The sequence below is a fragment of the Schistocerca nitens genome, chromosome 1 (genome assembly GCF_023898315.1).
Source record: "Schistocerca nitens isolate TAMUIC-IGC-003100 chromosome 1, iqSchNite1.1, whole genome shotgun sequence".
NCBI classification, from domain to species: domain Eukaryota; kingdom Metazoa; phylum Arthropoda; class Insecta; order Orthoptera; family Acrididae; genus Schistocerca; species Schistocerca nitens.
Genome location: NC_064614.1, coordinates 1,035,562,451 through 1,035,634,539, shown reverse-complemented (window position 1 = coordinate 1,035,634,539; position 72,089 = coordinate 1,035,562,451).

Here is a 72,089-nt window from a genome sequence, read left to right as displayed (position 1 = left end):
ACTTTTCTCTGGTGACGTCGCCCTGAGATGCAATGTCAGCTTCCATTTCAAATCATTTCTTCACCAGCAGATAGTAATCTGCCTGTTACCCCAGATAAGGACCTACAGATGCCATTCAGTTCAGCTACATTCCTACAACCACGTGCGATGAAGGAAGAGGACAGTAGTCGCCTTGTCTTCGACCACTTGCTGTCTGCCTTTAATTGCAGTCCTTAATTGAAAAAAAACCATTTGGTTGCAGCTTAATTCTCCCATGTTGTGGAGGCACAATTAAACTGGCAGCGCAATGCAATTACAGTAACAGATTTCAGCGATTTATTAATTACTGAGAAATATATTTTGGCTGAATATCTCTAGTGACTTTTGTATCTCGGTGTTAATTCGCAACACGAGTAGCAATAAAGTCTTTGTTCTCAGGGTTATTCGTAAACAGATTTCAAACTTAAGGAAATACCTGTTGTTAGTTCCCATCCAATGTTGACATTAGGAACTGTTATGACAACAACATACATAATATATGTGGATAACTTGTATTAATATTTTATCACAAATCGTAACTTATTAATATATAAACGTTATTGGTTGGGTCTCTAGATCTCATTTTTTACCTAAAAAGTGGAATTAAATTTAAATACAATTAAAAAAGAGAAAATACACACAGATCGTTAGATAACTGACGATATAAGCTGGGTTCGACTTCCAGTGAGGCAACCAGTCTAATTTCACTACGTATCACTACAGTGAGGTCTCCTCTAGAAACTGAAACGTGAATTCTAGTTTCCTGATGAAAAGTAACATTAAAGGACAACAAACAATATCAACTGCAATTGCAAATGGTTCAAATGGCTCTGAGCACTATGGGACTTAACTGCTGTGGTCATCAGTCCCCTAGAACTTAGAACTACTTAAACCATTCCTGAGGCAGGATTCGAAACTGCAGTTGCAGTTAACACATATTCCCCCTAGGATTTTTAAACTCGTTCTATGTAATCTGATGCTATGATGGAAGACAAACTCCCCAGACAGTTTCGCCTATGAAATAAACGTTTTTGCCGCTCGCTAAAAGAGCCTGGCGATTTCGTGGCATCATGGGTGTTACAGTCTTGCCTCCACTAAACACGTGGACCAGCCGCTCTGTCCGCATCATCCCAGCTTCTATCATGAGGATGCACAGAGTTTTATGATCTTTCCACCATTTGCACAAAGGCTCAGTTTACAGCAGTCTCCCTCTAATTTCTTCCTGCACCCACCTTACACCAACTGGCCACTTTCCTGATGGACTGCCGTCTGGCCCAGGTAAAATGTTTCATAAACTGGCGCCCTCCTGTCCAAATTGAGGTGAAAAGAGGAGAATTCTATTTTCAGAAGTCCCTTTGCAGGTACGATCCTTTGTGTGCTGCTTTCCAGAATCACACATCCTGGTCGCGGCACTCAGAATTTATGGCCGCTAATCCACCTCTCTCCCTGTTCTCCATCGATTTCACTGTGGCCACACAGGTTATTTTATTTATTTAATCCTATGGCTAGCGTCCCCCCCTCCCCCCCCCCCCACCTGGAGAGGCCGTTGGCCGGGTGCCGGTCTTTCAATGTGACGCGACATCGGCGACCTGCAGTCGATGAGGATTATAGGATGATGATGAGGACAGTGCGACACTCAGTCCCTGGGCGGCGAAAATTCCCCGACCCAACCGGGAATCGATCCCGGGCCCAGAGGATTGACATCCCTCACGCTGACCATTCAGCTACCGGTGGCGGACGCCACTCAGTTAAAAGTTTTCTACACGCTACACATGTAGTTATAACAACATTCTGCCCGAAATTCCGTCATGTAAACCAGGCATGATAAATGTGGTACTGGGGGAACACCGAGATCATGACCTAGAAGATGAATATTAATCTGGCTGACAATGTTGTTAAAGTAAGAGAGTGGCGTGCCACCTCTCAGATCGTCTGAAGAAATGTAGATTTTGGTTTTCACATGATCGGTAGTGCAGAAACCATGTTTGTTCCTAGAAATGAAATACTCGGTCTCCAGAAAAGTTGCATATTTTTGTAAGAATTCGACCCGAATTGGGACTAAATGTCTCCACGTCAGTTTCCGAGAAGTTGGAGGTGGGAAACTATGCTGTTTCGTTGACTTACGGTGAATTGATATCTGAAGAGGGACCAGTTCCACCACACAATAGATATTGAACGTAATGAGCACTGCATCAGATTGAAAGTGAGTTACTGTTACATGCAATAATTTGTGAGATGTCGCAATAAAATTAGCTTCTTGGTTATTACTTGAAGATAAATGCAAACATGACCTCATAGAGCACTGATCTAAAAATCCAACGTAAATTACTACCCGGATCTGAATGAAACATAGCTTTTCCTTATAGCTTTTCTTTCTGTAGCCTTTCTTTAAAAGTCTGTACTCGCAAAAAAAAATTTGTAATGATATTCCCCTGTGTAACAATTGCACTATAAGTCATGAAAGCGAGCTGTTACTTACCTATCACCTGGGATACCCGCCTACAAAATGAAAAGAAAGTTTGTGGATAACAAGATAACAATCGATGGTACTGGTGCAGAGGCAATGAATTGTATTGTGACCTTTCTATTTGTACAGTCAGTTCCACGAGAAAGTGTGTGAAATAAAAGACACTATTATAAATGTATGTTTACATAAAAATGTCACGTTATTGCTAATTTCACAATTAATTAATACTTAACCATTATCGGTTATAGATTGGCATCTTTTTGGCACGCTTTTCACGAGATTTTCTGCATATTCCCTCGGTTACGCTGTCCGTATCGTCCTGATTTTATAGAAAAGCTGCTTCAAAGTCTGTAATGACTTTCCTTTAAGATTCATCTTGGTATACAACTAAACATTTCGCGTCGGATTTTGCACCCAGAGACATTCTAGTCCAATCCATCATGGACACCCCACTGCCTTGTTTCCACCCTGTACAGATACGGCTATGATGTTTCGCATCATTATACTCTTGAAGCACCCGGTTTGGTTCGTTCAGACCAAATAGCGTCTTAACAAACCTCAGAACGCATTAGTGAATATATCTGATTGTCCTGAGTTTTTGTTGTCGCTCACGTTGGCACTCCGCCCAGTAAATCATCCACGTTTACAACCTCTAAATATCGTTTGACCTGTTTCGCAACGAATGTCTTTCACTTCCTTAGAATTTTAGCAGCAGCTCCAAATGAAACCTTTAGTCGCTTTTGATGATTTACAAGGAACAGTGGCTCGTAACGCTTCAGATATTTTTCACTCATTTTAACGTGCAACCGACTAAACAGAACATTCAAATTTCAACCCTGTTTACCTATACACTGAGCAAAAGGGCAATGAGTACAGATTCGAGACCACTACTGGAGATGTCGCTGCAGTTGTTACGTGGCGTACACTTTCTTGTGGAACTGTCTGTATCTACAAGGGACAGTCAATGTAAACGAAACACATGGAACAACGTAAGTAAATTATATATTATTTCAAGAGTAATCGGCATAAGTGTTGACATATTTACGCTTACTTTTTTCAGAATTTCGGTTATGTTGCTCCATTTTACATTGTCGAACGCTTTTTTCAGGCTGACAAATCCTATGAACGTGTCTTGATTTTTCTTTAGTCTTCTGTCCATCAGCTATGTCAGAGCTGTCTCTCTGGTGCCTTTACCTCCCCTGAAGGCAAAATTATCATCACAAAATGATCATCATCTAACAGATTTTCAGTTTTATTTTCCAATCTTTTGTATAATATGCATGTCAGCAACGTGGATTCATGTGCTGTTCGTAGTAGGGCAAGGACAGTGCTGATGCAGTTTTGACATCAAGTTGAAATGCAAATTAATTAAATTGACCAATTAATTACCTCTCAAGCACGATCACACCCACCCACTCCCAGATGACGTCGTGTGTTTCCCTCAGTTTGCACATGCGCTCCCACAACCCCAGCTCTCCCACTGCACCTACCCAATAGGCGGGAATTTCGAAACATAGCGGGAATTTCAAATTTTGGTCGGAATTCTTTGCCCCAGTGCTGAGCTGATGTTCCATGTCACCCCCCCCCCCCCCCCCCATCGCATTCTGCAATTGGCTGGAAGTAAAAATTGCCAGTGTCCTCCAAGAAACTCAAACCATTGTCCTTCCTGACAGAAAGCGCAAGTGCATCCCCCAACACATGGAAATAGCTCAGATGCAGGAGAGGAAGGTTAGGTTAGTGTACTTTATTTATTTTGGTTGGGAAACTGAAGTAAAGATCGGTAATAATTACATAATTAATTGCACAGTTCAGTGCTAATTACAGAACTGTATGCATAGTGCTACACAAGGACTGCCTAAAATCACAATAAAGCTGAAATATTGACGATGCCATATGGGGAAAAATTTCACAACACCACTCAAAACTACTGGCATATTCACTCGAACTCTACCCTTCAGTTACTAGCTGACGAGAAAAGGACTGGGATATAAGGCACTATCTTCATTTATTTATTTGGTGGAAAATGTATGCAACTGAAGAGATGCTGGTGATAGAAAGAGATGAGTTTAATGTGTGTACGAGGTGCGGCTAGAAAAAAACCGGACTGATGCTGGAAAAAACATTTATTTACAATTATTTACAATTTCATGTTATCTCCTTCAATGTACTCTCCTCCTCGGTCTCTACACCGCTCCATACGAATTTTCCACTGTTCATAGCAATGCTGAGGATCATTTTCGGTAAGTCCATACATTACTTCCGTCGCTTTTTCTTTTACTGCTTCAACAGTCTCAAATCTAGTTCCTTTCAAAGCTGACTTGACTTTAGGGAAAAGAAAAAAGTCACAGGGGGCCAAATCAGGTGAGTAGGGTGGATGATCTAAGATGGGAATGTTGTGTTTTGCCAAAAGCGTCTTCACTGACAACGCACTGTGAGCTGGGGCATTGTCTTGGTGAAGGATCCATGACTTTTTTCTCCACAAATCGTTCCGTTTTCTCCGTACTCGCTCACGTAGGGTAGCCAGGACGCTAATGTAGTAATGCTGATTCACTGTTTGTCCCTCTGGTACCCAATCAATGTGCACAATCCCTTTGATGTCAGTTTTTGCTGACAATGGTCTGCCAGTGCGAGTGTCATCACTGGTGTCTTCGCGGCCATCTTTAAATCGTTTAAACCACTCAAACACTTGTGTTCGCGATAAACAATCATCGCCGTACACTTGTTGTAACATTACAAACGTTTCACTTGCAGATTTTCCTAGTTTGAAACAAAATTTGATGTTAACACGCTGTTCTTTCTGTACACTCAACATTTTCCGACGCACAGACAAAACGTCAACTACTTAAAACAGACGCCACGGGCAGACTGAGTGCAGGAGGCAGATGAAACTCGAGCAGTAGGCGGAGCGAGAGTCACGTGACAGGCCACGCGACTTTCAGCCTTATTGCATTCGTTTTATTGTTTCACCAGTACTAGTCCGGTTTTTTTCTAGCCACACCTCGTATATCTGTAAGCACATGACTGAGGGCTGCATCTATCACTGTTTGACGCCAGAATTCACTACAGAAGCCTGTTCAAAACTCACATTGCAGCTCAGGTAATCAAAGCCAATACAAGCTACCACAACTAAAGGAAAATGCATCACTGTTGTAATTATACATCAGTTGTCATGAAAAAGCAGCATGCATAATGAACAGGTCATAAGGGAACACACATACTGGGGAAAATCATTGTCCAAAATTAATGAGTAGGGGACGGTATTTGATTGTGCATTCTCCTCAGTGGATGCTCATGATCTAACCAACTCAGAGGCAGTCTTACTCTCTCCCCTGCCCTCCCCCCATCCCTCCCTCCCTCCACCTACAGGGGTATACAGGCTTTTTCAAACATCTGCTGCTGGGAAAACAGGAGTCCCTCCACCTAAAGCGAGTGTAGACATTGGAGCAGCCTCCCACCCATCTAACTGCAGAGTCTTCAGTACAATGCGTCCCCTATGAACTCTTAGCTGAGCAACCAGCGTTATCAATGCCGACAAGAGCTACACATACAACAGAGCCTGACCCCATCATCCCTCAGGACAGAACCAAGATAAATGAATGCTATCCTGACCATGGGTTGTTTCCCTTAAAGGACAGCTGCGACCTCCTACTGAGCTCGCCTAGCATGTATCTAATATCCCCACCAGCAAGCGTCCGCTGTTGTGCAATGGAGAACATTTGTATCTAACGTCAACATCCCTCTCATAATCAAGCATCTTTTAAAAAGGAAAACACAATCGCGACGATAAGACATGTTCTCCTTCCACGAAAATAGGTACAGTCAATTTGTTTTACTTTATGAGCAAAATCAGTATCGTTTTTACATTCTACTGGAATCATGTCTCAGTAATTTGTGACATCAAATAAAGTGCACAACTGTCGATTACAAATGACTGAACCGCAGACACCTATACATCTCCACCCTGTGTAAAAAAAAAAAAAAAAAAAAAAAAAAAAAAAAAAAACAAACCATTCCAAAATTTTGCTGTGAAAACTGCTAATCACCACAGAATGTCCTCGTTATTTCCAAGTCGTCATGGGGTAAAGAAAAAACGAGATTTTAAGCTCTGAACAACATCTATGTTAAGAAATTTCTTACTGCTTGATGGAAAATTTACATGACCTGAGAGCATCTCTCACATTCAGATCAGCGTCTATAAATAAACTCTCACGCTTGCGTTTCTTACAGACATTTCAGACATATGAGATAACATTAGAAAATAGGATCTTTCATGGCATTAGCTCACACGTCAGAAAAAAACTATCATTTTACATTTGAAAACAACATAATTCAAGAGGATGTTGCTGTTTTGTACACTATGGTTTACTCCCATTTTACCAATGTGGTGGTCTATCACCCTGGCTTTAATGACACAAATCATGAGATCCTGTCTTGTAATAGAATCTACTATAAGATTTTGTCACGTATATCTTTCTTCCATTACATTAAAACCGATTACTGTCCGTGTGCTTAGATTTGAAATTTTTGATGCATAACTCACCTCTACCAACATGTCTGCAAAATTTCTATCATACAGAAGATTCTTGCAATTTAGAATAGTAAGCAACTTGTTTCACACAATCAATTATTACGCCGGGAAAGCCTTCGTAGTCACAATCTACTCACATGTTGGGAAAAAGTACTATCATTTCTGGGTTCCACAATGAGCTATAATTCAAGTGGTGACTACTTTGTGATTAGAGGTTATGAAGAATGAAAGAACACTGGACTTGGGGTAACACCTGGTTTTTAAACAAGCAGTCGTGACAATAAAAATAGAAACAGTCATGAGTCCAGGTTAAAGATACAGCCGATATCAATTTAGTGTTTTGAGCAAAATCACAGCCGATATCCATTAGTGTTTTGAGCAAAATCAGTGTACTTTTGAGCAAATTATCTACATCCATACTTCAACCAGTTATATCACTCCTTGTAATAGAACTTCCAATAAAATTTTGCTATGTCTCCGTCCTCTGATATGTCAAAAAAACAAATTCCATCTGTGTGTTGACATTGAGAGTATTACTTATACACATATCACTCCATTGCAGCATGTGGCCAGTGCTCGAAGTTGCTTGCACAGGTCTCTGTAAAGTGTTGTCAGCTGTATTGGAGGAAGACCATGTACAACACACTACCAATCACGAAGAGAAGGTGCTTACATTGGTCCTTCATATTAAGTTTAACATTTTTTTTTCAGCTGTAACACATCCAAGGAGTGTATGACTACAGCTTGGTACTCCACCATACACTTTCCACCATACACTTTCTTTTTCTACCATAGCTTCGTGGTCTGTGTCAGCTGCTAAACTGACATTAACACGTTCTGATGCTTTGGGGCTCACAGAAAGCTGAATATCGCATGGTGTAAACTATGCAGTTCCCACAATGCACAGGTTGGTAGAAATAAAGCACAGTGGTGATGTTTCTCACTAACAAAAATGTGGAAGACATCGCATCATATGGAAACTGGAAGAGTTGGCTGCATTATAGAGCATTTTCAACAGCCAACTTTAAAGTTAATCTCATCTTCTACAGTGATGGGGTAGCAGATGTCTCAGTGTTCTGTCTTGAAGAGCATTGTTTCCCTTTTATTGCAGTCATGTACATGATTACCGTTCTGGTGCTGCCATCACCAGAAGGTGCAGCTCACAAGTGTGTGAGATAGTAGAAATAAAAAGAGATACTGTAATCTTATTTGTGAAAAAAAAGCAAATAAAAACATATGGAGGGCATCACAGTATATGGAAACAGGACATGTCTACAGCATTGAAGAACGCTTCTAAATTACTGTCCGAAGGTGATAACCTCTACATTTAATCCCATGCTCCACAGTGAAAAGTAGTAGATATCCAGTGTTCCGCCAAAGCTCCCTTTTCCTCAACCAAGTGGTGTCAGTCAATCATTATGCGGTAATAAACAGCATACCAGTGGACGGACAGGATGGGAAAGACACTGTTGAGATGGGTGATGAACAGTAATACACACCACAGTTGATAGTGCGATCAGTTTTAGCAATTTTGCCAGTTGTTCCGTAATTTCAACACCAGCCAATGACAAAGGGGATTGCTTCCCAATTTGTGTATCATCAATAAATCACTACTCCACTACCTTGAAGATACCATATACCACAATGCAAATGAACACAAATGGCTGTGCAGTATGTCTATTCTGTCATATACATCAAAGCCAGCCATTGACATGGCAGAATGCTTCCCACATCATTGCTACATAACACCACCACTACTCTACAAGTACCATATACTAGACTGCGAATGTGGATAAGTGACTGTATCCATTAGGCCATATACATCAAATTATTCAGTTGTTCTGTAATTTCTACGCCAGCCAATGACATGGCAGAATGCTTCCCAATTACTGTATCGTTGCTAAATCAACGCTCCACTTCTACCTTGCAAATATCATATAGCTGAATGTGCAGTATGTCAATTTGGCCATATACATCAAAGTATGCCAGACGGCGTCCTACACCGACGTAATTAGGTTACCTGTACATTTCCAGTGCATTAATCATAGTGCAGAATTAACGATGACATGCCATCTTTCCCTGTGTGGGTGGGCGTTACAAAGTACAGTCGGAGACTAACAGATCGGAGATAAAGTCGGAGACTAACAGATCCCTACCACATTGTCCTTGACCAATCCTCCGTGCAGCGCCAATCTTATCCACAGTACCCAACCAAAAGCACAAGATCTTTCCATATGTGAGAGTGTTGAATAGGGTAGCGCCTCTTATCGGTGTTTAGTAGACTTGGGAATGTTGCAGAGATATAACATATGGTTAGGAAGAAACTTGTGGTTTATACATGATGGGTCTCCCGACAGATGGAGTTTGAAATCTTTCACGTAAATCAACCATGCTACCAATTATGAAACATCGTTCCACTGTCTGAAGTCAGTACCTGGAAGGTACCGGCATGAGTGAACCATTGTAGAGCATAAAGACACACTCTGATTACACTGTTCTGCACCAAAAAATGCTATTTTGTTAAAGCCATATGGTTTCTGAAATATGTCACGTGGAATTATAAGGGCAACCACCTCTTACATATTGAGAACAATATATCTTTGGCTCACGCAGGTCGCAGTAGGTATTATCGATAGTCGAGCGATGGGGGCGCCAGAGGGTTGGTAGTCAGTGTTGAGCCTGTGGGCAGTAAGTTGTTAGCTGCTAAGCGAGCAGGGAGGATTTGTGCAGGACGGACGGCAGCGTTTACGAATGTTTAGCGGCTGTGTGTGGCACCCAACGCCGTAGGGCTGACCTCCAGAAATACGTAAATGGCATTAATTGAGTGATTTGCTGATGTTTTTAAGTGTTCATTTGTGCACCGTGATTACGCGAAAAACCGCGCCAGACACCCACGATGAGGGTTGTAGTGAGGATTGTGCATTCAGTGCCACATGAAGAATTTTGGCGTGTGTCGACATTAATAGGCAACCTGTGATGAGTTAACTGTTACTACTTTGTCAGAAAAAGGGAGTAACTGCCTCATTCGTGCTGTTTAGACAACAGATATAGAACATTAACAACAAAGTATGTACCAATTATTGCTACCTGACGTCCTAATTAGCTTTGTTGGATTTGATACGAAACAGCTGGCCTGCAAGTATTAACCGCTCAGCCTTTTATCAGTTGCACACGGTCAAACTATTCTAAACTGTTAGGCTATAATTCACTAGTCAATAACGGTGGGTTAAATAGAGAGAGTTTCGGAATGCAACGCTTTTAATACTCAAATGCAGGATACGTTCGTCCAACCTAAGACATACGACCACTCCGCAAGTTTCCTACCCCAATCACTACGGTGACAAACCTTGAAATGATAAAACTACTTCCTTCTTCACGATTCTGGTGTCCTAGGAAGGCATCGTTAGTGTATATGCGCCTCTTGCGTTGCTTAAAAATCAACTAGAAGGAAGTCCGGAGACTGCTGTTCTGTGTCTTAGGAAATTAATGGATTTTACACATCTTTTTAAGTTGGAAACGAACATACCCTCAATCACACTTATCGCGTCAACTGTGCTTATCACTAGTAGTAGTTGCATAGATTTTGATGGATGCGGCTATGTCTCACTAGGAAATAGAGTGAAGGAAAACTGACATGAATATTTTCGGTAGCTGATACACTGAGGTACCACCCACTCCCTGCTGCATGAAAATACACACGAATATTCAGCAACTTCTTATGAAGGATTAATGAGCGCCACAAGGAGTAACCAAAGGAGATGTAATAGTAGTTTGCTGTTTACAGTAGCATCGCCACAGCTTTGGTAGCATTCCTCTTGCACAAAGAGGTCCTGGTCAGTTGTTAGTAAGTTTTGCTCATTTGCAAGGTAACACAGCAATTCCTTCCTAACACCACATCTCTCGAGTACACCTCCCTCAGAATGCTCAAAGTAATATATGTAACGTTAGTCCACTCTCCTACAAAACTCTCTAGGCAATGACTTAAGTCTGATAAACGCATTGATTCTTCTCCTGAATATTTAAGGACTAATATTGTTTGTGAGAACCAGCTGTAATTTGGTAATATCTATATTTGACTGCAAGTGTAAGAACACAGTTATGGATTGGGATACAAATGTTTTGCCTGCTTTAATATTTAATACTGTAATACTTATGTCGCCTTTGCTGGAGTACGTGTTACGAAAATCCACGTAGTTCATGGGGGATGGGGGAGGGTTGAAATTGAATGCAGCCGAAGCATAATTTTTAAGCTTTCCTTGGTCTTGAGCGTCTGGGTACCCCCAGCCCATCTCCCGCATTTCGTGGTACTTTTTTCTCTAATTTTATTTATTCTCATTCAATTTAAGTAATATTGCAAGTTTATTTCGCAATTTTACATATTCCGTCCTATTTCCCTCAATTTTACGTATTTGGCATGAATTTGTTGTAATTATACCAGTCTGGGGATAGTTAATTATCAATTTAATTAATTGGCATATCAATTTTATATCAAAATTGCACCAGCGTCCTTCCCCTGATACAGCTGTTAAGCTGATTGTTTCATAATTCTCGCTGTTGTTGGCTCTTGCTATTTTCGGAACTGTGTGGATGATGTTTATCGGAAAGTATGATGGTATATCGTCAGTCTCATACATCCTACGCTCCAACATGAATAGTTACTTAGTCGACACCTCGCCCAACGATCCTGGAAATTCAGATAAGTATGATCTTTCCCTTCTGCTTATTTGACCTGAAGCCGTCAAAAGCTCTTTTAAATCCTAATTCTAATACTGGATCCCCTATCTCTTCTAAATGGACTCCTGTTTCTTCTTCTATCATAGCAGACAAATCTTCCCCCTCATAGACGCCTTCAGTATACTCTTTCCACCTAACCGCTCTCTCCTCTGCATTTAGCAGTAGAAATCACATGGCAATCTCAATGTAATCGCCCTTACTTTTCGTTTTTCTGTATGGTGATTCAGTCCTTCCGGCAATCATTCTTTTCCGATGTCTTCACAGTTTTCTTGTAGCCATTTCGCGTCTGGTTTTTTTTTTTTTTTTTTTGCATTTCCTATTTATTTCATTCCTGAGCGACTTGTACTACTGTATTCCTGAATTCCCCTGAACTATTTTGTATTTCCTTCTTTCATAGAGAGACTGAAGTATTTCTCATTCAACCATGGTTTGCTTGTACCTTCTATTACCCATGTATCCATGTTTTCCTTTACAACTTTTGCAATTGCCCTTTTTAGACATGTCGATTCCTCTTCAACTGAACAGCCTACTGAGATACTCACTACTGCAGTATTTATAACGCCAAAGAATTGCAAGCGTATCATTTCCTTCCTTAGTCCTTCCAGGTCCTACTTCTTTGAATACTGATACTTTCTGACCAATCTATTAAAATTCAGCCCACTCTCCATCATTACTGACTTGTGATCTGAGTCTACGTCTGCTCATGAGTACGCCTTACAATCAAGAATCTGATTTTGGAATCTCTGCCTTATCATGATGTAATCTAACTGGCAGCTTTGCTCATCTTTCGGCCTTTTTCCAAGAATACTTCCTCCTCTTGTGAGTCTTGAACATAATATTCGGTATAACTAGCCGAAATTTGTTAAATAACACAATTAGTCTTTCTCCTCCCTCATTTCTACTACCAAGTCCATAATCTCCGTTTATTCTGCTTTCCCCCTACAACTGCATTCCATTTTCCCTTTACTATTTGATTTTCATCTCTCTTTAAGTACTGAATTATCCCTTCATTCAAGGTCTGTATATACTTTTTCTATCTCTTCATCTTCTGCTTACCACGTTGACATGTATATCTGAACTGTTACTGTCGGTATTGATTGCTGTCGTTTCTAATGAGAACAACCGTATCACTAAACCGTTCATCATAACTCACTCTCTGTGCTACCTCCTTATTCCTACGAACGCTTCTCGTGTTATACCATATTCTTCTGCTCTTGGTATTGCCCTATACTTCCCTGACCAGAAATCTTTGTCTTTTTTACATTTTACCTCACCGATACCCACTAAGCCACTGGAGTTGAGCCTTAGTATTCTCCTTTCCAAACTTTCTAGCTTCCCTACTATATTTAAATTTCTGATATTCCACTTTCCGACTCATGGAACGGTACCCTTTCATTGGTTTTTCACCTTTTTTCTCATCTTTTCCTCCCTCTTGGCAATCCCCTCCCGGAAAACTGAATTGGGCACCAGTTAAGAATCTTTTTACAGTGCAAATATCATGATAACACTTGATCAATTACAGGCCACATGTCCTGTAAATAAATCCTGTGTGTCTTTAATGCAGTGGTTCTCATTGCCTTCTGCATCCTCACGCCCTGTATCATTACTGATTCTTCCGGCTTTTATGGGAATTTTCACGTCCCAAGGGCAAATTACTGCCCTGAACCTCCTCCCGCTCCTCCGCGCTCCTCGAAGAGGCCGTTGGCAGCGCAAGGGTGACTTCTTACGCCAGATGTCTTGGGCCGCCATTGCTGACGGTGTATATTCAAAATTGAAGCAGTGGCAAGGTTCGAAACCGGAACCAAATACACCTTGATTACTAGTAATAGAAGCAACCCCAAGACCTAGTAAAAAATCGTTAGTCTTGCCTCATAGTGGTATGAATCTATTAACAGTTACGGCGACTACTTTTGAAATAATAAAGAGTATACGCACGTGTTTCCATGTGTTTCGTTTCCATTTCACTGCCCCGTCTGTCTAAGATTCAGTAGATAGGAAATACACAATTCATAGACAAAATCTACAGTCGCAGAACCGTTAATGTTAGTGGTGAACAATTAAGATCTGACAATCCAACGTGGCATTAAGCACTGACCTACTCATGTATAGCAGATCGAGCTGAAAGCTCAACGCATTATTCCATGAATGAATGAGACAGGGAACATAAAGACAAATGCAGCGTTATTGCTTCTACCAGTACGTACACTGAGAGTATAAGCTGCCCTTGGCTGGTACGTAAACACAGCGTTTAGAAATCGTTGGTAGAAAGGATTCATCACAGTGCAAGCAAACAATAACCAATAATTACCAGAGTTATCTTAACTCAGAACTTGAATACACAGTATTAATGTTCCACCATAATATTTATTTAATGATTCGTTATGAACCGGCCTTCAGCTTCTTAGGCCCTCATCAGAAAACTTAATACTAAACAGATAGCCCACACAGCTTCAGCGAGAGCTCATAGTTGTACAGGTTGTTGTACACAGGTATGTGACATTTTATGACTCTATCGATACAAAACACGAGCATAGTGTAAAACTCATAGAGACTCGGAACAAATACATAAAAAAATTGCATTGCAGTACATTGCATATTCAAAAGAGGTGACTTTCATGCCAAATACGTTATACAGGTGAACAATGGCACAGGGTACTATGTTATCCTGACACACCAGTGAATGTGGTGAACGGGCCAAAAGAAAAGAAGATGGGAGAAAGAAGACTACGTAATATGCGTGAGGAACAATTTTAACAAGCTTATAATCTAATGATGACAGAAATAATCACTGGCTGCTGATGCTCCCTCACCATCAAATAGTAAGCCCGTTATACTTGTTCCACAGCCACTTTCCACAGATTTTACCCCTCTCCCCTTATTTTTTGGCCTGTTGATCACATTCACCAGTTTCTCCATACAACATAGTAACCTGTGACATTAGTCACTTGTACAACATATTTTGCTTATACATTCGTATAGATTTAATATATGAATGTACTGGAGTTCACGATTTATTTGTTCAGAGTCTCTTTGGGTATTACATTAAGCTTGTGTTTTGTATCGATATAGTGATAAAATGTCACATGCCTTTGTACAACAATGTTTGTAGTTTTACGTTGTACGGACTCTCCCTTTTATATTATGTGACGATAGCTGAAAACCGGTTCATAACTACTTATTAAGTGGTTCAAATGGCTCTGAGCACTATGGGACTTAACTTCTGAGGTCATCAGTCCCCTAGAACTTAGAACTACTTACACCTAACTAACCTAAGGACATCACACACATCCATGCCCGAGGCAGGATTCAAACCTGCGACCGTAGCGGCCGCGCGGTTCCAAACTATAGCGCCTAGAACCGCTCGGCCACTTCGGCCGTCACCTATTAAGTAAATATTACTTTGGAACATTAATACTGTGTATTCAAGTTTTAAATCTGTCTGTGTTCCTCCAAGAACCGACGGAATATTCCACAAATATTAGCAACAGACACCCTTAAATGATTTATTATTAAATGTAACTTACAGAGCGCAAATAAGATGTGACCTTATAGTTTGCGGTATAGATAAGAGAGAGATGAAACACGACTAAGCTGTACATTAATCTTTTCTTTAAACAAGTGATTCATGTGCTTTACATAGTTGTTATTGAATGCGCTAGTGATATACTCTCAGCAGGATGATTAAGCCTTTGACTTTAAATTATATTGTGATGATGCCTCATGATATACTGACAGCCACGGTCATTGACTAAACGAAGCAGGATTTTAAGGATGCGTCAAGCCAAGCATTGTGCAATGGTAGTTTATACGATGTTTGACTTCTGATGGTAAAATAGCTAATTAAAGCTCCAGGCTGCATGCTGTTGGCCCCTTTCGATGCCTCCGATTGCGTTCATGTTGTGTAACTGTAATACGGAAAAGTTTTTTCACTAACTGAATCCGAAACTGAGTCTGTTATTTTCACTCGTAAATTGACCCCAGGTGTACTCCACATAGTGTGAGTCAGAGATGCTCCAGCTTCCGACAGACAATCGTTTCCTTTGCCAAAAATCATTTTAATAAAGCAAGATAAAGGTACAGATCGGCGGTAAAAGACATGATCAGCAGATAACATGAATCGTTGCCGCATTTCCCGTCAGCTGCAAGTCGGAAGGTGTTGATATGCTACATTACTATTATGATGAAAGTTTGGGGTTTGAAAAACCACAATCGAAAGGTGTTATATGGTTTTCATCCTCATGGCCTGTCATTTCTATGTCTTTCGCTTGTTCATCCACTGTGTCAAAAGTTGAAACTGTGTTGTATTTTTCTTCGGTGTAGTAAGTGCATCTACATCTCTCACAGTCACTTTCCCACTTTCTTGTTCCACTTCCAGATGATGCGAAAGGCCGTTGGTAAGAATCAGTGTGACTTCCAATTTTTGTGACTATACCTGCACGGTCTTTCCGCAAGATATTTGTGGGACGTAGGCAAACGCGGGCAACCTCTTCTAGGAAGTGCACTTAAAGAATTTTAATAGTAAACTACAACGTGATGCACAATAATTCTCTTGTAACTTGTGCCAGTGGAGTCACATGAGAATCTGCATCATGCTGTCGTTCTGATTAAACGAACCAGTAACGACACGCGTTCGTGTTCCTTGTAGCCTCTATTTCCTCTTTTAGTCGTTTCTGGTAATTATCCCAAACTGACGAGCAATATTCAGTAAACTGCCGAACTAGTGTTTTTAAGGTACCTCCTTCATGGGAGGACTCAACTTTCTCAGGTTTGTTTCAGTGAATTTCAGTGTGGCACATGCTTGGCCTGCAGTTAGTTTTAAGTGGTTCTTCCACATCAGATCTCTGTGTTCAGATATTTAATGCTTGTGATTGCTTCCTGTGGCTATTTGCAAATTGTGGAATCATGGAATAGCAGCTCTTTCCACTTATTTAGACGCAACTAGCTGAGTACCCGGAGTTGCCCAGGTATGTATTTATCTCAGTAGGTTAATAGTCGACTTCCTACTTCTTCTTTTCTCTGTACATTTCCTCTATCCCCAACACTTATGCATCTCCTACCCTTCTGTCTATCCATCTGCTCCTCCTTCCTCTGTCAATTTGCTCTGCCCTCTCTATCTGTCTCCTCCTTTCGCCTATGTCTTTACCTTCTCCCATTATAATTGCATCTCTTCCTCCATCTCTTGTTGTCTATATCCTCCCTCCCTTACGCAGTACATCTTTTCGTCTTCTCTTTCTCTGTCCATTTCCTCCTCTTCCCTTTCTGTGCTCATTTACTATTCTTCCCTTCTCTCTCTCTCTCCTCTTTCCTCTTTCCCCTTTCCCTGTCTATCACCTCCTCCCTCCTTTCTCTGCCCGTCTGTACATCCCCACTCTTCTTCGCTTCCTCTGTCAATCGGCTCCTCTCTGTCTGTCCATTTCCCACTTCCTTCTCTCTGTCTATCTCTTCCGCTGCCAGATTTGTAAGTCCATCTCCTCTTCCTCCTCTCTCCGTCCATCTCCTCATTCCCGCTTTCGTCGCTACGTTGTCTGCCCAACAGGAGGTTGGCTGTTCCTATTACCCGCATAATTTCTTTCTAGGTCTTAACTAATTTATGTGCCAAACTTGGTTGATATCGTTGAGAGCGTTTAGAATGAGGTTTTTACACTTGACTTTGCTCGCATATATCAAATATGTTTCACATATATTTAACACATTTCACACGTAATTCAACATATATTTCACCCATGTCTCTGGTGAATTTCGCCCTGCTGTTTCAATTTTATAGAACTTAATGTTTATGACGTCGTATCCCATAAAATATGCGCCGTATAACGAGATAATTTTGCAGGTACATCCAGTGGTATATGTGGCTACTGTCTGCGAAAAGTATTGTGGTTAGTAATAATGAAGTAATGAATTAAAACATCATCCTCGATGCCGCTGATTTTCACGCATCGCAATGTTTATGGAGTTATGTCTCCTGAACTATGTGTTGTACACCAACATAAATTTAGTTGTACATTGAGTGGTATATGAGATTACTGTCTACAAAACTTATCACGAATACAATTAGCAGTAAATAACTTATAAATTAAAACGTCATGGCAGATGCGGCAGTTTTGTTACATGAACACTGAAAATGTAGTAAGCTTTAGACTGTTTTTCCTTCATCATTATGTCGGGGTAGCCAGCGTGAAAAAGTTCTGTAAAGATTCCAAATTGTGTGAAAACCTTTTTTTTTTTTTTTTTTTTTTTTTTTTTTTGCAAGACACTGAGTGCTCTCTTTCTCCAGCGCTGGATGAATAACGTCTGGGTATTTGTGAGTTATAGTATACACTACTTTCTACATCTAGCCGCTCCGCCCCCTTCAATAGGTAGGTAGTTATCACCCGCCGCAGAAATGATTTGCAGACAGTAAGCGATATGTGCACCGAGTTGTGGTCAAATCGTTCCAGGGGTGTAGGATGAGATTTGGGAGATACATACACAGGGTGACAATTATTGAACTATATGAAATAAAGTGGTAATGACCTCTGAATTGTTTGCGTTAAGACGTTGAAACTATACGGTTGGCCGCAGCGCATGACGGGAATTAGTATGCGCATGCATGACTTGTCTTAGCGACGAAGCTCACTTTCGTTTGGGTAGGATCGTCAGTAAGCAAAATTGGCCCATTTCGGGGACTTGAGGAACCGTATTTCGCAATCGAGAAGTCTCTTCACTCTTAACGGATGACTGCGTGGTGTGTAAATGTCCAGTACGGATTAATCGGTGCGATATTCCTTGATGGCACGGTGACTACGGAACGGTACGTGAAGGTTTAGGAAGATGATTTCATCTCCATTGTCCGCAGTGATCCTGATTTCGACAATACGTTGTTCATGCAAGACAGAGCTCGACCCAATCGAAGCAGAGTGTTTGATGTGCTGAAGGAGCGCTGTGGGGACCGCATTCTGGCTCCGGGGTACTCAGAGCCACTGGCATGGACCTCGATTGGCCACATATTCTCCGGATCTGAACACGTGCGACTCCCTTTTGTGAGGATGTATTAAAGACAAGGTGTGCATCACTAACGACAAAATCATAGCTGAGCCGAAAACAGGCATTCAGCAGGCCATCGGCAGCATCGATGTTCCGACACTTCAGCAGTCATGCAGAATTTCGCTTTTCGTCTGCGCCATATCATCGCCAATGATGGTAGGCATGTCGAACATGTCATAACCTTATCCGAATATCTGTAGTGACATTTAAATGTTGAATAAAAATATGTTCAAGTTGTAGTTTGTAACTAATTTACGTTTTTTTAAAATATATATCAATATTTGTCATCCTGTACATACAGGGTACTTCAAAAGTACACCGACAAACATCGAAGGGATGTAGAAAGTGCCTTGAGGAACAAAATGAGCATAAGAACCCGAGTTTGGAATCGTCATCGAACGACGCTATAGAGCGTCAGAGTTACAGGCATTGGCTCCTTCCTACGTATGAATGCAGGTTTATTCCCTGATAATGTTACATATCTTAAGGGGTGATGGTGACGGATAAATGTATGATTTTGAGTTAAGGGACTCTGATCCCGAAACGAACCGTGCCTATAAGAGAAAATTGTCCTAATAAATTGGTTCAAATGGCTCTGAGCACTATGGGACTCAACTGCTGTGGTCATCAGTCCCCTAGAACTTAGAACTACTTAAACCTAACTAACCTAAGGACATCACACACAGCCATGCCCGAGGCAGGATTCGAACCTGCGACCGTAGCAGTCGCACGGTAATTGTCCTAATACCTCTGACAGTGGAATACATGTACTGGTACTGTTGTTGCTAATACTGAAAGATACGAAACATTCAGATACGGTAGTACAGACCAGAACAAGAAAACGTATGTAATAAACACGGGCACTAAAATGTGTGTAATAAAACGGGCACTAAAACGTATACTAAGAGTTACTAGCAGTTGTGGAATAGGGGACACGTGTTTCACTGTAGGCAGCTCGGAACTCCTCTTTGTATGCGTTTTAGAACCCATGTTTACTAGACTTTCCTTTCTTGTTTTGATCCATTCCGCCACCTCTGAAAGCTACCTATTGTCTTACGAACACCAGATCAATACGTGTATTCCATGTCCGAGGTATCAGAACGATTTTCTCTTATAACCTTCGACCGTTCGTTACCGGACCAGGGCCTCTTACCTAAGATTCATACATTTACATTTCTCTGTCTTCCCTGGAAGCTTGTAACATTATTATGGATTCACGCTGTATGTACACTACCTGATCAAAAGTATCTGGTCACCTGGCTGAAAAAGGCTTACAAGTTCGTGGCGCCCTCCATCGGTAATGCTGGAATTCAATACGGTGTTGGCCCACCCTTAGCCTTGTTGACAGCTTCCACTCTCGGAGGCATACGTCCAATTAGGTGCTGGAAGGTTTCTTGGGGAATGGCACTGAGGAGAGGTATGGATGTCGGTCGGTGAGGCCTGGTACGAAAACAGCGTTTCAAAATATCCCAAAGGAATTCTACAGAATTCAGGTCAAGACTCCGTGCAGGCCAGACCATTACAACCGTGCAGGCCAGACGATTACAGGGATGTTATTGTCGTGTAACCACTCCGCCACAGGCCGTGCTTTATGAACAGGTGCTCGATCGTGTTGAAAGATGCGATCGCCATACCCGAATTTCTCTTCAACAGTGGGACACAATAAGCTGCTTAAAACATCAATGTAGGCCTTTGCTGTGATAATACCACGCAAAACAACAAGGGATGCAAGGATCCTCCATGAAAAACACGACCACACCATAACACCACTGCCTCCGAAATTTACTGTTGGCACTACACACGCTGGCAGATGACGTCTACCCGGCATTCGACATACCCGCACCCTGCCATCGGATCACCACATTGTGTACCGTGATTCGTCACTCCCCCAAACGTTTTTCCATTGTGCAATCGTCCAATGCTTACGCTCCTTACACCAGGCGAGGCGTTGTTTGACATTTACCGGTGTGATGTGTGGCTTATGAGCAGCCGCTCGACCATGAAATCCATGTTTTCTCACCTCCCGCCTAACTGTCATAGTACTTGCAGTGGGTCCTGATATAGTTTGGAAGTCCTCTGTGATGGTCTGGATAGATGTCTGCCTATTACACATTACGACTGTCTTCAACTGTCGGCGGTCTCCGTCAGCCAACAGACGAGGTCGGCCTGTACGCTTTTGTGCTTTGTGCTGTACGTTTCCACTTCACTATCACATCGGAAACAGTGGATCTAGGGATGTTAAGGAGTGTGGAAATCTCATGTATGACATATGACACAAATGACATACAGTCACTTGACCACGTTCGAAGTCCGTAAGTTGCGCGGAGCGCCCCATTCTGCTCTCTCACGATGCGTAATGAGTACTGAGGTCTCTGATATGCAATACCTGTCAATAGGTGGCAGCACAATGCACCTAATACGAAAAAACGTATTGTAGGATGTGAGGTCACCGTATGTTTTTAGGGGTGTCCGGATACTTTTGATCACATAGTGTAGATACATACACAGATACCTATAACTTCGGCACTTTGTAGCGTCGTTGTATGACGTTTCCGGACATGGGTTTCTACTCTTATTTTGTTCCACAAGACACCAACATCCCCTCGCTGTAATTTCGAAGCACCCTGTTTATACATACATGCATACGTACATCCATTTTTATTATGTGGATTGATACGCCACATTTCTGTATGTCGAGGATCAACAGACAATCACTGTAACAAGCATTGATCATCTGGAGGACTTCCTGCATTTTCATACAATTCTCTATCGTTGAGACTTCTCTGTATAGAAAAGTATATCTGCCAATAACCTCGATGAGGTTCCAACTTTATTCACTGATCATTTATGGATATACGAGGGTGAGTCAAATGAAAACCTTAAATTTGGAATAACAAATCGAAATTTCGCGCCGTTATCCTGTAAGTTGGTAAGCGTGCTACAAACAGCGTGCAGAATGGCCTGTAGGTTGCAGCATAGTGCAGATGCACGCATACCGTCGCAGTATCAGTATAAAGATTGCCGCCCCACTTGCGACTTGCATCAGGGAAGAACAGCGTTCTGTTATTCGGTTTTTGCATAATGAAGGTGTGGAACCTATTTAAATTCATCGACGAATGAAAGTTCAGTACGGTGATGCATGTTTGTCACAGTAGCAAGTCTACGAATGGAGTAGGAAGTCCGCAAATTGTGTGACTTCAGAGGAAGATGCTCCTCGTCCAGGTCAGGCACAAAATGTTGTGACTCCACAGAACATTGCAGCAGTTGAAGCCATAGTGAAGGAAAACCGCCGAGTGACACTGAATGACATTGCTGCATGTTTACAGATTAGTTATGGGTCAGCACACCACATTGTGCATTATGTGCTCCAGTTTCACGAAGTGTCTGCAAGATGGGTACCACGGCAGCTGACTCCTGAAATGAGAGAACGACGTGTTCATACCTGTGAAGGACTTCTTCGGCGCGTTGAACGAAAGGTGATGGCTTCCTTGCAAGAATCGTTACTGGGGACGAAACCTTGGGTTCACTCCCACCAACCGGAAATGAAGAGCACGAGCAAGGAATGGCGCCATTCCTCATCACCGAAACCAAAGAAGTTTCGAACAGAACCATCAGCAGGGAAGGTTATGCTGACTCTCTTTTGGGACGAAAAAGGCGTCATTTTGGAGCATTACATCCCTAGGGGGCCCACTGTCACCAGTGCATCATACACAGATCTCCTAAAAAATCATCTGCCGCCTGCAATCAAATCAAAGCGACGTGGATTGCTGTCAGCAGGTGTCCTTTTGCAACATGACAATGCAAGGCCCCACACTGCCCGTACAACAGTTGGAACGATCATAGACCTGCATTTTGAGCGTCTTCCTCATTCACCATAGTCACCAGGCCTTGCCCCAAGTGATTTCTATCAAAGTCGCAATGGGAGGAAAGAAGTTCCGTTCTACTGAAGAGGTACGCCAAGCGGTGCATGGGTGGTTACGCGAGCTACCAAAAGAATTGGTTTCTCAAGGCACGTATGCACCTTGTAAGCGCTGGAGGACTTGCATTAAGCGTGGGCGAGATTATGTTGAAAAGTGATACAGCTTTGTACCACCTCCGCACAACAAATAATATTTAAAAAATATTTAAGGTTTATTTTACTCACCCTCGTATAATGCAAAATAATGGTCCTCGTACAACCCCACGGGGTACGCTCGACGTTACTCTTACATCTGAAAACCGCACTCCGTTAAGGAGATTCGGAAGACTAAAGTTGGGTATTCGTCGACCAGAGTCAAGCGCTTAGTGTGCGTTGCTACACGGCACTCCTCTTTACGCATTCATCTATTGTAGAGCGGCGCGTCGGACATGGCCGTGACTGGCAGCGGGCTATAGGCGCGCCATCTGCGTCCGCGCGCCGTATTTATCATTTCGCGCTTGCGTGCGGCGTGGCACGGCGCGGCGCGGAGCAGCAGTGAGAGCACAGGCCGCGTAAATCACATCTCCATACATTTGAATAGTAACGAGTTGCACGGTGCGCGATGCTACGGGCGGCACTCATTAAGTGTCCTAATCAAGATTCCCCCTGCCCGCCGCTCCTTGCACGCCGAGTTATTACTGTTGTAGAACAGCGCAGCCACTGGCGGGACAAAGAAGGGACGTAAACTGCCCCCTAATCTCTCAGCGAGGAGCGGCGTTTTGGACGCAAGCGGAGCGCTAGCTGACTGAAATCAGCTTAAACTAATTTAACCGCCGGCAAGCTCGTTTGTGGTGCTGGCTATCCTCTCTGTTTCCACAAGCAACTTGTTGTTGTTGTTGTTGTTGGCTTTCGGAACATCGGTGAAAAACACGTTCCTCTTGGTGCGGAGGAGTTTCCTGCGTTAAGAAACCTGCAGCAAATTCAGTTTAAAAATGTTTGAACGTAGAGACCTACAGGATCCGGGTAGTTACAGCGTGTACAGTGGTGCCCTGCAGCTGTAACAATTCTTTGTTACCTCCTCGTTAAAACTATTTTCTCCGTAGGCATTTTATTCTTTCTGATCTAAATACGCTGCCAACTACGGCCCTGAAGAGGTCTCAACGGCCTATTACTGTGAACGGTGCTATGCAGCAAGGAACAATGAAAACGTAAAACTCTGAAAAACTGACATCGCAGTAATGAAGTTATATTCACGTCTTGTACTCGTTATGCACTTCACATGATTATATGCAGATGGTATATGTTCTTTCGGACATGTCCGAAAAACCAGATACCATCTTCATATAGATAACGCTTACCGGCCAATGATCTTCTTCAGTGCAGATGCACTCACATTGCTCAAACTGTTATGGTAATCGGTGTATTGACTGCCGCGAGTAAAGAGCAAAGTGGGTAGGGGCACTAAAAATGTACTGTGTGGACAGTAAGCTGGAAATGTGGGTCTCACGGGGAGCATGCCAGAGATACGTCTGCAGTCACACTAGCCTCTGTGTCCTCGGTGGCTCAGTCGGATAGAGCGTGTACCAGGTAATCAGGAGATAACGAGTTCGTCCCGTCAGGGCACACATTTCATTTGATATTTATCAAAGCCTGTAACCAGCTATTGGTCTGGATTTCATTGTAATTTCATTATATGATTATAGTGATTACGTATTTCACTTCTAGATGCAAGACCTGAACAATAATATCAGTGTCTGGCACAGTATGAGAAGTAAACTATAAGAATAGTGAAAATTAAAGGACATTCAATACATTCGTTTAAAATAGCTGAAAATCTATGTAGAAATACGTCACTTAAAGTTGACACTGGACAAACCAGTAGCAAGAATAAATGAAGTAAAAAAAGGGAAGTCCAACTCTACTAGTACTATTTCTACGTATACACGATTATAAAACAGAAACAAAACCCTCTCATAAATAACGTTGAGGTGGACTGTATGATGTTAAATAGATTACCAAGTTATTTTTAACCATCCAGAATACTACCTGTACGTATCTGCGAATATGTAGGAAAATATGCCCAAAGATTAATTTGTGACGAACATTGTGTGCATGAGCTCCTAAAACAGAAATAATCTAAGCAGCTATGAATGATAAACTGTAGAACAAGTTCACGGTTTTAATTACTTGGGGTGCAGCATCTCATAGTGCATAGAGGTTAACAATCTGAAGTGAATAAATTTCAACGAATTTCGAATAACTTATAGTACTACTAGCAAGACATTGAGGAGTATCCCAGTTCAACATGATAGAACGAAAAACAGGCACACTACTGCGACCAGATGTTTAAATCAAATGATTCAAATGGCTCTGAGCACTGTGGGACTTAACATCAGAGGTCATCAGTCCCCTAGAACTTAGAACTACTTAAACATAGCTAACCTCAGGACATCACACACGCTCATGCCCGAGGCAGTATTCGAACCTGCGACCGTAGCGGCTGCGTGGTTCCAGACTGAAGAGCCTAGAACCGCTCGGCCACACTGGCCGGCTCAGATGTTTAACTGCTGTGCAGTACACTCCTGCGTGAAACAAAGAAAACTAATGATGTACAGAAGAAACTGAAAATTTTCAACACTGATGGTACAATAGGGGACCATAAACGAGACACGGAAGAAGATGTTGAGCGAATGAACACTAACATATGTTCAACGACCTACTGAACCATAACAAATAGAATGACGAAAAGCTGGAAAGTCCGCCAGTAAATGGAGTATAAATTTATTTTGAAGATCTAACATGCTAGCAGACATTAATCTTGAAGGTGATACACAGGTTCCCTACAATGGAGTTCTACAGTTCTCCGTCTGCTGCCGTCTTGGGACAAAGTTATTCGTCTAATTCCACCTCTTGTCCCACATTGCCAAAGATGTTGCTAGTAAGCCGGCATAAGAAATCATCCTCATTCTGAAAATGGCATTTTCAAAGACTGCGGAAAAGTTTCAGGGCACACTCTTATCCTAGCGGTGGAAAACTGCTCTTAAAGGCGTAAGAATCAGCAATGATCAACGGCATGAGAGTGCAGAAGGCAATGGAAACCACTGCATTAAAGACATAACGTGTATCCACAGGACATGTGGCCTGTATTTTAAAAATTTTCATGATGATCTCTCCACTGGCAAAATATTCAGGAATAGTCCACCATTCGGATCTCCCGGAGGGTACTGCCGAGGAGAAGGTGACCATGACAAAAATATTGAATAATGAACGAAAGGATAACGTTCTACAACTCGGAGCATGGAATGTCAGAAGCTTCAGTGTGACAGGGAAGATAGAAAATCTGAAAAGGGAAATGCAAAGGCTCAGTATAGATATACTAGAGGTGAGTGAAGTGAAATGGGAAGAACACAAGGAGTTCTCTCAGATGAGTATAGAGTAATATCAACAACAACATAAAATTGTATGACGGGCGTATGATTCCTTATTAATAGAAAGGTAAGGCAAAGAGGGTGTTACTGTGAAGAGTTCAGGGATAAGGGTGTTCTTATCAAAATCGATCGCAAGCCAACATCGACGACATTACTTCAGGTATACATGCCGACGTCGCAAGTTGAAGGTGAAGAGAGAGACAAAGCATATGAGGATATTGAAAGAGTAATAATGTAAATACTGGAAATAGAAATCTAATAGTTATGGGGGACACGAATGAATTTGTACCGGCAGAAGCGGTTGCAGAAGAATATGGCCTTGGGACAAAGAATGAGAGAGGAGGAAGACTAATTGAGTTCTGTAAGGAATTTCAGCTACTAATAGCGAATACTATATTCAAGAATCACTAGAAGAGGAGGTATACTTGGAAAATTCCTGGTGATGCGGGAAGATTTCAGTTAGATTACATCATGGTCAGGGGATGCTGAATTGTAAGGCGTACATGGGAGCAGACAGATCATAATATAGTAGTGATGAAGAGTAGGCTGAAGATTAAGACACTGTACCACACAAGCGGCTCGTAGTGAAATTGCGTGCTTATGGAATATCGTCTCAGTTATGTGACCGGATTTGCGATTTACTGTCAGAGAGGTCACAGTTCGTAGTAATTGACGGAAAGTCATCCAGTAAAACAGAAGTGATTTCAGGCGTTCCCCAAGGTAGTGTTACAGGCCCTTTGCTTTTCCTTATCTATATAAACGATTTGGGAGACAATCTGAGCAGCCGTCTTCGGTTGTTTGCAGATGACGCTGTCGTTTATCCACTAATAAAGTCATAAGAAGATCAAAACAAACTGCAAAACGATTTAGAAAAAACATCTGAATGGTGCGAAAAGTGGCAGTTGATCCTAAATAACGAAATATATCAGGTCATCCACATGAGTACTAAAAGGAACTCGTTAAACTTCGGTTACGCGATAAATCAGTCTAATCTAAAAGCCGTAAATTCAACTAAATACCTAGGTATTACAATTACGAACAACTTAAATTGGAAAGAACACATAGAAAATGTTGTTGGGAAGGCTAACCAAAGGCTGCGTTTTATTGGTAGGACACTTAGAAAATGTAACAGACCTACTAAGGAGACTGCCTACACTACGCTTGTCCGTCCTCTTTTAGAATACTGCTGCACGGTGTGGGATCCTTACTAGACAGGACTGACGGAGTACATCGAAAAAGTTCAAAGAAAGGCAGCAAGTTTTAAATTATAGCGAAATATGGGAGAGAGTGTCACAGAAATGATACAGGATTTGGACTGGAAATCATTAAAAGAAAGGCGTTTTTCGTTGCGTCGGAATCTTCTCACTAAATTTCAATCACCAACTTTCTCCTCCGAATGCGAAAGTATTTTGTTGACACCGATCTACATAGGGTGGAACGGTCACCGCGAGAAAATAAGGAAAATCGTAGCTCGTACGGAGAGATATAGGTGTTCATTCTTTCCGCGCGCTATACGAGATTGGAATAATAGAGAATTGTGAAGGTGGTTCAATGAACCCTCTGCCAGGCACTTAAATGTGATTTGCAGAGTATCCATGTAGTTGTAGATGTAGAAGAGGGCAGTCAGGAAGAATCAAAAAGCACTAAGGAATGACGACATACGCTTGAAGTTTTACAACGCTAAAGTTACAGAAGCAAGGAACAGCTCAGTAGGAAGTACAGTCGAAGAGGAACGGACATTTTAATAAGAACAATCACAGAAGTTGGAAAGAAAAACATGATAACAAAGAGGTTAACTGAAACAAAGAGGGAAAGAAACCATGGTCAACAAAAGAAATCAATGCAAGATGGAAATTCAAATTGTTAAGGTAAATTCAGGAATAGAGAAATACAAGTCGCTGAGGAATCAAATAAATAGGAAGTGTGGGGACGCTAATACGAAATGGCTGCTTGAAAAATGTGAAGAAATCTAAAAAATAATGTTTGTCGTAAGGACTGAGTGAGCATATAGGAAAATCAAAACAACGATTGGTGATCACAGAATGAAGGCTTTCACGACCGGATGACATAGTTGCTTGTAGACCACCCGGGATGTCAGGTCGTGGTCCAAGAAACTCTTGGACTACTTCCTCACACCCCGAAAGGTTTACCAGCAGGTAATCTTTGGTGAAATTAAAAGCAAGGGTGGTAACATTAAGAGTACAGCGGGAATTCTTCTCTTAAATACAGAAGAGAGATCGGATAGGTACATAATGTACGTTGAAGACCCCCGCCCCCCCTTCCTTGATTTGTCTGATGTGATAGAATAAAATAGGAGTCGATGTAGAAAAGATATGACATACAGTATTAGAATCAGAATTTAAGAGACCTTTGGAAAAAAATAAGATAAAATAAGGCAGAAGGAACGGATAATATTCCATCGGAATTTCTAAAATTATTGGGGGAAGTGGCGACAAAACGACTATTCAAGTTGGTGTGTAGAATGTATGAGTCTGGTGACATACGGTTTGATTTCTGGAAAAATATCATCTACACAATTCCGAAGACTGCAAGAGTTCACAAGTGGGGGAATTATAGCAGAATCTACTTAACAGCACAAGCATCTAAGTTGCAGGAAAGGTTAATGTGCGGAAGAATGGAAAAGAACATTGGCATATGTTAGATGACGTTCAGTTTTTGTTTAGGAAAGGTAATTCTGACGATGTGGTTGATAAGAAAGACTAAAGAAAAATCAAGACAAGTTCATAAGATGTATAGACCTGAAAAAAGCGTCCGACATCGTAAAATGGTGCAAGATTCTGATAGAAACTGGGGTAAACTACAGAGAGAGAGACAATATACACAAGAGCCAAGAGAGAATATTTTGAGTGGACGACCAAGAACGAAATGCTCGGACTAAAAAGGGTGCAAGACAAGGATGAAATCTTTAGCCCCTACTGTTCAGTATGTACATAGAAGAAGCAATGATGGAACGAAGGAAAGTTGTAGGAGTCGAATTAAAATTCAAGGCGAAAGGATATCAATGATACGATTCGCTGAGTGAAAGTGACGAAGAATTACATGATATGCTGAATGGAATGAACAGTCTACTGTGTACAGAACATGGACTGAGAGTAAATCGAAGAAAGACTGAACTATTGAGAAGTAACAAGAATGGGAACAGCGAGAAACTTAATACCAGGATTGATGGTTAATTAAGGGATTCTACGGTCTAGACAGCAAAATAACCAATGACGGACGGAGAAAGGAAGACTTTAGAAAAGGTAAAGGCACGAGAAAGGCGAATCTGACGCTGCAATTGATAATAGAGGGAGAAACAGGTAATATACAATATGTACATGAGACAAGAGGGAACAATACGAGTGGACAACCAAGAACGAAGTGCTCGGATTAAAAAGAGTGTTAGACAGGTATGTATTCTTTCCCCCTGCTGTTCAATCTGTACATCGAAGAAGCAATGACGGAAATACACTCCTGGAAATGGAAAAAAGAACACATTGACACCGGTGTGTCAGACCCACCATACTTGCTCCGGACACTGCGAGAGGGCTGTACAAGCAATGATCACACGCACGGCACAGCGGACACACCAGGAACCGCGGTGTTGGCCGTCGAATGGCGCTAGCTGCGCAGCATTTGTGCTCCGCCGCCGTCAGTGTCAGCCAGTTTGCCGTGGCATACGGAGCTCCATCGCAGTCTTTAACACTGGTAGCATGCCGCGACAGCGTGGACGTGAACCGTATGTGCAGTTGACGGACTTTGAGCGAGGGCGTATAGTGGGCATGCGCGAGGCCGGGTGGACGTACCGCCGAATTGCTCAACACGTGGGGCGTGAGGTCTCCACAGTACATCGATGTTGTCGCCAGTGGTCGGCGGAAGGTGCACGTGCCCGTCGACCTGGGACAGGCGTGAATGGAGGGACGAATGGAGACGTGTCGTCTTCAGCGATGAGAGTCGCTTCTGCCTTGGTGCCAATGATGGTCGTATGCGTGTTTGGCGCCGTACAGGTGAGCGCCACAATCAGGACTGCATACGACCGAGGCACACAGGGCCAACACCCGGCATCATGGTGTGGGGAGCGATCTCCTACACTGGCCGTACACCACTGGTGATCGTTGAGGGGACACTGAATAGTGCACGGTACATCCAAACCGTCATCGAACCCATCGTTCTACCATTCCTAGACCGGAAAGGGAACTTGCTGTTCCAACAGGACAATGCACGTCCGCATGTATCCCGTGCCACCCAACGTGCTCTAGAAGGTGTAAGTCAACTACCCTGGCCAGCAAGATCTCCGGATCTGTCCCCCATTGAGCATGTTTGGGACTGGATGAAGCGTCGTCTCACGCGGTCTGCACGTCCAGCACGAACGCTGGTCCAACCGAGGCGCCAGGTGGAAATGGCATGGCAAGCCGTTCCACAGGACTACATCCAGCATCTCTACGATCGTCTCCATGGGAGAATAGCAGCCTGCATTGCTGCGAAAGGTGGATATACACTGTACTAGTGCCGACATTGTGCATGCTCTGTTGCCTGTGTCTATGTGCCTGTGGTTCTGTCAGTGTGATCATGTGATGTATCTGACCCCAGGAATGTGTCAATAAAGTTTCCCCTTCCTGGGACAATGAATTCACGGTGTTCTTATTTCAATTTCCAGGAGTGTAAAAGAAAGGTTCAGGAGTGGAATTAAATTACAAGGTGAAAGGATATCAATGGTACGATTCGCTGATGACATTGCTATCCTGAGTGAAAGTGAAGAAGAATTACATGATATGCTGAAAGCGATGAACAATATAATAAATATAGAATAAGGATTGAGAGTAAATCGAAGAAAGACGAAAGTAATGAGATGTAGTAGAAATGATAACAGCGAGAAAATTTCCTATATCTTGAGTCATTCCTTCCAACATTCACTTCTTTTCCGATTTCGTAACATTTTTCATGCAGCCATTTCGTCTTACTTTCCTTGCACTTCCTGTTTAATTCATTCCTTAGCGAGTTGCATTTCTGTATTCCTGTATTTCCATGTACATTTTGTTTTAAATTCCCTCTCTCATCGATCAACTGAAATATTTCTTCTGTTACCCATGGTTTCTTCCCAGTTACATTCTTTGTACCTACGCTTTTCTTTCCAACTTCCGTTATTGCCATTTTTAGAGTAATCCATTGCTCTTCAACTGTACTGCCTACTGAGCAATTCCTTATTGCTGTTTCTATACCCTCAGAGAACATCAAACATGTCTCCTCATCCATTACTACTTACGTATCCTACTTCATGGTGTATTGATGCTTCTTTCCTATATCTTGAACTTCAGCCTACTTTTCATTACTACTATATTGTGATCTAAGTCATTATCTGCTCCTGCGTACGCCTTGCAATCCAGTAAATGGTTTTGGAATCTTTGTCTGACCACGACGAAACCTAACTGAAAACTTCTCGTATGACCCGTTCTTTTCCAAATATACCGTTTTCTCTTGAACAGAGAATTCGCTATTACCAACCCAAATTTATTAGAGAAAATTTCCGTTCTCTCCCCTTCTTTGTCCAAAGTTGATATTCTCCTGTAACCTTTTCTTCTGCTCCTTCCCCCACAACTGCATTCCAGTCCCCCGTGACTATTAGATTTTCATCTCCCTTTATGCACTGTATTACCCTTCCAATAGCCTCATACACTTTCTCTACCTCTTCATCTTCAGCTAGTGAAATTGGCATGTATACCTGAACTATCGTTGTTGGTGTTGATTTGCCCTCTCACAGAACTCTTCACACTAACACATTATATACCCTACCTTTCCATTCAAACGAATTCTTCTCCCGTTATACCATTTTCTGTTGCTGTTGATAATACTCTATACTCATCTGACCAGATATCCTGGTCGTCTTCCATTTCACTTCACTTACGCCAACTACACTCCTGGAAATGGAAAAAAGAACACATTGACACCGGTGTGTCAGACCCACCATACTTGCTCCGGACTCTGCGAGAGGGCTGTACAAGCAATGATCACACGCACGGCACAGCGGACACACCAGGAACCGCGGAGTTGGCCGTCGAATGGCGCTAGCTGCGCAGCATTTGTGCACCGCCGCCGTCAGTGTCAGCCAGTTTGCCGTGGCATACGGAGCTCCATCGCAGTCTTTAACACTGGTAGCATGCCGCGACAGCGTGGACGTGAACCGTATGTGCAGTTGACGGACTTTGAGCGAGGGCGTATAGTGGGCATGCGGGAGGCCGGGTGGACGTACCGCCGAATTGCTCAACACGTGGGGCGTGAGGTCTCCACAGTACATCGATGTTGTCGCCAGTGGTCGGCGGAAGGTGCACGTGCCCGTCGACCTGGGACCGGACCGCAGCGACGCACGGATGCACGCCAAGACCGTAAGATCCTACGCAGTGCCGTAGGGGACCGCACCGCCACTTCCCAGCAAATTAGGGACACTGTTGCTCCTGGGGTATCGGCGAGGACCATTCGCAACCGTCTCCATGAAGCTGGGCTACGGTCCCGCACACCGTTAGGCCGTCTTCCGCTCACGCCCCAACATCGTGCAGCCCGCCTCCAGTGGTTTCGCGACAGGCGTGAATGGAGGGACGAATGGAGACGTGTCGTCTTCAGCGATGAGAGTCGCTTCTGCCTTGGTGCCAATGATGGTCGTATGCGTGTTTGGCGCCGTGCAGGTGAGCGCCACAATCAGGACTTCATACGACCGAGGCACACAGGGCCAACACCCGGCATCATGGTGTGGGGAGCGATCTCCTACACTGGCCGTACACCACTGGTGATCGTCGAGGGGACACTGAATAGTGCACGGTACATCCAAACCGTCATCGAACCCATCGTTCTACCATTCCTAGACCGGCAAGGGAACTTGCTGTTCCAACAGGACAATGCACGTCCGCATGTATCCCGTGCTACCCAACGTGCTCTAGAAGGTGTAAGTCAACTACCCTGGCCAGCAAGATCTCCGGATCTGTCCCCCATTGAGCATGTTTGGGACTGGATGAAGCGTCGTCTCACGCGGTCTGCACGTCCAGCACGAACGCTGGTCCAACTGTGGCGCCAGGTGGAAATGGCATGGCAAGCCGTTCCACAGGACTACATCCAGCATCTCTACGATCGTCTCCATGGGAGAATAGCAGCCTGCATTGCTGCGAAAGGTGGATATACACTGTACTAGTGCCGACATCGTGCATGCTCTGTTGCCTGTGTCTATGTGCCTGTGGTTCTGTCAGTGTGATCATGTGATGTATCTGACCCCAGGAATGTGTCAATAAAGTTTCCCCTTCCTGGGACAATGAATTCACGGTGTTCTTATATCAATTTCCAGGAGTGTATATCTAGATTGAACCTTTGCATTTCTCTTTTCAGACTTTCTAGCTTCCCTACCACATTGGAGCTTCTGACACTCCACGCTCCGTCACGTAGAGCGTTATCCTTTCGTTGGTTATTCAGTATTTTTCTCATGGTCACCTCCTCCTCGGCAGTCCCCTCCCGAGATCCGAATGGTGGACTATCCCAGATCTTTTGCAATGGAGAGATTATCATGACACTTTTTCAATTATAATCCACTTGTCTTGGGGATACACGTTATGTATCTTTAATGCAGTGGTTTCCATTGCCTTCTGCATACGTATGCCGTTGATCATTGCTGGTTATTCCACGCCGGCCGCGGTGGTCTAGCGGTTCTGGCGCTGCAGTCCGGAACCGCGGGACTGCTACGGTCGCAGGTTCGAATCCTGCCTCGGGCATGGGTGTGTGTGATGTCCTTAGGTTAGTTAGGTTTAAGTAGTTCTAAGTTCTAGGGGACTTATGACCTAAGATGTTGAGTCCCATAGTGCTCAGAGCCATTTGTTATTCCACCTTTAGGGGCAGTTTACCACCAAAGAGAGTGGCTTGAACCTCTGTCCGCTCCTCTGTCCTCTTTGACAAGGCTGTTGGCAGAATGAGTGTGGCTTCCTACGCAGGAAGTCTCCGGCCGCCAATGCTGGTTGTTACTCAAAGATTAAGTAGTGGCAGGTTTCGACCCCAGGACCGGAGACGTTTTCATTACTAGTCGAAGATGCTACCCCTAGACCACGAGTTCTAGTATGTAAGCCACAAAATCATGGAGTTTTAATGTATTCGCAGTCATTATTGAAATGCTCGTGTTATTAGAGGTTTTCGCTACCACTTCATTTTTTTCTAAAACTAAAAACCATTGACCACATGTTGTTAGAAGTTGACAGTATATTTCACATTCTTTCCCTTTTTTCATTTATTCAAAACATATAGTAAGTTGTTTCTTTCAAGTACGATCTCGAAAGACAATGGAACTGAATAATAGTTTATCTCTAGCCTACAGGAAACACATGGTGATGCTGATTGTGAAGACTTGTCATGTATCAGTTACGGAAGAATTTCATTTCAGTCAGATAGCACGAGATATTAGCCGAGAAAGACTCACGCGAATACAACCACTCGAAGAGCCTGGAGATAAATTCTTTTAATTAGTACATCCGCATTACCATCCATTCATAAATTCTGTAACAACATATTTAATATAAATTCAGTGCTTTCCAAGCAAGCTCCATTCTGTATGATCTTCTGTCCCTAACGGGCATGGTTGTAATACATAAATACCGCCTCGTATTTGCATACCTGCAAAATAAAAATTAAATGAATTACTGTTCACTACTCATAAATAATACACCGATTTTACAATTACAACGAATGTAAAAAGTACACTTCGAAGCTTTAAACTGTGAACTCTCACAGATGGTATCTAATTTCGGAGAAGTTGCAACCATTTTGTTCATACTTCATGGGATCTTTGTGGGCAGTGTTCCGGAACTACACAATGCGATGAAAATTATCGAGAAACTTATTAGTGGATATTAATGAGAGCTACGTTCGCCATACGCCTTTACGATGGCTTAATCTCTGCTTGGGACACTTTCAGTGAGGTGTCTGAAAGTCAGGATGTAGGAGCAGCGCAGTCTCTCTCAAGAACAGAAACCGGAGACGCTGGTGTGTAGAGAGCAATCGACGCTGCAACTTACTCCGAATATCTTCCATTGGTTTCAGGTCGGGGCTTTGGACACACAAGTCCACTTCAGGCTGGTCCCGGCGGAGGTTCGAGTCCTCCCTCGGGCAAGGGTGTGTGTGCTTGTCCTTAGGCTAACTTAGGTTAAGTAGTGTGTAAGCTTAGGGACTGATGACATTAGCACATTTGAACTTTTTTTTAAAATTCTGGCTCCAAATAATTACGAAGACGAATAAAACTGGGGCCCCTTTTCATGAAATATAGTTTCTTTGATTGTATTGTTGTTTTACGTGAATTATTAAACAGTTTCAGTAGCAACTTTAAAATATCTACGAGCCACAGTTAGGTTGAAACGCAGCTTTTTGGTAACCTATAAACTGACTGTGAAATTTAATGCTGTTTCCTGTTAGAAAAAAGAAATTTCTAATTGGATTTCGTTATGTAAAAATGACTGCCGGTCCTATCGGAATTTAAATATAAAAGATAACGGTGCATGAAATTCCGCCTGAAAACTACGCGGGACAAAAGGGAAGCTTCCATGTTCAAATATTCCACAATTACTAATCAAGTACGAAAAAGAATGGTATTTTGAATTAAATAAAAATGAATTTAACAATATTACAGCAACTATTCGATAGTTATGACGGAAAAATAAGGGAATGCTGCCTGCGAGGAATATTCTTTTGTGTGAGTCCTTTACATTTAATTATTCCGGCAATCTGATTAAACAGTTATTCTCCAGATAAGAATTAAAGCTGAATACACAGCTAAATGAAGATAATGTTAAAGCTCTCGTCATTCAGAATCGAGTGAGCTAACAAAGCGAGAGTGCAAAATAAGCAAAAAATCAGTTTTCTCCGTTTAGAGATTAAATTTATGGAGACAGTTCTGGTATCTCTGACACGGTTCATACATCCCCGGAGTTTTATGTTCTTCGTTTATGCATTTTGCACTGTCTCTTCCCAAACGTTTTCACTAATAAAACTAATGGGAAAAATTTGTTGAGTTCGGCTGTGGCGCCAGCCACAACGTGTGTCGAATACAGGCTAGTAAGAAGAAATAGGTGTGCTTCGCAAAGCAAGAGAAAGTAAATACGCTAATTCTTTATGGAGAGTGCACAAGAAGCTGGAAGAGAAGATTTGAGTTGTACACTTGGTCTTATCCTGTCATACTGTGTCGAACAGGAAAGGCCAGATTTCAAGTTCCTGTTATTAGCGGTTTGGGCTGAGCGATCATGAGTCAGTCAAGACACTGCCTTTTACACGCTATGTGATCAAAAGCATCCGGTTACCTAGCTGAAAATGACTTACAAGTTCGTGGCGCCCTCCGTAAGTAATGGTGGAATTCAATGCGGTGTTGGCCAACTCTAAGCCTTGATGACAGCTTCGATTCTCGCAGGTCCATCAGATGCTGGAACGGGGAATGCCAGCCCATTCTTCAAGGAGTGGTGCACCGAGGAGAGGTATCGATGTCGGTCGGTGAGGCCTGGTACGAGATCGGAATTCCAAAACATCCCAAAGGTGTTTTATAAGATTCAGTTCAGGACTCCGTGCAGGTCAGTCCATTACAGGGACGTTATTGTCGTGTGACCACTCCGCCACAGGCCGTGCATTATGAACAGGTGCTCGATCGTGTTGAAAGATGTGATCGCCATACCCGAATTTCTCTTCAACAGTGAGACACAATAAGCTGCTTACAACATCAATGTAGGCCTTTGCTATGATAATACCACGCAAAACAACAAGGGATGCAAGCCCCCTCCATGAAAAACACGATCACACCATAACACCACCGCCTCCGTATTTTACTGTTGGCACTACACACGCTGGTAGATGACCTTCACCAGGCATTCGCCATACCCACACCCTACCATCGGATCGCCACATTGTTTACCATGATTCGTCACCCCACACAATGTTTTTCCACTGTTCAATCGTCGAAAGTTTAAGCTCCTTACACCAAGCGAGGCATCATTTGGTATTTACGGGCGTAGTGTGTGCGTATGAGCAGCCGCTCGACCATGAAATACACGTCTTTAAAAAAAAAATGGTTCAAATGGCTCTGAGCACTATGGGACTCAACTGCTGTGGTCATCAGTCCCCTAGAACTTAGAACTACTTAGACCTAACTAACCTAAGAACATCACATACATCCATGCCCGAGGCAGGATTCGAACCTGCGACCGTAGCAGTCGTACGGTTCCGGACTGCGCGCCTAGAACCGCGAGACCACCGCGGCCGGCCACGTCTTTTCACCTCTCGCCTATCTGTCATAGTATTTTCAGTGGATACTGATGGAGTTTGGAATTCCTGTGCTATGGTGTGGATAGACGTCTGCCTCTTACACATTACGATCTTCTGCAACTGTCGGAGGTCTCTGTCAGTCAGCAGACGGCGTCGGCCTGCCCGCTTTTGTGTTGTATGTGACCCTTCACGTTTCCACTTCACTATCACATCAGAACAGTGGACCTAAGGATGTTTACGAGCTTGGAAATCTCGCGTACAGACGTATGACACAAGTGACACCCAATCACCTGACCATGTTCGAAGTCCGTGAGTTCCGCAGAGCGCCCCATTCCGCTCTCTCACGATGTCTAATGACTACTGAGGACGCTGATATGGAGAACCTGGCAGCAGGTGGCAGCACAAAACACAATACGCCTAATGTCAAAAACGTATGTTTTTGGGGAAGTCCGGATACTTTTGGTCACATAGTGTACATGGATTCCGCTAGGAATCCGCACTTGTTGATGAGGTAGGTTAAGCGTCATAGACAGTGGAACGTGAACTTTTGGTGCGTGATTAAAGGGTAGTCCGTGGCTCGTATATACTTAATTAAAGAAAGCTTGAGAGGTAAAAGATACGCACAGTTTCTTAATGAATATCGAACCAGCCCTCCTTGACAAAGTACCACCTCTATTTGAGTAGACACGCGTGGTACGAGTACTACTGTTTACCTGCTCACTACCCACTTGTGGACGCCATTACATGTTTTTCTCTGTGGTAAACTCAAAGACGAAATGTGTGCACAATTTCAGTCAGATAAAGAGGGTTTAAAGCGTCGCCCTTTTACAGCATTTGCAGTGGTATCATAGGAATCACTTCACTCTGCGCAGAAGTCCTTGCATCACCGACAGCTAACATATACTGGGTAAGTGGCGAGAGGTTTCTAATTTGCTTGTTAAACACAGTTTGGCGGAGTGATGAGAACAAGGAGCAGCTTGGCTGACCCCTGGTGCGCGGAAACTAAGGGGAGGGCGCGCAGCTATAGGGAACAGCATATTTATTTATTTATTTATTTATTGCCAAATTATAGACCTGTTACCTGATGTTTAAAACAGGTCGTACATTTTACAATTTTCGTTTTTCATCTTTTTACAGTTTTCTTTCCTTTTGTTTTATCTACAACATTTACAAAGAATGATACTTTTCAAAATAACAATAATTTAAGGTTGAAATATAAATAAAATTTTGTTGTTTTTTTTAGAAGAATATAAAAAGAAGATAGGATAGATGAGGGATTTGTTAGTACCATCACCGAGTGTGACTGACGGTGAATACCTCGGAATGGTTTCTTCGAGCCGTTGACCGCCAGTCACACACACACACACACAAATGGTTATTAGTAGAGAAATAATGTTGCTTATCCTATTTGTTGCTAATCCTATGTATTAACTACTTTAGGTGCGCATCCATGTACAGCATTTGGTGTTTTCTTGGCTAGATTGGCAGCAATTTGCTTATTTACTGTCACATCTCAGCTTCCTCCTCCCGTTCCTCCTCATTGTCACTATTTTCGCTGTCACTGTGGGTATCGCTGTCCATCCTCTGGAGATTTCTGTTACGCTCCGCATAGGCATGTCTGTGATGTCGTGTCCGCATATACTCTGCATGTGTTGTTTTTGAAATACTGTTTGTCAGTGCGTTTAATTGTGCCCATTGTTCTTCGTCTCTTATTACTGTGTATATATCTATGTCTGTATCTGTGTAATCTAAGTGTAGTGTATGTCTATTGTTCGCGTATTGCCCGCAGAAAAAGACAGTGTGTTCTGGGGAACCTTCTTCCCCGCATGTGCATGTAGGTGTCTTCTTCAGACTCACGCGGTTTAAGTGCGAGGGGTAAGGTCCGTGTCCGATTAAGAAATGTACCATACCGCGGCTGGGATCGATATGTCTCATTCTGAACCGCTCCCTTATGTCAGGGAGGAAGTCGTGCAGTCTACGTCCCTTATCACTCGCATCCAACTGAGCTTGCCATGTATCCAAACGCCAACTTTTAAGGTGACGTATCGTCTCTATGGGCACACCGGTTATTGTGTGTACCTTATCTAGTCTCCCCACCTTTAACCAGTACCTTGCAGCTCTGTATTTGATCGTGATATCTATCGGGCATATTCCAAGCACCACACACAGTGCATCTGCTGAGGTGGTACCGAAGGCTCCAGATAGCCTAAGTACGACACTTCTCTGCCCTCTTCTGACGGATGCTTTGTTGGTGACCACGTTCAGTCTATGTGCCCACGTGCTAGCTACAAAGCTGAGTACTGATTTGAAGAACAGCATAGAGGCACGCCAGAAGTATGCAGATGTGACGTCACGGTGCAGCGAGGGCCAGCTTTCTCCAGGTAAAGGACAACATTAGCATGCTCGTTCTTCATTAAGATGGCACCGTAGCGAATCTCCCAGCAGAGGAGTGACAATCTTTACTCTTACGCTCTCCAACGAAAACATGCTCTATTTTTGAGCTTTGTTTGATTCCCTGTGAAGTCGCGGAAGACGGAAGTAAGGGGGCCCATTTCTACAGATGCTTATGGTTCAAATGGCTCTGAGCACTATGGGACTTAACATCTATGGTCATCAGTCCCCTAGAACTTAGAACTACTTAAACCTAACTAACCTAAGGACAGCACACAACACCCAGCCATCACGAGGCAGAGAAAATCCCTGACCCCGCCGGGAATCGAACCCGGGAACCCGGGCGTGGGAAGCGAGAACGCTACCGCACGACCACGCAGATGCTTATGTTTTCCCCTGGTCTGCAAGCAAGTAAACCCTCTTAAGGATGTCCTGTGTGTTGTTCTTTACCACCAGATGCAGAAGTGACTGGCTGGTGCCACAACAGGGGGATGGAAAGTATTTCGCCACCCACATGCAGAAAGAAGAATCCTCAGAACTCGTAAAAAATGCAGAGTGCCATTTTATCTAATTTCTTTTGTATCCTGCCTGGATAGGCGGTGCTTGGGTCTGCTCCGGTCCACTGCTTCTGTAATATAGGCCGAGTGTGAAGGAAGCGATTAGGAGCAGGAGGTGAAGCTCTTCAGTACTGCATGTAACTTTAAAACTTTTAATAGAGTTAAAAACACAAGTAAATATCAAATGCATACATAATATGGCTAGGATGAGCAAGTAGGTGTGAAGCCGTAGTCCATGTCTAATCCTGTGAAGTTAGGATGACTGTTCTGTATAATATCAAAACTAACAAATACTCGTTGCTATCCCAACTTTAACTGAACGTAACTAATACAAAGTCTCAATAGCAAGCTAGCCCACTCGGTAGTAGAAGCGATATTTCCAGGCCATCTGCTCTTGATGCTATGGCATGGAATCAAGACGGCACTCACTGAGCTCCACAGCATCGGCCAGAGGGCGCTGTGGTCTTCCCTCGTAGTGCCAACTTTGAGGCCAAGGCCCAGAATGCTCAATATGGTGACGGCCGACGGACATCAGATGGGAAGCTGAGATTTTTGCAAGCCTTGGTGGGAGTAAAACCGTAAAACCACAAACACCGCTGGAAGAAGCTAAGAAAAATCTTGTCGTTGGTGAACAAAGCTTCTTAACTCGAAATCCTGCGCAGTACAGACTCTGAGAGCACATTGTCTTCCCTTTGCTTCACTTCAGACTTAGAGAGCGACCTCAGACTTCTGGCGCAGTGTTCATGCTCGTTTTCAGAGTTAACATCACGTCGCTTCACACGCATGGAGTGCTGACGTCATGGACTCAGAGACGGAGGGAGGCGAAGGTGATTAGACTTGGAACATTCGGTAGCCTGGTGACCTCCACCTGCACATCAGTTGAATGTTCTTGATGTGTATGTAACGAAACGTTGTAACGTTTTCTGTAATTTGTGCACATATAAGAACGTGTAACCAAAGTAGGAGTTACATGGGAAATCTATTTAATTTCTTAATCAGTAGATCCCTCTCGCGAGATTAATCAGTATAATAACTATGGAAACAACCCAGCTTGCAATTCATGCTAGAGCCACCTTATTACCAATTTGACTCCATTGCGGAACTTCACTTCAAGGATAGGACTGTCTGTACGTCCACTCGATGCAGATCACGCAACTTCAAACGTGGCATTTGCAGACTCGCTGGATAGCGCCATCAGAGCGACTCAGCTATTCCATATAACATGGACTTCCGCATAAGACAGCAATAGTTTTCAAATTAAAAATGGGTTAAGTCCAAATTTTTAACTATCGTAATTTCTCTGAAACTAATTAACGGATGTTTGGGAGTGAAACACATTTGAATTCGTCTGTTTAAACCTACGATACTGGCAGCCTTCTTTAATCGCCCTGTAAATACCTCTTCATTGCCGCAATGTCAGTGACGACGGTATTTTACATATGAATGTGTTGTCCATCACACTGAAAATGAGCACTTCGTTTTCTTTAGCACCAGGAAATGTTAGAAACAAACAAAGACAACTGACGCTGATACAATACTAAATTAGCTACATTAAAAACAACTCACAAACGTGAATCCAGCTTCTTTCTGTCCATTCCCGATGTTTCAGTGTAGCGAAAAAGGAGTAGAACACTTGTCTCCGTCGATTGAACAACACTGCAGTGCCTGTCACGCACTATAGAATACCACGCAGTTTTCACTGTCTAATTTCTCTAACGCTTTGCTGGACGTATTACTTTATAAATGTCATTCTGAAACAGTGACATTAATAATTTCATAATTTTCATAGTCAACCAGGGGGTTAAGTGTTTCGTGAATTTATGATACGTAAGGGGTTTACAGAAACTACACTCCTGGAAATGGAAAAAAGAACACATTGACACCGGTGTGTCAGACCCACCATACTTGCTCCGGACACTGCGAGAGGGCTATACAAGCAATGATCACACGCACGGCACAGCGGACACTCCAGGAACCGCGGTGTTGGCCGTCGAATGGCGCTAGCTGCGCAGCATTTGTGCACCGCCGCCGTCAGTGTCAGCCAGTTTGCCGTGGCATACGGAGCTCCATCGCAGTCTTTAACACTGGTAGCATGCCGCGACAGCGTGGACGTGAACCGTATGTGCAGTTGACGGACTTTGAGCGAGGGCGTATAGTGGGCATGCGGGAGGCCGGGTGGACGTACCGCCGAATTGCTCAACACGTGGGGCGTGAGGTCTCCACAGTACATCGATGTTGTCGCCAGTGGTCGGCGGAAGGTGCACGTGCCCGTCGACCTGGGACCGGACCGCAGCGACGCACGGATGCACGCCAAGACCGTAGGATCCTACGCAGTGCCGTAGGGGACCGCACCGCCACTTCCCAGCAAATTAGGGACACTGTTGCTCCTGGGGTATCGGCGAGGACCATTCGCAACCGTCTCCATGAAGCTGGGCTACGGTCCCGCACACCGTTAGGCCGTCTTCCGCTCACGCCCCAACATCGTTCAACCCGCCTCCAGTGGTGTCACGACAGGCGTGAATGGAGGGACGAATGGAGACGTGTCGTCTTCAGCGATGAGAGTCGCTTCTGCCTTGGTGCCAATGATGGTCGTATGCGTGTTTGGCGCCGTGCAGGTGAGCGCCACAATCAGGACTGCATACGACCGAGGCACACAGGGCCAACACCCGGCATCATGGTGTGGGGAGCGATCTCCTACACTGGCCGTACACCACTGGTGATCGTCGAGGGGACACTGAATAGTGCACGGTACATCCAAACCGTCATCGAACCCATCGTTCTACCATTCCTAGACCGGCAAGGGAACTTGCTGTTCCAACAGGACAATGCACGTCCGCATGTATCCCGTGCCACCCAACGTGCTCTAGAAGGTGTAAGTCAACTACCCTGGCCAGCAAGATCTCCGGATCTGTCCCCCATGAGCATGTTTGGGACTGGATGAAGCGTCGTCTCACGCGGTCTGCACGTCCAGCACGAACGCTGGTCCAACTGAGGCGCCAGGTGGAAATGGCATGGCAAGCCGTTCCACAGGACTACATCCAGCATCTCTACGATCGTCTCCATGGGAGAATAGCAGCCTGCATTGCTGCGAAAGGTGGATATACACTGTACTAGTGCCGACATTGTGCATGCTCTGTTGCCTGTGTCTATGTGCCTGTGGTTCTGTCAGTGTGATCATGTGATGTATCTGACCCCAGGAATGTGTCAATAAAGTTTCCCCTTCCTGGGACAATGAATTCACGGTGTTCTTATTTCAATTTCCAGGAGTGTATATATACTTAATGCAAACGTTGATATCGAGGTTTCGTTCGACGAGAGATGAGCCGTGCTGGCTCGCATCGATCAATCGATCGCTATGTCGCGGTGGCGATGCACGATCTTTGATCGTTCTCCACGCGAGGAGCTTTGACCTGCACGAAGGTTGACAGAATTGGCGAGCCGAGGTGGAAAGAGCACTTGCGGGGAGCGAGGTCTGTTTACCTCCGCTGTCTGGAGCTGATAGTAAAAGACTTTTACAGAGCACAGACATCCAGCGAAGAAGGTGTTTTTCTTTGGCTGTGGTGGTAATGGGACTCTGGAAATTTGCCTTTGTCTAGCGTGTGGAGATTTTGAGCGCCACTTCGTTATCGATTCATCAAGTATGTTGGTGAGACTCTTTCTGTGGCGTCTGCGCCTTGTTTTGTTAAACTAGTAGTGCTGCGACTAGTTTCTCCTTTCCGGAAGGTCTGCTCTGTTTCCTGTTTATGAGAGATAACACAGAAACAAACGAAGTTTACCTTAATGAAGTCTGCCCCCGGTAGCTCAGTGGTCAGCGCGACAGAATGTCAGTCCTAAGGGCCCAGCTTCGATTCCCGGCTGGGCCGGAGATTTTCTCCGCTCAGGGACTGGCTGTTGTGTTGTCTTAATCATCATCGTTTCATCCGCATCAACGAGCAAGTCGCAGAAGTGCCATCCAATCGGAAGACTTGCACCCGGCGAACGGTCTACCCGACGAGAGGCCTTAGTCACACGACATTTGCATTTTTACCTTCATGAATGCAACTCTGTCTCATTACAGACGTTTGTCGCAACTGTTTGTGAAATGTGTGAAAGTTCTTTGGTCTGTGTTACAGAGCTAGTGGAAGTACATTAATTAGAACTGCCTTTCAAAGTGGTCATATTTCGAGGGGCTTAGCGTGGACTATGGTGAGCGCTGAACTGTGTGTTGTTCTCGCTTTTAAATACAGTGAAATCTAACTTAATAATTTTAGTTCAGCATTTGCAAGACATTTTGTGGGTTTAGTCTAATTTAATCAGAGTGCCTTTTCCCTGTACTCACTTTAGTAAAGTATTTGTAAAATATTTTGGTGGAGTTGTTCGTTGACCGACCCTGAGATTTTCTGTGGTAAACTCTGCTAAAATAAAAGTGTACATTACTCTGTAGTCGTTAAGGGCAGCCTGGTAAACCAAGTTTGACATCTGAGATTCGGCTGCTTGGCTACTTGAAATAGCCGAGTTTACGTTAGTAAGAGCTGCGCAATTCGTTATTTATGCCTACCGTTTTACTGCAAAATGTGTTAGAAGTCAGCTAATTTGAATTTTCTTCCATTTCAGAATAGTGTGTAATGACTGTTCCTGTTGCATAATTAGTAAAAATAACTTTCTGTCAGTGAATTCTGGGGACACGCAAGCCTTATGGGTTTTCTCATTCCTGTAATCAGAGTGCTGCCTAGTTGTTAAGTACCTTGTTCTTCATCACCATATTCGCTGATCGGGTTGATGAACTTTTTATTTATTTATGTTTGGCTCTTAAATGGTAATGTAATGAAATATGTGCCGCTTTCGTAAAATAGTGCACTGTTGAAAGGTCTCTGTTGGATTCCTTTCATGTTAATTTCTGAAATCTGTTGTCATTTACGGCATAAATTCCTCTTCTAAATTTACTGTGGTGTTTCTGACTATCTGGGAGGAGATTGTGTAGTGGAACGTGTTACTTTTACACATAAACAAGAACGATCTGTCACATTACTACACTTTAAAACACAGTTTATATGTAATTCATGTCACACAGTCTCATACGGAACCTACATCCGCTTTCTTTTATATACTGTATATGATAAGATACTGTCATCCCCCTTCCCTTCTGTGTGTGAGGAGGAATGAGCAAATGTATTTCTAATTGTATGCTGGATGGTAGCAGACAAGCCTGTCTGCTATAGAACAGTAGGACCAACGTCGAAACAGGTAGCTACGCTTTCTCAAAACCAAAGAGGTTTCTATCCTTAGTATGGTCCTGTCCGTCCCTTGTCATGTTGGTATAGGAAACTGCCTCTCTGGTCACTTCCGTTTTGTATACGGAAGCATCCTTGGTAGGAGCGCAGGGCAGTCTGTCCGCGGCGAGCGTCTGAAGTGGTAAGATCTCCGGCTAAGCGCGTCTCTGCTAAGTCCGTAGGACAATGGATTTCTTAAGTTCAGCCTAACTGAAAATTTAATCACCTTTATATCAGGTTTAGTTCTAAAATATCTAATGTTATCTTAAATTGCAACGCAGTGTATTTCGAGTGTGAAGTTCAGAATATCTTCCAGTAGTTGCTTTGTCACTACTTTGTGAGTAAAGTGGAACCAGGTGTTGATCAGTAACTCTAACTAAGATCATCAATCTTAAATGCGAATGTGCGTGAGATTATAACGTCTCGTGTTGACAATATTTTTCAATGTAGCAACTTTTCTTTATGTTCAACCCACGTGGGATGTACTTTGTGAGACCAGTACCACGTGCTTATACAATTGTTTGACCCATCAGGTTAATAGTAAGACGTTAGTAACCAGTTCGAGGTTTTTCTTTTGTAAATTGCTTTTCGATCTAATTTATTTTAATTATCAAAATTATTGTTGAGTTACACTCTTTGTGTAAACCAAGTTGACCACGTGAAGCATGTGGTGTAATCATCAAAGTAGCCTTCAGCTATTCTTTTCGGGAAGATTTCACAAAGAGTTAGTATCAATTTAGTATACCAATTACATGACAGACAGGCTTGCGCTGCGAATGTAACTTCTTTGGGTGAAAATTGAATCGGTTGGTAGTGGTTAATTTCCTCTTGCATATGTTTGAACGTTCTTTGTGCGTTATTTTATGAATGCAGTGTTGTATGCAGTCTCCCAATTTGGCTCCATATTTGATGTGTTCTGTAAGATTACAAACTCACATTTTCACAATCCTAAATAAGGCACCAGTTTAGTTATGAATCTAGTTTAATATGCTGAAATTTCAATGATAAATGTTAAAATAAATTTCCAAATATAAACTGATTTATTCCTTTTTATTTAAATTCTCTTATATATATATATATATATATATCACCGGTTGTCATATGACTATTAAAAGATTATAATTAGTGTTAGTCTGGTTGGGAGTTTGGTAAGCTAGACTGGATACCTGGTGAAACAGATGCTCAGTAATGCAAGGTGAACTTCCCCACACAGCTCACAGCTTTTAACCCACTTTTATGGTCTTGAATATCAGAACCGTAATCAGAACAAATTAAAGCAACAACGTTACACATGGCGACCCTGTTCTGTGATTCCGCTAGACTCTTGAATCTCTGAAACGTTAGATTGCGAGCGTTGTATAATCTTAATGTTTTTTTCCCTGTAGCGCTCAAACAACTTCTGCGTTGTTTCTGAGCAGACTTTCAAATAATTCACGGCGTTGTTGAGCTGCGTTGTGTTTTTTGTCTTGTTGTTTTGTTTTCTATATTTGTGTGTTTTATATGTGTGTGTATGTTTTTTTTTCTCGCTTGTAAATTGCACTGCTTCGACCAAAGATAAAAATTTGTTTCGCGTGTGAAAAAGTGCGTACTGCGTTGGGTACCTTTCGTGTCGTAATTTTTGGGGGATACATTTATTGTGATTAGTGTGTTGCGTACTGGGTATAAATTGAACTAATGCAGACATGTAACCAAGCTAAAAGTAGGCGGTCCAACAACTTAAGCAACATGGACCAAGGGGATAATTTGATTTCGAATATTAACGCGTCGGACGGTTCCGAAAATGCAATGGGAAATACTTCAGACGAAATGCAAAACAGGACGAACGGGCTCACAGCAGAGCCAGAAATTAATATGCCTCCTACTAACCAAATTGATTTGGCAGAACTCATGAAAGCTTTGTTGCAACAAAATAAAGAAAACGCAGATAAATCAGAAAAATCGTTGAGAGAACAAAAAGAATCACTGAAAAATCGATTCGAGAGCTAGGCGAACAAATGATGCAGAAATCTGAAAAATCGATCCGCGAGCTAGGCGAACAAATAGACGAAAAACTAATCCAGCAGACAAATAAAGTCGAGAAGTCGATGCAGAGAGTGTCCTATGATAACTCACAAAGAATAAACAATCTGGCAAGTGAAATGAAAAGCGATATTATGAAAGAATTAGGCCGTACATTTGAACAAATCGATGACCGTCTGCAAGCCTTAGAACAGGGCAAGCGGAGTCGCGATGCAGAATCGAAAGAGAGCGAAGAACAGCTACTTAGGAATTTCCAAGCACTGAGAGAAGAATGCCAAAGGGAACACCAGCAGGTACTCTCGAGGGTCCAGGAGGCAGAAACGCATTGTCCCGCGTCCATTAGCAACACCATAGCGGACAACAGTCAAGCGATTCATGCACTCGAACAGCACGTAGAACAATTGAAGCAGACTGGGGCAGAGGACAACAGACAAATACATGATAAGATTGCAGCATTAGCGGACATTGTAGACACGATGAAGGTGATGGAGAGCGATAACAATACTTCACCGGTAGCGGTTGTAGAGACCGAAGAAGTGCGTTCGCTTCTTAGATTTCAGAGGGGACAGTTCGAAGTGAACAGGCGGAAAAAAGCTGTAACAGGCGAATTACAAGAATGCGTGGCGCATCTGGAAAGCTGCATGGGGTGTGATTCCGAACTCGCCAATAGCACTAAAAATAGCTGTACGAACAGTGCAGAGAGGGACTCTGGCTACAAGGCAGATTTTGACGACAGGGAAGAATGTATTTTGAGGGGCAGACATGAGGAAAATAGAAACATTCAAGGGCCTCGCCGGGAGGAAATGCGGGGATTCGATTTCAAACATTTCCTTACGGTGAGAAAGTTTGAGATCTTTCGAAATTCGCAAAAAGGAATACATCCACGAGCATGGCTCGAGCAATTTGAGTTCTGTCTTCCCCCCAACTGGGCAAGTTCACATAAGATAGAATATATGTGTGGCTATTTGGAAGGCGAACCGGCGATTCGCATGAGGTCGGCAGCGCGTCACTGCAACTCCACTCGGGAGTTTCGACAAGCCTTTCTGTCCACCTATTGGTCGGAAGCGGCACAAGATAGGGTCAAGTATGGCATAATTATGCTGCCAAATTTGAACCAGTCTGGTTTCGGCCGCCCAGCACGCCTATTCGACCACATGCTTCAGCCAAATCAATTTTTATACGACCCATACCGGCCTGCGGAACTAATCAGGATATGCATCACCAAATTTCCGATGCACTTGCGCCACGTCAATCTTGCGGGACGATCCCAAAGAGGACGTGGAAACGTTTAAGACACTTCTCCAAGAGTTGGAATATAATACAGAAGAATGCCCGCCTAATCAGGCACAAAGTTATTACGGGGCACCGCAGCGCGATCGCAGTCGTGGCCGTAGTACTAATCAACGGCGTGACTGGTCGTCGCGACGCGAACGGAACAATAATCGGGACCGGCCGTATAGAAACTGGGGTAACAGTTGCGAACACAGGTGGAACAATGGAAATGATAGAGGACGTGGACAAGATCGTGAACGCAACAGGTACGGCAACCAGAATCGGTACTACGATGAACACGGTGGGAATAGGATTGTAGGCGGAGCACCACAAGATGTTGAAATTCGGCCTGCCAACCCTAGACGTAATCCAGCAAATAGAAATGAACAAAACCGGCAATGACAAATGATCAGCGCAGAAGGCGCCCAATCGGAACAAACGAGCGACATGGCAAATGAGTACATAGGGTATATAGAAAGGACAGTGAGGAGTAGAGAAGACGGGGAAGAGAAACAATTGTTTAGTTTACATTTGTGATAAATGCATTTTGAATAATATGTTGGTATAAATAATGATAAAGATGTTTCTATGTGATTGATTGAAGTGATGTTTTTAGTTTGTTTTTTCTTTCCTTGTGCAATTAGGATTTAGGTTGGTTCAAATGTGAAGATAAAAGGTTTCTTTGTGAACGAGTGAAATGCTGTTTATGTTTTTTTGTGTAAATTGAAAAGAGTCGCTCCTGAGAGAAGGAAGATCTGTGTTGAATTAATGCAAAACTCAGGGGAATATCCGATCTGTGGGTATTATGGGCCTGGCAAACCCAGGTCCCCAGCTGTTAGTAGCCTTGTTTCTGATTTTCTGCTTTCAGTGCTACTATCTATCTATTCGCGTCCGGCTATCCTGATTTAGGTTTTCCGTGATTTCCCTATATCACTTCAGGCAAATGCCGGGATGGTTTCTTTGAAAGGGCATGGCCGATTTCCTTCCCCATCCTTCCCTAACCCGAGCTTGTACTCCGTCTCTAATGACCTCGTTGTCGATGGGACGTTTAACACTAATCTCCTCCTCCTTCTCTATCTATTACTATTCTATATTTGTCAGTATAAATGAAGATCTCTTACTGTAGTATGCGTGCTGTATGAATGTTTTAAGATAGGAGAAATCTGAGAAAGGAATGAGTAAGTTTGGAATCTTGAAAACGATGCGATAATACGATTGTTTAACCAATGGCTTCCCAATATGCGCTAATATGTTAATATTGATGGGGTTAAGTGCTATCTGTGGATTTCGTCAGTATATTGATTCCCTTCAAAGTGAATGAAGAGTTGTGGTTTGTGTAATTTACGTGGCCCTGAAATATTATTGTGGTAGTCAATCGACGAGCAGTTTTCCAGCAAATGGAGAATGGAACAGAAATATGGATCCTTTTTGTGGTCTTGATTGATGTTGAGCCAGAGCCTGAAAAATTATTCTGCGTTAATACTTGTCCTAGAAAAGTGACGTTTATGTGTTCTGCTGATGCTGTGAGCATTACAGCTTACTGTTTTTGCTGGTGCGGGATGCACTGCAGTCTATATGAGTTGAACTGAAGAAATTTCCCTCTTGAAGGTAGAGGAAGATTAAATAATTTTGATTATGGGACCGAAGGAAAGCTTGGTTTAATCTAATAAGGATAAAGCAAAACATTTGTCATTTAAACTACAGGAGGATTCGGATCTTTTGTGTATGTTGTAAGTTCAATATGTTAAGATGAAACTGTTTTACAGAATAGAGGAGACCACAATCTTGCCATTCATGAGAAATGAATCCAGAATAACCACCACAGGCGAAATAACTGATTTGGAAGCGAAAGGTAACTTAAAGAAGGAACGAAATTGCAGGAAAATGGGTAAGAAAATGTTGTGTAACCTGTATAATGAAAATATTTTTACCCTTCTCAGAGTCATCTGTGTGATCAATTCTTGTGATAACGTAATTTTAGATGAAATTGTTTTACTGTTTTATGTGTGAAAATATGAGTATGATAAATGTATAATTGCGAGTCTTTTATCAGGTGTGTCAACTGGTATAAATGTTTTGGCGTGTAAATAACCATTGTTCTTTTTACTGTTTATGTTTAAGGAAAGGTTCTCCATATTTACCATGTGGCAAGACATATGCCGCGAAAGTCAAGAAGAGGACGAATTAGAACAATGTTGTAGTGGTATAAACACTGTGTTGAAGTAGTATTGAAGTAGCTTGTTGGATTAACTAGTAGTGGATTGAAGTAGAATTTTAAGTAATACATGTTTATGGGTAGTTAGTTTGCAGTATAGACAACAGGTGTGCATGTGTGTGTGTAAATAACATGTGAACCCTATGCTGCCCAGACCCATACTTGCACAAGGCATAATCCTATCCTATTCATTTTAGTGAATTAATAAGTAGCATTTGATTTATTAAAACGCAAGTGAACCACATTAGTAATGTGGATTTAGATATTATATTGTCAGTTCATTTAATTTTTATTTTTATACTATCAAGTCATTTCACTTTAATTTTTTATATTGTCAAGTCATCTTTTATTTTTATAGTGTCGATTCATCTAACTTTTTTATTTAAAAAAAATTAAGTCTTACTTTTGTTCATAAAAATTGTGAAAAACAATACTAAGTGGTATTATGTATGACATTTTGTAATCACATAACTATGATGAACAATTTCTGTGAATGCAGTTGAGAACGTGAAAGCGAACCGGCTAAACTCTTACGAGACAGCGGAAGCAGCGAGGAGGAGAACTAGTTGTAAACAGGCGGGTTTCCCAGCACGACACACTTTCAACCGGGCCACTTTGGGAGCACGGTCGACAACAAAAGGTTACGCGGCAAACACTTACTCTTGCACCCGGAACTAATGGCCGGCCGCACCAGTGTGACCCTTCGTGGAGGCGATGACCTGAGATCGCCGAGCGGTCCACCGCGCGGAAATCCATCTGCTCGCAACACACCACACGCAACCGACCGTGACGAGACGGCCGGAGTGAAACGACAGAAGACAGGGGAAAAGGGGCGTGGAGCCTTTTGACAGGTACTGTCCAGAGAAACTTGCAGACGTCAACGACGACTATCAACATTTCTTGGCGGAAGCCCACTGTCAAGCGACAGTAAATCATGGTTCAATGTTCTCTGGTCGCAAAGGGTGGCACAAAGAAGTGCCATTAAGTGTCATCCTTGCCCAGGAATATCAACCTGGGGCGTGTAACGAGGATACCACACGAATTTGACAACACAAACATGGTACCAAATCGAGATGTACATGACACGGGCCACCAAGAGAAACTTCATGAGAGGGCAGAGGCGGCGGGATTGCACGCAACAGATGGACAAAAATCCCTACTGACAGCTGCAGCGACGGATCCCCCACCCCCCTCTACCCCTTACATTGTGCCACGGAACAGTGGAACTACTGAGTGTGTCAGTGAACAGTGATTATACGGTTCTTAGTCCAATGCATATATGTGTGTTTCTCTCAGAGAAACTTTGACTAGTGTGTTTTGCAGGGGTTCGATTTATTGGTGTTTATTAGACTGACTCTTGTATCTTGCAGGTGTTCTATTTATTGTTTTTTTTTTTTTATTAGACTGACTCTTATATTTTGCAGGTGTTTTATTTATTGGTATTTTTTTAGACGTTGACTATTGTACTTTCAGAGCCGTTTTATTTATCAATGTTTGTTTTTGTGTGACGTATTAGATTTGTGGTATTTTGTTTCGTAAATTCATTGCTGTGGCATTGCTTCGTTTATCAGTCAAATAGCTTTTCATTCTCATTGGACTGTGATCGATTAGCCTTTGCATGGTGCATATTTATAGTGAGGAACCCCATAAGTGTAACAATCACATAATTAATTGTGGTTTCAGTATAACAACACAGTGATCATTGTTTGCTAGTTAACTTAAATATAGTAGAGTGATTAAATTAGTGCCACAAAGTTATTTTAATTCTACAAATTATTAGTTTTATAAGATATAGAAGTTTTTTGTGATAACCACTTTGTGAAACATGTTTTTTTCTCTTATCATTTTTTTTTTTTTTGCTTTTGCGGATTGTGCATTGTAATGTTCTGCTTTATAATACTGATGTTATTTTCATGTTCTTTTTTAATTGCTGTGGCACCTTTGCTATTTTCATGAATTTTACTTGTTAATAAACAGTCATAAATTTTCCTGTGATCAGTTGGCTCTTGCAATGAGCAAATACTGGTGAACTCCATAAGGGTAACAACCAGAAATTGTTTTCATATTAATGACACAGGAACCATTATTTTTACTTGCTGACCGAATTAGGTCTACACTATCTTTTAAATAGGTGACAAAGATTTTTTTTTTCTCTTTGAAATTGGTAGATTCTAAAGATGTGTTGAAATTATTGTGTTTTAGCAAATAGCTGGTGACCTTTTGCCTTTTCTTTACATTTTGATTTACGTTGGGTTTGAGAAGCCTGCTTGAGAATGTCCTAGCATGGCCAGAAAATTCCCTGCACAGTCTTTTCCCGGAGCGTTGGGGTTATGAAATGTCTCTGTTGGATTCCTTTCATGTTAATTTCTGAAATCTGTTGTCATTTACGGCATAAATTCCTCTTCTAAATTTACTGTGGTGTATCTGACTATCTGGGAGGAGACTGAGCAGTGAAACGTGTTACTTTTACACATAAACAAGAACGATCTGTCACACTACTACACTTTAAAACACAGTTTATATGTAATTCATGTCACACAGTCTCATACGGAACCTACATCCGCTTTCCTTTATATACTGTATATGATAAGATACTGTCATCCCCCTCCCCTTCTGTGTGTGAGGATGAATGAGCAAATGTATTTCTAGTTGTATGCTGGATGGTAGCAGACAAGCCTGTCTGCTATAGAACAGTAGGACCAACGTCGGAACAGGTATCTACGCTTTCTAAAAGCAAAGAGGTTTCTATCCTTAGTATGGTCCTGTCCGTCCCTTGTCATGTTGGTATAGGAAACTGCCTCTCTGGTCACTTCCGTTTTGTATACGGAAGCATCCTTGGTAGGAGCGCAGGGCAGTCTGTCCGCGGCGAGCGTCTGAAGTGGTAAGATCTCCGGCTAAGCGCGTCTCTGCTAAGTCCGTAGGACAATGGATTTCTTAAGTTCAGCCTAACTGAAAATTTAATCACCTTTATATCAGGTTTAGTTCTAAAATATCTAATGTTATCTTAAATTGCAACGCAGTGTATTTCGAGTGTGAAGTTCAGAATATCTTCCAGTAGTTGCTTTGTCACTACTTTGTGAGTAAAGTGGAACCAGGTGTTGATCAGTAACTCTAACTAAGATCATCAATCTTAAATGCGAATGTGCGTGAGATTATAACGTCTCGTGTTGACAATATTTTTCAATGTAGCAACTTTTCTTTATGTTCAACCCACGTGGGATGTACTTTGTGAGACCAGTACCACGTGCTTATACAATTGTTTGACCCATCAGGTTAATAGTAAGACGTTAGTAACCAGTTCGAGGTTTTTCTTTTGTAAATTGCTTTTCGATCTAATTTATTTTAATTATCAAAATTATTGTTGAGTTACACTCTTTGTGTAAACCAAGTTGACCACGTGAAGCATGTGGTGTAATCATCAAAGTAGCCTTCAGCTATTCTTTTCGGGAAGATTTCACAAAGAGTTAGTATCAATTTAGTATACCAATTACATGACAGACAGGCTTGCGCTGCGAATGTAACTTCTTTGGGTGAAAATTGAATCGGTTGGTAGTGGTTAATTTCCTCTTGCATATGTTTGAACGTTCTTTGTGCGTTATTTTATGAATGCAGTGTTGTATGCAGTCTCCCAATTTGGCTCCATATTTGATGTGTTCTGTAAGATTACAAACTCACATTTTCACAATCCTAAATAAGGCACCAGTTTAGTTATGAATCTAGTTTAATATGCTGAAATTTCAATGATAAATGTTAAAATAAATTTCCAAATATAAACTGATTTATTCCTTTTTATTTAAATTCTCTTTTTTATATATATATCACCGGTTGTCATATGACTATTAAAAGATTATAATTAATGTTAGTCTGGTTGGGAATTTGGTAAGCTAGACTGGATACCTGGTGAAAGAGATGCTCAGTAATGCAAGGTTAACTTCCCCACACAGCTCACAGCTCTTAACCCACTTTTATGGTCTTGAATATCAGAACCGTAATCAGAACAAATTAAAGCAACAACGTTACACTGTTTCTAGTTTTCTAAGGTTGTTTGTTAGTCTGTTGCAATTCACATTGTATGGGACCTGCCCATCTGCCAACACACCCGCACATGTCGAGTCCATACCGCCAGCGCGGTATGTTGGGTCACCTTGCTTGCCACGGGGTTGAATTGTATACGTATGACTTCTGTTGCAGGGTTGGTGTGTCGAACCCGCGACTCAAGATGGCAGATCTGAAGCCGGAGCCCTGTGTACAGTATTTCGCCTGAAGGCCAAACAAGTTCAAGAGCGTCGAGGGGCAGTGCAGACTGATACAGTGGTATTCGGTAACTTTACTTTATTCAGCTAATTTACAGTACTTGATGGTGAAGTGTAGTGCCAGCGTGCCGACAGCCTATGTCCTGCGAGTCCAGCTGGCTCAGCAGAATCCTGGTATGCCGACACCGCTGGTGTTGATGTCAAGGCTACCCGCCAATGGAAGTCGGCCGTCGCTCTTCCAGTCGCCGCCCGCCAATGCATCGCAGCCTGCTCCGTGCTGCTGCCCGTGATTCCACAGACTTCTTTTTGCAGTGCCGCAACTTGCTGCTAGTGGTGCTTGCCGGATGGCAACACCCGCTGCCGCCTCTGGTGCTGTCGCAGTGCTGTTGCGCCTCCCACAGTGTACGCCGTGCCCGGACCCCAGTACACCAGGTGGGAAGCGAACGTGGCCCGTAGACTGGGATGGAACCGAGCCCCTCCTGAAACCGCTGCAAACCGCTGTCACTGCCCTCTTTCAGGCAGACCATGCGATCTCAAAGTTCCAGGTTGCCATTTCGTACCACCCCACTGTTGTGTCCCCAGAGGCGGAATATAGCCTGAACAAGTACATAGAAACAAAGTACAAGTTTATGCTGAATACTTATAACATAGCTGCCAGACTGGCCCCTATAGGCGTAGACCAGCAAAGGTCCGTCTCGATGTTCCACTGAGATGGCAAACTCTGTCAAGCTAAAATTGTCTACGTCAGAGAGATACAGATACTATGGCAGAGGTAAATTCCCACACGTCAGCCATTTAGCGGAGGTTCGAGTCCTCCCTCGGGCATGGGTGTGTGTGCTCGTCCTTAGGATAATTTAGGTTAAGTAGTGGGTAAGGTTAGGGACTGATGACCTTAGGAGTTAAGTACCATAAGATTTCACACACTTTTTTTTTCAGCCATTTACAAATCGCCTCTCCTGGCTCTGGCCTAGTGCCCTGCCTCATACATCGCAATAATTTAAAGCAACGCTGCAGTTTCCTGCCTCGTTGTTGTTCTACTCAACAAAAAAAAAATTATGCGTGCAATTCCGCCGTCGCAGCTGTGCAACTGTCAGTGCCATGTTTACCTTGTCTGGCCTGCTGGCTGTTGTCTGTTACCACACTCTGCCAGCGGCCCCAGATTTCATCGCCCAATCGCGCCTTTATGGTTTTTTGATAAAATTTCCCTTTCCCTCGACTAGGACTGACACTAGGGCAGTATGCCTCCCTCCTTTCAGCAAGATTAATCCCGAATCGAGATAAAACAGATGTGGCCTTTGACTGCGTAAACATAGCTTGTTCACAGAACTTACATTCTGCAGACTAAAAGTAACGAGAACATAGAAACATTAACTGTACACCTATACACTGTTTACACTAGTTACCCATGCTGTAGGCAACTGATGTGTTGGCACCTCCTCCACTGGTGTATGTTTCCACATTCTCCACAATGTGATACTCAAGAAAAATAGATAAACGGAACACCCTGTGGCTGAAATGCTCACTGTCACTATCCTGTTGCTCCGATGCTGTTGTAACGTTCGAACGTTTTCCAATACTTTATTAAACGTGATAGATACTTCCTGTGCATTAATAAAGGAATAAAATAAATAAATGTCGTGTGACGAGGGCCTCGCGTCGGGTAGACCGTTCGCCTGGTGCAAGTCTTTCGATTTGACGCCACTTCGGCGACTTGCGCGTCGATGGGAATGAAATTATGACGATCAGGCCAACACAACACACAGTCCCCGAGCAGAGAAAATCTCCGGCCCAGCTGGGAATCGAACCCGGACCCTTTGGATTGACAGTCTGTCGCGTTGAGCATTAAGCTACCGGGAGCGGACAATTAAGGAATGCAACGTATCCAAGAACTCTGGGTTTAACATGGAGTTCAAATATGTGAGTTTCTGCACTGATAATAGCTCTAGAACCCCTTCCGGATAAAACAAAGTTAAAGCAAGAAGACGGAAATTCTCCCCCAAAATCTCACAAACCGTACTATTTATAATTATTCCACTCTCCTGCAGTTGCAACCTCCTTATTTTATCCGCTCTCTGATTGGTATAACAAGTGACCATCATCCATATTGGCGTAAATACCAAATAAAAACAATGCCTCCCTACCTTCTGGAAGCAGGACTGTGTCGATAACACCTCTTTCTCACAATCTGAGTCATTCTAAATCCCCAGAAACAGTCCAACTTTGCAACTACTACTATTCGAAAAAACTGGTCGATTAGGGCAAATCATCACTCATCCCTGAGAAAAAAAAAAGAATGAAACAAACCAGTACCACCCCTCCACTACAAGTTACTACAAAATCGTACGCCATTCTCAAAAATTACCGATAGTTTACTCTGCCCCTATCGAATTCTCTGAAAAAAAAAGTCTCCCCCATACAATGACGAAACAGAAACAAGAAAATCGCAACTATTATCGAACCCACCAAAACCCGAGAAAGAGAGAGAGAGAGAGAGAAAAAAACCATACACACACACACATTCAAAACAAAACGCAAATTATCCCTTGATACAAAAACTCAAAATATAAACATGCCATACAATATTACACATACAATAATTACTCCCTCCATGACCATACCGCATATGGAACATTATACATCCATTGTTGTCCTTCTCCCGAGATCTTCTTCTTCCGTATCCTTTGCTGGCCTGTGCAATCGGATCACTTCCTTGTAACTGAGGTAATCCATCCACCATTCCTTTGAAAGCCCTTACTCTACTCACGTGGAAAATGTATGTTTTTGTCGGCAGCTGCACTTTAACATTTACAGGCGAAGTCATCTCCACAGCCTGGTATGATCCGTGGTACTTCGTCAAGAATTTTTCGTCTTTCCCTCCCCGGTGTATATGGATTCATGATTATTACCCATTGACCTACCCTGTACTGTGGTAAAGGTCCCAACCGCTTATTTGGTTCTTCATGCCTCTCTAACGCTTGGCCTTCTGTACCCTCTTCCAGGCTTCCTGTATAGTTCGTGCAAATTCCCTCACTGCGTCCCCTTTAGCTCCCGATTTTCGACGTAGAACGTCAAATGGCGATGGCATCTTTCTTCCATAGACCCCCTCTAACGGTGACATTCTGACCCCCAAATGTATTTTAGTGTTATAACTCGATACCACATATGGTAGATAAACGTCCCAGTTATCATGGTTTCCATTCACATAATAAAGTTTTCGAAATTGTCCTATCTACTCTCTCCATTCTTCCATTCGCCAGCGGATGAAATGGACTGGTCCGTAATTTTGTAATTCTCAATAAACGACACAACTGTGACATTAATTCAGGCATGAAGTTCGATCCCTGATCTGTAATAATGGTATCAGGCACTCCAAACTTCAGTAACCAGTTACTGACTGAAGCTTGTGGTTCAAATGGCTCTGAGCACTATGGGACCTAACTTCTGAGGTCATCAGTCCCCTAGAACTTAGAACTACTTAAACCTAACTAACCTAAGGACATCACACACATCCATGCCCGGGGCATGATTCGAACCTGCGACCGTAGACTGCAGCGCCTAGAACCGCTCGGCCACCCCGGCCGACTAAAAGCTTGTGCTACTGCACTTGCCTGTTGGTCTGGTATTGCGACCATGGCTACAAACGGCGAAAAGTGATCAATTATAGTTAAAATGTAACGATTCCCTACCGGTGTTTTGTTGTATGGCCCGGAAATATCTAGCCCGATAAACGCGAATGGTTTTGAAGCCTCTGGCAACCATTACAATGGAATTCTTGCGTGCATCACATCTGCTCGCTGCGCACATAGCACACAAATTGCTGCATATTGTTCCACATACCTTCTCCGAGTGCACCACAAAAATCGTTCTGCTACTCGGCTTCCCATTGCTTGATGACCACCACGCCCCAAGAGCACATGATCATGGGTCTGCTTTATGACTTCCTCTCTCAAACTCTTTGGTACCACTACCCATGGTCCTCAGGCCTCCACTCACACGCTTGCTGCCTGCTGATGTCCCGCGAGGCCGGCCGCGGTGGTCTCGCGGTTCTAGGCGCGCAGTCCGGAACCGTGCGACTGCTACGGTCGCAGGTTCGAATCCTGCCTCGGGCATGGATGTGTGTGATGTCCTTAGGTTAGTTAGGTTTAAGTAGTTCTAAGTTCTAGGGGACTAATGACCACAGCAGTTGAGTCCCATAGTGCTCAGAGCCATTTGAACCATTTTTTTTTTTTTTTTTTTTTTTTTTTGATGTCCCGCGAGTCCAGCCAGCTCAGCAGACTCCTGGTATGCTGCCGTCATCAAGGCCGCCCACTGATAGAATTCGGCCGCCACAAAGGATGGGGCCCCTCCACGCCCACACCAACGTGGTGACCAAACCAAAAGTTCTACTGTTAGTTTTTGAATCAGGCGTCACAGGATGCGGGCTGTGATGTTGTCCATGCGTCTGGGTAAGATTACTCATTAACATGGTCCATTAGGTGATAGAAGTGGTCGAAAACGTTTGAAGGGTAGCGGTTGTAAGGGCAGAGGAAAAAAAGTGCCAAGGCAAGAGCTAAGGGAAAAAAACCTCTGCGACAGTAGGACGGGAAGTAAGGGCAGTAGCGGCTTGCTATCTGCGACAGTGCATGCAAGGTGTGGTTGTGTTAGTTCGAGGTATCGTGCATCGTTACCTTTGTTGTTGTTGGAGCTTGTTGCGGCGCTTGCTGCAGTTGCTGCGTCCCTGCAACGGTTCAAGGTCGTTGTAGATTAGTGGGCGATCGGTCATAGATCGGCTCACAGGGGGTGTTGGGGGGGGGGGTGTGGCTGGTTTGCGTGCTGTGTACAGTACGGTTTCCCTGCGGTTGCCTGTTTTTCGGCTAGTCGCACATCTGGTTTTCCAGTAATAACTGTGCTGGAGGGGCTCGCCAGTACTGTCGTGTTAGCGTTCTATGGACCATAGATGTTTAGTTCCTAGCCAGTAATGTCTTTGGTCTGTTATGCTTCCATCTATGGTTGTGGTCGTAGTTACCCAGAGAAAGGATAAACTGGTTGCGCGAGTGTCTCGTGTTATTGTACAGTCGTGTGGAGAGTTTTTCGAATACCTGCAAGATAATATCTAGCCGGTATTCCCGGTGAAGGTCCGCGATGCGTGTGTACCGCGGAGCGTTGCTTATGATTTTGAGTACTTTGTTCTGTATGAGCTGCAGACGGTGCAGGCGAGTTGGCGCAGCGTATTCCCATACAGGGGCTGCGTACGTCATCAGGGGTCTAATAAGTGTCATGTACATGAACCTAGACACCCTCCTGTTCAGTGTGCTACGCCTGTTCAGCATAGGGTAGAGTTGTTTGAGCCTCGCGTTAGCTTTGTTGGTCACGTGTTGAATGTGGTCCCCCCAGAGTAGTTTCCTGTCCAGCCAGACACCGCCGCTCTCCCAGTCGCTGCCCACTGATGCGTTGCGACTTGGGCCGTACTGCTGCCTGCGATTCCTGAGACTGCTACAGTCCATGGTCCTTTCCGCCCTCCACCCCATTTGATCTGCTCTGTACGACCATGGGACGAAGGTGGATGTGCTTTTCACCTGTGGCCCTCGGGCCACTGCTGCTCCTAGTACAGGACTGGACTCGAACCCGCACCCTTCTGGACACTGTGCCGCAACTTGCCACTAGTGGTGCTTGCCGGATGGCAACACCCGCTTCCATCTCTGGTGCTGCCGCAGCGCTGCTGCACCTCCCACAGTGTACGCCGTGCCCGGTCCCCAGTATGCCAGGTGGGATGCGAACATGGCCTGGTGACTGGAGTGGAACCGAGCCCCTCCTGGACACGCTGCACACCGCTGTCACTGCCCTCTTTCCGGCAGACCGTGCAATCCCCAAGTTCCAGGCTGTGGTTCCGTCCCACCCCGGTGTTGTGTCCCCGGATGCGGAATATAGCCCGAACAAGTACATAGAATCGAAGTACAAGTTTATGCCGAATACTTATAACACTGCTGCCAGACTGGCCCCTATAAGCGTAGACCAGCACAGGTATGTCTCGATTCTCTACTGAACTGGCACCACCTGTAAAGCTAAAATTGCCTATTTATATTGATTTCTCTCACACTTCTGACATAGTGTTAGAGAGAGACAGAAACTATGGCAGGGATAAATTCCGACACTTCAGCCACTTACAAATCACCACTCCTGGCTCTGGCTTAGTGCCCCACCTCATACATCGCAATAACTTAAAGCAAAGCTGCAGTTTCCTGCCTCGTTGTTGCTCCACTCGAAACAAGTTGTGCGTGCAATACCGCCGTCGGAGCTTTGCACCTGTGAGTGCCATGTTTACTTTGCCTGGCCTGCTGGCTGTTGTCTGTTACCACACTCTGCCAGAAGCCCCAGATTTGATCGCCCAACCGCGCCTTCATTGAATTTTGAAAAAGCTTCCCTTTCCCTCGACTAGGAGTGACACTAGCACAGCACTTCTCTCGGTTCTGAACTTACCTCACCAACAGACGTGACGCGTTGCTTATGTTACTACTGTTGTTAACAAATCTACTGCAATCATTTAAGACATTATATTCAAAAGTCAATCGAAAAATTTTGTAGACGTTAGGATTTTGATTAATAATATGCAGCCTGGCTGATTTCAGGTACCTGTTAGTGTTTGACAAAGTACTTAGTTTCTTAAATGTTTAAAAGTTTTTCCTGACTCCAACTGCTGATTTGATTTCCTCGTTAATATTCGACAAATGTTTAGTTTCTCACTTGTTTTTAATAGCTAATTTACCGAGGTCGTAAGTTAATTTTTGAAGGTTATTCATTTTTTCGACTTTGGGAGCTACTTTCTTCACTCCTGGACCAGCCCTACCGCTCAACAGCGTATTAAGCTGCTTTAGAGTACTTACGCCCAGTCCAAGAGATAGTTAGCTTTAATCAAATTTCAAAAAGAGGTACTGAAAGTGAATGATTCATTTATGGACTTGATTTTACTTAGGGTGTCTCCGACTTTGTATGTACCTAAGGTAACAGTGTCAGAACTGTCAGGCACCTCGCTACCACACTAGCTATTTATTACATTGAAATTACAGATGTCAAATTTTATGTAGATGTAAGGGGAATTGGTTTCACTGACAAACTTGACTGCATTTTGTCACTGAGGTTTCCCACTGTTCTACTGCTGGAATTTGTTTCAGGAGGCGCACTTCCTTGTTTTAGTTTCTGAATTCAGGACGAAGTGTTCGTCGTTTCTGACAACATTTTACTTCAAGAGCTCGACGATTTTTCCTTAGAATATGTACATATGTTTACAGCCTCTTAGGTTGTGGGAATAATTCCAAAGAGATACTACGTTTACGGAATCACACTGTTTGCAAGGACTTTTGTGTATGCATTGTCTTACGAGTAACAGTGTCAAGTGTAGTTACACTCTAAACACGCCTTTTTATAAAAGAAACCGTAACATTCTTCTGATACGTTTCCTGTTATGAGTGGTACGAAAACGAGAAGTTTGTTCCGAATATTTGTTGAATTTACATTTACCAGAAATGCTCGTTCGACGTATAGAAAAAAAATAGCTTACGAAGCGCGGAACGTATTTCGGCTAACTCTAAATTATAGTTCTCTCGTCAACGACAGGAAGTTAAGCGGAGATCTCTTATTTTCTTTTCTAGGATTCGTTTTGCATTAATTTCTTGCAAAATTAGCTTTCATCGGACTCTCGTACAGGAAGTACTTCATGGCATTTGGCGTGTATTTTAGTACCCTGCTCGTTTCTTTATTGTCGGGTCAAAGGTCAAAACAATCATCTCATGAAACACGAGGAACGTCAGCAGACGAGACCATACAAGGAGAAGTAAAACCAGTAGACCTGTGGTCAGTTGGTCCAAATACGAAGTATTATGGAGAGATGGGGACATTACAGCAAGAGAAGTGCACCAGTACTCAGTGAAAACAGAAACTGGTATCTTCTGTGCACCGACGTAGATATTGCTGGGCCCGGCACCATGGCCAGTCTAACAGAGACGGTATGGAGAAATTTTTGTCTCCATCTGGTTTCGCAGACAAGAAATGTTCTCGTAGATTTGACAGAAGGAAGTAACTACATCTTCTCCGAGATGTGTTTTAGTGCAACTTAAGAATTGATCACTTGGAAAAAACAATTATTACTTGAATAATGAATAAATACTTTAATAATGAATAAAACGACATTGAAAACAAAGGTTCTTCTCAAGTAGTGAAATATCAGTAACGTTATTGGCGAGGCCAGAGGCCGAAACGAAAACAGTCACCTTTTGGAATAAACGTCAACATTGTCTGAAGGCTGAGGGCCTTCAACAAAAGAATCGCCGCTAGAGAATACTACTAACCAGTAAATATTCAGTTCACCACGCTACCCAAAGACAATATAAATTAAAGTCCCAGAAGGACAGTTCAGTTTCAAAGTTCCAGTACGATGAAACGCAGTCAACTCCGGGGCAGAAACAAAGATAAGAAATCTTAAAAGTCCACTAGCTGATCAGTGATGAAACACGGCGTGGTCATTGCGGCGGCTCCAGAGTGAGTTCCTGATTAACGGAATGCCACTACATTCGGCACTTGGTCCAGGAAATCCACTCAGAGTGAACTGCTCATCGTGGCTCGAGCACTGGGTACCAGGATTCCGTAGGCACTACTTTCAGTCACGTGACCAGCGAAGGAGAATAGGTCGGTGGGGCCAACGACCTCCATCGGTGCCTGGGATGCTGCCTGGTGGATGGGCGGCTGGTGACAGAGTAGCGTCTGTGTGCAGGAAGGCTGGGTAGGCAGAAACTACTTGTAACCCTAAAGCAAGAAAGGTTATTTGCCTTCCCGAGATTAAAGCAAATAACCAAAATCTGTAGTGAAGCAAGAAAATACACACATTGTTCTTTGTCTAAACTAAGCTTTACGCCAGTAAGGTGAAGGTCAGCAGCGTAAGTATTGAAAAAAAAAAGTTTGGCGGTAGAAAGATGGTGATGAGAGGAACACTAGCTTTTTATTTTAACATTATGGTGATATTCACATAAGAAGGCAGGTGCTGTAGCATGCACTTCAGGGTGTGCGTAGAATGTAGTTTAAAGTCTGATAACGGTATTTATTCGATGTAGCGTTTATTATGGATAGTATAAAGAAAACACGTCAAGTATTACGTTAACAAGTGAAAGCGCTTTTTTTTCTATGGAGTGTCAGAAGCCGAGGCACTGATTTATTATGGAGCCTAACGCGGCGTTGACGGTAAGCAATTTATGGTGCTTATGGCGCGGCAAGAGCACAATGAATACGCCATAAAGTATCTTCAGACTGTCTGTGCAGAGCCCGTCATAACAGTAGTAGGTGCAGTTGTAGTAGTCTTTATCGCTGCGAGGACATTTATAGTTACTCTTTATCCAGTGTACGAATGGAAGTATAAAAGGTTAACAAACAGAATGTAGCTAAAATTCAGTGATACTTTTCTTTGAAAGGGAAAGGTAATGAACAGCCAACGACTAATGATGGCGCTAGGAACCAATCATTCTGTGGGTATTTAGCTGACAGAAAGTCGTAGCGCTAGTAGAGGAATCAAATTAAGTTGGGCTATTACTATAACTCCGAATTTTGGTTAAGTTTCGGCTTACGGAACACATTTCAAAAAGAACACGACTGTCATATTTACTTTTCGAATAATTTTAAATTTGATCCATAACGATCTGTTTTTCTTCTCAAGAGTCTAACTGATTGAATTTTGAATATGATGATTCGTTATTTCATAAAACCTTTATTTCACAACAACTGTTCGGACACGGCCTCAAGCCCGTTTATTGTTTTTAAACGTTATTCCGCTATTCACACTGTGGAGCCTTACCTGAATTGGTAGAGGATGGAGCAGAGGAGAAAAGTAACTTTTCACAAGAACTGTATATGTCAACAGCCAAATCTGCTGTAGCTCCGTAGACACGGCGTGCTTGGTGTGGATATCTTTATTTCTTACCGTCTTTACTTTTCCTTCCACAGGCAAGTGTTCTACCATTCACGATCAGCCTTCATAGCTTTACTTCCGCGAGTACCTCACATCCTACCTTCCAAACTCAACATGAGTTCTCCTGATAAAATTATGGCACGAGCACTCCTGGAAGAAAGGATATGACAGGGATATGTCTTGTCCATATCCTGGGGATTGTTTCCCGAATGAAAGACAAAGATCCCGTGTTCGATTCCCGCTTCAGTACACAGTTTTAATCCGCCAGGAAGTTTCGTCATATGCAGATATTCAAATATAACTGAAATTAATGTAATGCCTTCATCAGAAACAACGTACTTAGTAATACGGTGAATAATAACATTTTATGAAACCATGTCCTGCAGACAAGTGGCGAAAAATGAGTACTACACTGTTTTCTTAATTGCAGTCTCCTATATCCCTCACTTTCATAATGATCACCAGATTCACTCAATACAGAATATCTTAAGATCAAATGCACCTGCAGTGCAATCGGTCGGAATCAAGTATTGTAAAAAGCGTCCATAGTTTAATAAATGACTTGAAATCGATTAGTTGCTCTGCTTCAAACTTTGATGTGAAGATATTCTGTACTTAGCGAAATCGTTGATCATTGTGAACATAAGGAACACGGTAGAGCGAAGTATAATACATTGCAAAACTTTTAATTGCGCAGACTATATCTTGTTGTGGATGACGTGTATTACAATTCGGAGTTAGAACGTGGGTTGTAATGAATTTATCCGGTTGGCACACCTTACTGCTGATGTGGCGTCTCGCCTCGATACACCACAAAGGCCGCCCCACGCGGCTTGGAAACACTGATAATGAAATTCCTCGAGGCAGCCAACTCAGCTGTGAATACAGACGCCGACGAACTTTGCACTAATAAACACGTGGGAGACTTCATAAATTTAAGTGCGGTTCCCGCAACGGCACCTGAGGTGCCTTATTAGCTATCGCAGGAATTTAATACTCGGCGCTAAGAAACAGCACCTCGAAGCTGAGGCTTTTATCGCTGGCCGCAGGCTGACGCGAGATCCAGGTCCGTTTGTAGTAGTACGCGTCTGTGTATTCCCCATACTAGGCACCATAGATGAACAGCCCGTCTCAATGGAGCGCTATCAGCTCTCCCATCGTCATCGTCACAGATTTTTCAAATGTTCAAATGTGTGTGAATTTTTAAGGGACCAAACAGCTTGGGTCATCGGACCCTAGACTTACGTACTACTTAAACTAACTTATGCTAAGAACAACACACACACCCATGCCCGAGGGAAGACCTGAACCTCCGGCGGGAGGAGTAGATTTTTCGGAATTTCAAATATTGAGGGTGTAAACTGCTCAGAATGAAAACAATTATCAGAATGTCTTAATTACAACAAAAACAACGAAACTTCATCTGTGGATTCAGATAATTTGAGGCCACCAGCTTGCTGCAACGTAAACTGGAAATATAGCAACCATCTATACAACCTGTGGAAAATTCCTTGAAAGACAGCAGAATGTTCAATAATTGAAGAGAAGGCTTTTAGTCCGTTTTATCACGTCAACCTAAAAGAGTGGTCGGACTATTCTGTAGCAGAATGTTCCAGGATCGTAAGTTCTCTAGTTTTCGCTTTAGTGTAAGGGCAGAGGATTGATGTACTATGCAATTTCTGTAGCCCTACGTTGGAAGGCTAACTGTATGGTGAAATTTCCTAAATGCACTGCATGAAGTTATTTATTTGATGACGGACTTATTTTCTTGCCTTCTTCGCTTACATCAGATTTCATTTAATGATATCACCATGTTGTTGATGTTGTTGTCTTCAGTCCTGAGACTGGTTTGATGCAGCTCTCCATGCTACTCTATCCTGTGCAAGCTTCTTCATCTCCCATTACTTACTGCAACCTACATCCTACTGAATCTGCTTAGTGTATTCATCTCTTGGCCTCCCTCTACGATTTTTACCCTCCACGCTGCCCTCCAATACTAAATTGGTGATCCCTTGATGCCTCAGAACATGTCCTACAAACCGATCCCTTCTTCTAGTCAAGTTGTGCCACAAGCTCCTCTTCTCCCCAATTCTATTCACTACCTCCTCATTAGTTATATGATCTACCCATCTGCCGGCCGCGGTGGTCTTGCGGTTCTAGGCGCGCAGTCCGGAACCGTGCGACCGCTACGGTCGCAGGTTCGAATCCTGCCTCGGGCATGGATGTGTGTGATGTCCTTAGGTTAGTTAGGTTTAAGTAGTTCTAAGTTCTAGGGGACTGATAACCACAGCAGTTGAGTCCCATAGTGCTCAGAGCCATTTTTGATCTACCCATCTAATCTTCAGCATTCTTCTGTAGCACCACATTTGAAAAGCTTTCACTTCCATACATGACTACACTCCATACAAATACTTTCATAAACGACTTCCTGACACTTAAATCTACACTCGATGTTAACAAATTTTTCTTCTTCAGAAACGCTTTCCTTGCCATTGCCAGTCTACATTTTATGTCCTCTCTACTTCGACCATCATCAGTTATTTTGCTACCCAAATAGCAAAACTCCTTTACCACTTTAAGTGTCTCATTTCCTAATCTAATTCCCTCAGCATCACCCGACTTAATTCGATCACATTCCATTATCCTCGTTTTGCTTTTGTCGATGTTCATCTTATATCCTCCTTTCAAGACACTGTCTATTCCGTTCAACTGCTCTTCCAAGTCCTTTGCTATCTCTGATAGAATTACAATGTCATCGGCGAACCTCAAAGTTTTTATTTCTTCTCCATGGATTTTAATACCTACTCCGAATTTTTCTTTTGTTTCCTTTACTGCTTGCTCAATATACAGATTGAATAACATCGGGGAAAGGCTACAACCCTGTCTCACTCCCTTGCCAACCACTGCTTCCCAGATGGTAGATTTTTGTCAGGACTGGCTCTCCCAAGGCCGTCAGTAGTTCCAATGGAATGTTGTCCACTCTACTTGATATCACCATGTAACACTGAAAATGTAAACTACATGAAACTAGGCAATTCCTATCAGTTCCTTCATGCAGAACTTCGCACAAGAAATTGAAACTTCGTCCTCTTTTTAATTTACGAATGTTGTTATCCATAAAGAAAAACAAAAGAAATATTTTACCAACGTACGGATAACAGTTAAATACAACATGAATGAAACTATGTAATAATATTCAAGGCTGGTATCGTACCAGTTCAATGCCTTACATCACATAGTACTGTAGGTGATAGTGATTCTAATTTTTCTTTGTTGCAAAGTGTTTTCTTTTAATAAAACTAGATAAAAAATCTCTGCAGGAAGTGAACCTCGAAGTTAAGGTCTTGGCACTTGAGCGAAACTCTCCCACGATTGAATGATAAGTTAAAGACAGAATCTTTGTTGGTCCACGCTGTGAGAGCTTTTCAGAGAAAAGCAATTTAATGAAACGTTACACGGCAATGACAAGACTTTCTAGAAAAGTTTTCATAAAGCTTGTCTGTTTCCAAGTAACTACGAGAGCCTAAAATTGTAAGGAGCTGGTGGGTTGCCTGTTGTCATGTTATGAAAAGCTTGACTACAACATATCTCTGAAAAGCTCTTCCTTCATGCCTATGTGGACTTCTGGACGAGTGGTTTCATCAGGATGATACAGTCGTGAAAGAGAACTGTGAACACAGCTGAGCTTCTGCCAGTTTTGCAGACAACTGCTGGACTGTTGCTTGGGATGCTTGTGATGTATCTTACAACAGGTAAGCCAAGTAGAAATACGATGCCGAATAATAGTTTGATAAGTGGTTCTTTATTACATCAGATCACAACATTCATTATAATACTCGTAGAAGCACTTACAAGTACTTATCTGAATATCATTACTCTGGCGGTAACAACTATTATTTTATTTATTCAGTTATTATGCATCATTAATGTGTGTATGATAATTTGTATCAGATCCTGTAAAAACATTAATTATTTCCCTATACCTTTCGGTTCAGTTTAGTCTTTTTTTGTGTGTGTCTGTCTGTGTGTATGTTTGGTTATCAGTGCCCTTATACATGTTAAGAGAAACGAATGTGAATAAAATGTCTAAAGTTGTTGTCACTCTCATTCATTCACTTCCAATTCACTCGCGTTGACTCACACAATCACAGTATCTCGCAGGCCTTAATACAACGGAGAAGGGTGAAGGGTGCTATTCTTGGAATTAAAACACAAGTAAAATCTCAGAATAACTAAAATAACAACAGATGGAAATATGACTGGTTGACTGCTTACGGAATACAAGAGTGAGCCAATCATCCTGCGAATACGTAAAGAACGTCTCCCTGGAAATTTTGGTAACAATTTAGACACATCACAAAACCTCTATAACTCTAACCCCATTCATTTCAGTGTCACTTAAAACAAAGGACAGGTCTGCTGGGAAAATCTGCCGCTGCCCTCTGGTCCGAAAATAAAACACAATCTTGCAAAACGTGGCACCACAAGCTCTCCACACAGGAGGATCCTCTCGCCGGAACAAGAAGCCATGCATCAGAGTACTGTGGCCTTTACGAAGACGAGTAAGAGGACCTCAGCCCATCTTCATGGCTAAAACGAAGTACGGGACGGCCGGGTAGTGGACTTCGCTAGATACATCTTCTTATCAGTCAAATCCAGCCACTCGTCTTACCATCGATGTGTGACTATCATAACAGCGAGGTAACAGCAAGCGGGGGGATGACACACTGAAATAACTGAGGATCCCTACATGTTTCCGTGACTGCTACATCCACACTTTCGTTCCCTGCAACATCCATGAGTCCTGTTACACAGCAGCAGAAAGTCACACCCCTCACCAGCCATTGTAGTTGAAGGACAGCTTCCTAGACAGTCTGGACTACTTTATTTGATGCGTACAAGCGTTGTAGAGAGTGAAAGGCACTCAGGTAATCGGAACAAACAAGGAATTTTGCACTGTAAGGACGCCTCATCTACCTCAGTGGCTCCATGATCGAACACAGTTCTATGTCGAAGACAATAAAGTCCCAGGCAGTCAGATTTTTACGACACGATCAGAGAAAACAGAGCAACCAACGTAGTCCCCCTGTTTCCACTCACCCGTAAAGACAGCTGTAGAGTTGTGGTGCTCAAATAAAATTACACAAAATAACAGAAACTAAATCTAAAATTACTCTCGGCATATACAGTAACCATGGTGACAGACGGTTAAAACCATGGGTTTGCGGTATTACATATACTACAGCAAGTGACTCCAGAACACACTGCACTTGGATCACAAGTGACATTGTTGCTCGTGGACAACTGGAGTAAAGACGTTCCTAACGTGGACGAGCAATAGCATGGTATGCAGGTGAATTCGGAGCTGTGAGAAACTTACATGCCTGATGCACCAAGAGAAGTCGCTGCAGTTCGGTGAGTGGCAGTTCCCTCGCCCCAGCACATAGACTGAGTATGGGGCTGCTTCTGTAGGCACCTGTGGCAAGCCTAATCCTCTCATTGTGAAAGCATCAGTAATCATCAGATAAGAAGTCCTCGCCGAACCTTTTATTGTGATCCATAGAATAGCCGTGAACACACAAAGGCACTATGAAAATGGATCAGATGTGCCCTTTGTGCTCCCAAGATATATGGCTAAGGCACTTCATGATATTTAGTGCCTTCTGGCTGCTGGCTTTCAGGTCTCTCGTGTGTGGTAACCAAAACAGTTTGGAGTAAAAAATGAGACCCATAAATATCATCGAGTCTTTAAAACATAGAATGGCGTCGCTCATATGGAAGTCAGGTAAATTAAAAATACGACGAGAACGATTGAAATGAACACACACACCTTTCTGCAGAAAACGGTAAACTTACATTCCAACCCAGTTATCCAACCACTACGCTGTAAGCTGCAACTGACCGGTTGCTTTTGCAACTCTGAAAGACGAATAGAAAACAGCTAAAGAGATGCCCTGCTTCACCCGCAGGGAGATAGTATAAATTGTGGAAAGGTGCCAAAATAAGGGGCTGTCAGTTACACTCCAACATACAACTTTACTATTTGATCAAACATTACAACAGCCCAAAAACAATTTTTTTAACACATGGCTCTAATCTTTGGGACTTAATTACCACCGATCGGAGTGCCGAGCGGTTCTAGGCGCTACAGTCTGGATCCGCGCGACCGCTACGGTCGCGGGTTCGAATCCTGCCTCGGGCTTTGATGTTAGTTAGGTTTAAGTAGTTCTAAGGTCTAGGGGACTGTTGACCTCATAAATTAAGTCCCATAGTGCTCAGAACCATTTGAACCATTTGAACTTAATTACTGGCTGAAAGCCACCTTAATTTAAAAACGGCTGAATGCCAAAAACTTATAACGCAACCATAATTAGAAATTTAGAAGGTAGGCCTTATCTTAAAACAGTTGTTTAATTAGGCTGAAGTAAACAAGTTAAATTCCAATAGGCTGAAGGACTAACACTTCAAACTCCATAACATTAAATTTTTTTTAAATACGAAAGGTCGTACGTGAAACAGTTCTTAGCCGGCCGAAGTGGCCGTGCGGTTAAAGGCGCTGCAGTCTGGAACCGCAAGACCGCTACGGTCGCAGGTTCGAATCCTGCCTCGGGCATGGATGTTTGTGATGTCCTTAGGTTAGTTAGGTTTAACTAGTTCTAAGTTCTAGGGGACTAATGACCTCAGCAGTTGAGTCCCATAGTGCTCAGAGCCATTTTGAAACAGTTCTTAAATTTAGGCTGAAGGCCCTAAAAGCAAACAACTGAGGCTCAAAATCATCTGAATGCCCAAGACATAAAATTCAACAATATTAAATTTTTTAATATGCGAGAGGCCTTACGTGACACAG